This window comes from Trachurus japonicus, chromosome 9, assembly GCF_045865225.1.
Source record: "Trachurus japonicus isolate A0001 chromosome 9, Traja_1.0".
NCBI lineage: Eukaryota > Metazoa > Chordata > Actinopteri > Carangiformes > Carangidae > Trachurus > Trachurus japonicus.
Genome location: NC_140915.1, coordinates 31,648,397 through 31,712,574, shown reverse-complemented (window position 1 = coordinate 31,712,574; position 64,178 = coordinate 31,648,397). Strand labels below are relative to the sequence as shown.

General features: G+C 41.7%; 3 protein-coding genes across 5 annotated transcripts; 1 reads left to right on the top strand and 2 right to left on the bottom strand.

Annotated features, from left to right (window-relative positions):
- Positions 1 to 13,370: 13,370 nt before the first annotated feature.
- LOC146981836 (C-X-C motif chemokine 11-1-like) lies at positions 13,371 to 14,445 on the bottom strand. Its single transcript, XM_085788202.1, has 4 exons — positions 14,317 to 14,445; positions 13,952 to 14,075; positions 13,786 to 13,866; positions 13,371 to 13,661 (listed from the first exon to the last, which is right to left on the bottom strand). Exons 1-4 carry the CDS (start codon positions 14,369 to 14,371, stop codon positions 13,568 to 13,570), a joined length of 354 nt encoding a protein of 117 aa, XP_085644328.1. The 5' UTR covers positions 14,372 to 14,445; the 3' UTR covers positions 13,371 to 13,567.
- A 4,130-nt stretch (positions 14,446 to 18,575) lies between these two features.
- entrep1 (endosomal transmembrane epsin interactor 1) lies at positions 18,576 to 48,960 on the top strand. 2 transcript variants are annotated; one of them, XR_015036610.1, is made up of 12 exons: positions 18,576 to 19,018; positions 21,513 to 21,569; positions 26,925 to 27,035; positions 30,389 to 30,508; positions 32,294 to 32,401; positions 34,512 to 34,645; positions 34,795 to 34,930; positions 35,996 to 36,071; positions 36,217 to 36,429; positions 38,140 to 38,474; positions 38,909 to 39,287; positions 48,858 to 48,960. XR_015036610.1 is itself a non-coding variant. In XM_085787396.1 (11 exons), exons 1-11 carry the CDS (start codon positions 18,740 to 18,742, stop codon positions 39,218 to 39,220), a joined length of 1,881 nt encoding a protein of 626 aa, XP_085643522.1. In that variant the 5' UTR covers positions 18,576 to 18,739; the 3' UTR covers positions 39,221 to 39,337. The 2 variants fall into 2 exon arrangements, 1 of the variants encoding a protein (XP_085643522.1); XM_085787396.1 differs by lacking the exon at positions 48,858 to 48,960 and having other exon boundaries at positions 38,909 to 39,337.
- apba1a (amyloid beta (A4) precursor protein-binding, family A, member 1a) lies at positions 47,465 to 63,971 on the bottom strand. 2 transcript variants are annotated; one of them, XM_085787394.1, is made up of 12 exons: positions 62,304 to 63,970; positions 55,532 to 55,630; positions 55,412 to 55,451; positions 54,570 to 54,715; positions 52,637 to 52,669; positions 51,921 to 52,007; positions 51,410 to 51,595; positions 51,134 to 51,313; positions 50,046 to 50,258; positions 49,080 to 49,199; positions 48,847 to 48,987; positions 47,465 to 47,749 (listed from the first exon to the last, which is right to left on the bottom strand). In XM_085787394.1, the coding sequence occupies exons 1-12, from the start codon at positions 63,855 to 63,857 to the stop codon at positions 47,678 to 47,680; spliced, it is 2,871 nt and encodes a 956-aa protein (XP_085643520.1). In that variant the 5' UTR covers positions 63,858 to 63,970; the 3' UTR covers positions 47,465 to 47,677. The 2 variants fall into 2 exon arrangements, with proteins under 2 accessions (XP_085643520.1, XP_085643521.1); XM_085787395.1 differs by lacking the exon at positions 52,637 to 52,669 and having other exon boundaries at positions 62,304 to 63,971.
- Positions 63,972 to 64,178: the final 207 nt, after the last annotated feature.

Sequence of the window (64,178 nt, the reverse complement as noted above, 5' to 3'; positions counted from 1 at the left end):
TTCACCAACAGGGGAACCGAGCAGCCAACAGGGGACTTTTTTTAGGTCCCCTGTTGGACATGCTTTAAATCAACTTAAAATCATGTGAAAAACCTTCTGGTTAATTTTTTTAACTTTAGCCAAGAGGGGACCTGAGTGTGTGTGTGTGTGTAAAATACCATATTCAGCACTGCCCCGGCAGGCTGGAGCAGGGGTTTTAACGACTCATTCACACACGTCGTTTCTTACACTCCTCCATAGTGTGAACGACTTGCAGCCCCGGCAGCCTTTCAGACTGTAGAGAGGCTATCAAACAGGCTCCTTAGTGAACAAACCAGTACCTTGAAACATAATTTGTTATTCTTTGTAACAAAATATAAAGGTTCCGTTTTCATGGATGTCTTAAGTTTAAACTCAACACTGTATTAGGTATAATAGAAATTTTAAAATATTGAAAAAATTGATCACCCATAACAAAATTTTAAATAAAATGGTCATTTAGATAATTTCTGTTGAATTCTGATTAAACATTAAAAATAATTGACCTTGCTATTGTTGCTTGTCCAGTTTTTTTAAGCACAGGGTTTCAATTTTACAATATACATGTGTTCTCAATCTGTATATGAATTATTAGTTGACTTACATTGCAGAAAAAGGTCCACACTTGGTTTATATGGAATGACAGGGGTCCACTGTTGGTTGATGCATAATGACACACGATCCCACTTAGTTAGCATGGAGTGACATACACACTCCATCATGTATGAATAAGAAAGAAATAAGCAAAAGTGATGTGAAGAAGTGAACATTTCTAATAAAGTAGCACCAATAATGTTGTAATTAATTTTTAAATGTAGGGTGTACTACTGCAACACACATTTCTACAGTCTATTCATTTTTTAATAGAGGGTTTTAGGATTTAGGGTAATCTTAATGTACTTGCATCATAAATCTGTATTCATAAGGATGTATTTTATTTACTGTTTTATATTACAGAAAACTCAATGGCAACCTATGATGATATATTATGTAGAAGTAAACCATCAAAGAGTAACTGATATTAAAGTATTGGCAAGGCAATTTGTTATCTTTGGGTAAAATACAGAGGGTTTGGGAGATCATCAGTTTGTCAGAGATACAAGGGATAATTCATTGAGAGGATTAATCTCACAAAGTCCCTATGTTAAATTATTGCCAGACACATTTCTACAGTCTATTAATTTTTCACTGTACTGGTGTTTTATACTACTTAACTGCATTGTTGTCATGGGAAAATATGTAACTACTCACAGTTTGACATGGCCTGATGGCTCAGAGCCACAAAAAGTTACTTTTTTGGCCACGTACATCTCATATAGATGAAGCCCTGTTGGGCCACCTATGGTCAGACTTTTACTTTTTAAATGCATGTGATTTCAATTAATTTTAATGTATTTGCGTCATAAATCTGTATAGGAATTATTCGTTGATTTACGTTTTAGAAAAAGGTCCACACTTGGTTTATATGGAATGACAGGGTCCACTGTTGGTTGGTGCATAATGATACAAGTGCCCACTTAGTTAGCATGGAGTGAAATACACACTCCATCATGTATGAATAAGAAAGAAATAAGCAAAAGTGATGTGAAGAAGTGAACATTTCTAATAAAGTAGCACCAATAATGTTGTAATTAATTTTACAGTCTATTAATTTTCCCCTACAAGAGTTTTATACTCCTTGACTGCATTGTTATAGGAAAAATATTTGAATTAAAACTCAGGGTTTTAGGTCATTTTAATGTACTTGCATCATGAATCTGTATTTATGAGGATGTATTTTATTTACTGTTTTACATTACAGAAAAAGGTCCACACTTGGTTTATATGGAATGACAGGGTCCACTGTTGGTTGGTACGGAGCGACATACACATTCCAGCATGGGTGGATAAGCAGAAATGAGAGAAATTGCTAAGTTTTAAGATACATTTCAAATCTAAATTTAATACAAACATTTGTAACTATTAATACACATAACACACACACACACACACAAACACATGCAAACACACGTATTTCAACTTAAGTAGCACTGGTAAAGTTGTAATTGTAGTTTTGTTTTTAAACATGGGGTTAGGGTTAGTTACTGTGAAAACTCAATGGCAACCTATCATGATACTTAAGGGAATATTTCAGTTATGACATTTATGGATCAACAATAAAACATGTATGGGAAAATGAAAGAGGAGCTGGGGGGTCATCAGTTTGTCTGAGATACAAGGGATAATTCTTATAGAGGATGGATTAACCTCAAAAGCTCAAAACTTCAATCAAAACTTAATACAAACATTTATAATGAAGTAGCAATGGTAATGTTGTGTTTTTTTATGTGGGGTGTACAGTGAAAACTCAATGGCAACCTACGATGATTATTGTACAAGTAAACCATCAAAGAGGTACTGATATATGACAATTTGATATGGGAAAATACAGAGGGAATGGGGATCATCAGTTTGTCAATCAGTACGTTTACATGACACTTGAAAAAACCGAATTATTGCCTTAATCCGACTATAACTGGACAACTGAAGTGCAGGTAAACACCTTAGTCCGACTGAAATCGGAGTTGAGAACTCCGATTAAGACACCCAGATAATGCGATTGGAATTCGATTTTCTCCATCATGTATACGCCTTAGTCGGAGTATAACTGGACAATGCATGTGCGCATGCTTCACAACAGTAGAGACGGCACCAAGTGGAGCAGAGAAGCCGCCTGAACCCCGCAAAGTAAAGGAAAAAACCCACCCTCAGCGCCGATTCAATGCATTTCACACATACACAGCGCAACCAGCCAGATTGTTTTATTAGAGAGAGAGAGAGAGAGAGAGAGAGAGAGAGAGAGGAAAAAGGAAGCCCGTATCCTATTCTCAGCGCGCATCCAGCCCAGACTGACGCGTCTGGTCGGGAACTGCAGTTGAGAATTTATTATTAAGCTTACTAAGTTGTTTATATTCAGTTTTTTACGAGGTGACAGAGAAGTCAACAGGACAGGCGGCGTATTAACCTGCTGAAACAGGTGACGGCGCATGAGGGGGCGATGGACCCGTCAGTTATTCGATTTTCTCAGTTGCATGTATATTGAGACAAGGGCAGAAGTCCGACTTGATGCCAAAATCGAATTTTGAGCATAGCTCGATTAAGCTCTGCATGTAAACGTACTGAGAGATACAAGGGATAATTCATTGAGAGGATCCCTATGTTAAACTATTGCCACACACATTCACACAGTCAAAATGTTTTTAAACTGCCACGACCTCGAGAAAGCCATCCATGCGTTGCAGTAATCAGTTCTAGATTGGACTATTGCAATGCACTTTATGTTGGCGTCTCCCAGTCTTCGCTCAGTCGCCTCCAACTTGTCCAAAACGCTGCTGCCCGTCTTTTAACTAACACTAATAGACGTGAGCACATTACTCCTGTTCTTAACTCCCTTCACTGGCTCCCTGTCCCTTACAGAATTGATTTTAAACTTTTAATGTTTGTTTTTAAAGCATTTAACGGCCTGGCCCCACTGTATTTATCTGAGCTACTTTATTAGAAATGTTTGTGTTAAGTTTTGATGAAAAATTTCTCTTAAGGATGATCACTTTTGCTTATTTCTTTCTTATTCATACATGATGGAGTGTGCATTTCACTCCACTTACTTACATTCAAAACAGACTGACTGAAACATGGGTTCATGCAATATAGAGTCACAGAGCATTTTTATGAGCTACCATTCTCTGCCAGAAATGTTGTCTGGGAACAACATCTTACTTAACATGGCACAAGAAATTAGGATTCATCAGATTATCAGAGATACAAGGATAAGGCATTGTGTGGATGGAATAACCCCAAATAGCTCAATGTTGAACTGCTGCAACACAAATAAAAAAAGTTGACAGTGGTGTGGTCCGTGTCTGAGGAATATAGTTCTTGCTGTGTCCTAATTGTCCTTTACAAGGCTTTGTAAGGCTTTGCATGTGTTTTTATATTTATGCGTTCCTTTGTTTCCCTTGATTTTCTAAATACATTTTAATGAGTAGTTTAACAGGGGTTTTTTTGGGGTTATTCCGTCCACACACTGACATATTCCCTGTATCCATGACAATCTGATGAATCCTAATTTCTTATTCCATGTTAATTGTTGTTCTCAGACAGCATTACTACTAGCAGACAATGGTAGCTCATATAAAGGCCCTGTCACAGAATATTATAACAGGTAATTTCACACCTTCACAAAACTCATCAAAGAACTGACAATTCTTTAGACAAAATGGAATATTGCTGGTACACCCACTCTTTACAGTTGCCACAGAAGTTGAGTCACCAAAGGCCATAGGTGCGTAGGTAGCACATGGCCAAACTAAGACCTGGGAATACCTGTGTCTCAGTTGGTCTGATTTGGATAAAGATATTGGCTGAAAGAAGGTAGAAACTCTGAAGCCCAACCTGAAAATACCTAACGACCATCGTCAGCTACGACAAACCATCCCCACACTGCCACACTCAAGGGCTGACACAGGTCATCTGGCACTCACTCCGCTCTCACTCCATTCACTCACTTCTCAGATCCCAGTTCAACAGCTCTACCTTAAAGTTAGGATCTGTGAAATACATGAGTGCTGGTGACTTAACTACTTCAATGTAGAGGAATGTTTTGTGCCCACATCATAGACTGAAACCCCATTAAAAATGTTCAACTCTACTTAGAAAACTGTGTGTAAATGTAATGAAGTCACATTGCTTACTACAACATGCACAAGGTTATACCTAGATAATAAGGAATATACACTTGTGTTTAGCTGGGTACTGAAACGAAAGAAAATCATTAGGAAACAACCAAAATAGATAACAAATGAATTACTTAAAAATATAAATAAATTAGATAACGTTTTACCATCTTCTGAACACAATTAATTGAATTTGTTTATAATCCACTTCAGATGCTATGAATAAGGTAATATGGGATTGTTGAATGTACAATCCACACATCCTGAAAGCAACCAGACCCATTTCTGCTGAGCACCAGTGTGAACTGAATACAGCTTTTATTGTGTACGTCCCACTTAATGTAAACTCTCTGATCCTGTGCCAATCCTGTACCTTTTGACAACTTTAAATTAGGTTTCAATTCATACACCAATTTCATCTATGACTATGTGATACAGTGTGTAATATACAGAAGGAAAAAAAACACAAATTTAGTTTTAGTTTTCATTTTTGTTGTGGACCAAAAATATTCAGACAGGTATACATGAACTCCAGTAGAGCTAATAGTTTGGTAAGTAAAAATGTGTGTTGCAGTAGTTCAACAGTGGGTATTTTGAAATTATTCCATCCACTATAGCTGATTTATCCCCTGTATCTCTGGAAATCTGATTAATCCTAACTTCAGACAACATTTCTACTGGCACACAATGGTAGATCATATAAAGGCTGACAAAATATTATACTGATCACAAGGCATCACACACCTTTACAAAACTCATCAAAGACTTGACAGGTGGATTATTGCTGGGACACCCACTCTTTACAGTTGCCACAGAAGTCCATAGGTGTGTAGCACATGGCCAACCTAGGACTGGGGAATTCCATTGTCTGTTAGTCTGATTTGGATATAAGATCTTGGCTGAAGGATGTTAGTCTTTTCCAGGTTGCCCTTCAGAGTTGCTAACGACCATCGTCAGCTACAATTAACCATCCCCCACACTGCCGACAGTCAAGGACTGACACAAGTCATCTGGCACAGATTTAAAGCCCTCACTCACTTCTCAGAAGCCAGTTCCACATTTAGAGTGGAGAGTGGAGGTAGAGTTAAGCCTACCACACACATAAAGATAATCGGGCTGATTTTGCCCCGATTTCCCCCCTTCCGACCAAAGACAAAAATCGGCCGATTATCCTAAGGTCTTAAGATTATTTTATGAGATTCTCTTGTAGTGTGTCAAGTAAGAGTCAAAATTCTCACAACAATCGCCTCGGAAAACGTTCGGCGCCGATAATCGTAAATATTAAACATGTTCAATATTTACAAATCAAAAGTCATCTTGCGTGTGGAAAGCTGGTGTTGTGCTGAGAAGTGCCTGCTTGCCAAGCTCTGCATGCTGCTTCTCGACACAACACCGGCAATCCCACAGAGAGCCACGGTGCAGCCCTGGCATTACATGAGGTTCACACAGACATTCACGCATACACAGGAGATTTCCTGATAGCCGATAGCAAAGACGGGAGCGATCATAGCCGGCAACAGCCGGCAATAGAGCAGCCATGTTTAAACGATCATGTGACCGCCGCTCACAGCCGCTTTACTGCTCGGCGTCCGAAGCCACAGACACACACACACAGATGGTATCGTTGTAAAGGCTGAAGTGTCCCGCTTTCATTTAAAAAAAATTACATCGCTCTCATTGTCCATTCCGGAAATAGACCCGAAAGAGTAGCTACAACAATACGGATCTCTTTCTGAGTTTTCTGACCAGAGGGTCAAGATTCTGAAAAATCTTAATGTGTGTGGTGAGCTGTGAGCTTTGGAATATCACAGCACACCACACACAATACGATCAAAACTGTTCAATCACAGATTTTTTATCTTCACGTGTGGGGTCTTTCACAGATAAAAAAAATTGGTTGAAATTTAGAGAATCTTTATGTGTGTACCAGGATTTAGGATCTGTGAAATACATGAGTGTTGATGACTTCACTACTTCAATGTAGAGGAATGCTTTTGTGTCCACATCATAGACTGAAGTCTATGGGTGGGAATTGAGAACCAGTTCCTCTTCAGAACTGGTTCCCACGTGATCATTTCCTTGGGATTGTGTGCATGCATGCTTAATGATTCCGCTAATCGATTTAGCTTTTTTTTCCTTTGCAAATGTGCATGTTTCTAATCCAAACAACACATGCCATGTTCAGGTCAGAACGAAGGCAAACACGGCGTCGAGACAGAAGCGCTCTAAAGTGTCGGGGTAGATGTGATGAAAAAATATTCAGATTTATAAAACACTGCATACACACACTTGCAAGTAAAGTGCCTACAAGGCACATATATACTGTAGATAGTAAGGAATATACACACTTGTGTTTAGCTGGGTACTAAAACATCAAAAAATCATTAGGAAGCAACCCAAATGTGTAACAAATTAATCACTGAATCAGATTGCTATTCTACTATTTGTTTTCAATAGATGAATTAGAATTAGATTAGAATTAGATTTATTGTGTACCTCCCACTTAACTCATTGAGTGCCATTGACGTACATATACGTCAAACGCAGTTTTCTGCGGCTGGTAAATGGGGACTCTGTCGCCCACACTGTGAGTAATTTTGGGGCTTCTGGGATGTGTAGAACGAATGAGACTGTAGATCAGAGCAAGAAGTGAAGAAGAAGGAGAAGACGAGTGCGATCGCTACGGAGATAAAAAAGTTGGAAAAAGTTTCTATTTCTAGAGAAAAACGACGGGCAGAGCCTGGAACAAGTGTAACGTGGAGCTGTGATGAAAAATTTCTCTTACGGATGATCACTTTTGCTTATTTCTTTCTTATTCATACATGATGGAGTGTGTATTTCACTTCATGCTAACTAAGTGGGCACTTGTATCATTATGCACCAACCAACAGTGGACCCCTGTCATTCCATATAAACCAAGTGTGGACCTTTTTTTTCTGCAATGCAAAACAATAAGTAAAATGCATCCCTATTAATATAGATATAGAATGCAAGTACATTAAAATTGATTGAAACCATGTGCTGTTAAAAAGTAGAAGAGTGACAATAGGTGGCCACCACAGAGCTTCATCTATATGGGATATTAGGTGACTACAGAATAACACTTTGTGGCTCTGGGCCATCAGACCATGTTGAATCCTGAGTTTAGTTATTTAAAGTAGTTTTCCAATGACAACAATGCAGTCAAGGAGTGTGAAACTGCATTAAGTCAAAAACTTGACAGACTGTAGAAAGGTGTGTTGCAGTGGTATATCATATTACTTAGTGAGGTTAATCCATCCTCTAGAAGAATTATCCCTTGTATCTCAGACAAACTGATGACCCCCAGCGCCTCCTTTATTTTCCCATACATGTTTTATTGTTGAGCCATAAATGTCAATAACTGAAATATTCCCTTAAGTATCTTGATAGGTTGCCATTGAGTTTTCACAGTACATCCCATGTTTTAAAAAAAACTACTACAATGACAACTTCACCAGTGCTACTTTAGTTTAAATATGTGTGTTTGCATGTGTTTGTGAGTGTGTGTTGTGTGTATTAATAGTTACAAATGTTTGTATTAAATTTAGATTTAAAATGTATCTCAAAACTTAGCAATTTCTCTCATTTCTGCTTATCCACCCATGCTGGAGTGTGTATGTCGCTCCGTGCTATCTCAGTGGGCACTTGTATCATTATGCACCAACCAACAGTGGACCCCTGTCATTCCATATAAACCAAGTGTGGACCTTTTTCTGTAATGTAAAACAGTAAATAAAATACATCCTCATAAATACAGATTCATGATGCAAGTACATTAAATGTGACCTAAAACCCTGAGTTTTAATTCAAATATTTTTCCTATAACAACAATGCAGTCAAGGAGTATAAAACTCTTGTAGGGGAAAATTAATAGACTGTAGATACAGTATGTGTGTTGCATTAGTACACCCTACATTTAAAAATAATGACAACATTATTGGTGCTACTTTATTAGAAATGTTTGTGTTAAAATTTGAAGAAAAATTTCTGTTACGGATGATCACTTTTGCTTATTTCTTTCTTATTCATACATGATGGAGTGTGTATTTCACTTCATGCTATCTAAGTGGGCACTTGTATCATTATGCACCAACCAACAGTGGACCCCTGTCATTCCATATAAACCAAGTGTGGACCTTTTTCTGTAATGTAAAACAGTAAATAAAATACATCCTGATAAATACAGATTCATGATGCAAGTACATTAAATGTGACCTAAAACCCTGAGTTTTAATTCAAATGTTTTTCCTATAACAACAATGCAGTCAAGGAGTATAAAACTCTTGTAGGGGGAAAATTAATAGACTGTAGATATGTGTGTTGCAGTAGTACACCCTACATTTAAAAATAATTACATCATTATTGGTGCTACTTTATTAGAAATGTTTGTGTTAAGTTTTGATGAAAAATTTCTCTTACGGATGATCACTTTTGCTTATTTCTTTCTTATTCATACATGATGGAGTGTGTATTTCACTTCATGCTAACTAAGTGGGCACTTGTATCATTATGCACCAACCAACAGTGGACCCCTGTCATTCCATATAAACCAAGTGTGGACCTTTTTCTGTAATGTAAAACAGTAAATAAAATACATCCTCATAAATACAGATCCATGATGCAAGTACATTAAATGTGACCTAAAACCCTGAGTTTTAATTCAAATATTTTTCCTATAACAACAATGCAGTCAAGGAGTATACAACTCTTGTAGGGGAAAAATTAATAGACTGTAGAAATGTATGTTGCAGTAGTGCACCCTTTATCATAACATTATTGGTGCTACTTTATTAGAAATGTTTGTGTTAAGTTTTGATGAAAAACATTATCTTAAGAATGATCACTTTTGCTTATTTCTTTCTTATTCATACATATTACATATTAATGTATTTCCTATTACTGTAATTGGTTGAAACCAGATGTATGGAGCATTTTGACTATTTAAAATTGAGATGATAGTAGGTCCCCTATTGGACTGCTAAGAATGACAGAGGCAACACATTTATGGATGAGTAAAGACAGACAAGCAAATTATCTTTGTTAAGAAAAAAGGAATTCATTAATTAAAGCTGGTTTTAAGTAAATGTTGTTGCTTATACTGCAGAACTTGATATTAGTGCATGCAGTCATGTTACTTCTGAATTGCATGCAATTCAATAAAAAATATTTACTCTCAAATGTGGCCATGATTATTTATATATATATATATATATAATTTGTATTACAGAGACTTTAAAATAAGTAATGATAACTCTCAAGTTATATTATCCATTCTTGAAAGAAACTGAGAAAGTCATTGTTGTAAACAAAGACTCATTAGGTGAATGGGTTGTTAGATGAATGAATGGGTGCAGACAGCTCCACTGCAGTATGTGGAGGTCCACTCTTTGATAGGTAAATGTCGCTCAGAGATCCAAGTCCCCTCTTGGCAATTTCTTTAAAAATAATTAAAAGTCACATTTTCAGTAATATTATGGTAAAACACCTTAAAAGTCAATTTTATATTCCATTTTTGGTTTTTCAAAATAAGCAGAAACCTAAGACCCCTCTTGGCAGCTTGGCCTGACAGGTCCCCTCTTACCCCTATTGGTGTGTATGTGTGTGTGTGTGTGTGTGTGTGTGTGTGTGTGTTGGATATGTGTGTATGGTCAGTGTGTGTCCATTTGTGTGTGTGTGTGTGTTGGATATGTGTGTATGGTCAGTGTGTGTCCATGTGTGTGTGTGTGTGTGTGTTGGATATGTGTGTATGGTCAGTGTGTGTCCATTTGTGTGTGTGTGTTGGATATGTGTGTATGGTCAGTGTGTGTCCATTTGTGTGTGTGTGTGTGTGTGTGTGTGTGTGTGTGTGTGTGTTGGATATGTATGAATGGTCAGTGTGTGTCCATTTGTGTGTGTGTGTTGGATATGTGTGTATGGTCAGTGTGTTTCCATTTGTGTGTGTGTGTTGGCTATGTGTGTATGGTCAGTGTGTGTCCATTTGTGTGTGTGACCGACAGACAGTCAGTCAGACAGAGAGAATGTGTGTGCGTTGCCATGGTGACGTTGCCATGGTGAGGTTACCATGGTGAGGTTGCCATGTTGAGGTTACCATGTAACTGGTGGTTGGTGGCTTTATGGTATGGTGGCAGCTTTAACCATAGGCTTTAACTGCTCTGTGACACCCTCAAACAGATCTAATGTACGACAAATCTGTACTTAGTACGAGCAAAAAGTTTACATTTTCCGAACCATAAGACCTTGCTGAACGCGTCCATGTCACTTTGGTGTTTCTAGAGTAAAAATTGTTGATTGTGACGCAGGTTGGAAACTTTGGGATGTTTAGAAAATCAGCACCTACTTTTGAATGAGATTCAATGAGAGGAAGGGAGGGAACTGGCTGCACTCAGAGGCTCCGAGTTTAAATTGTGTTCGTCTCTCTGGTTTTTTGAGCACATGAAGAGATCAAGGATGAGCTTGTCTACAAACGTGGCCGAAATTATGTGTGTAGAGTGTAATCTGTGGCCGTGCTGATAGGTTAGAGAGAAAAATGTGAGAGGATTTTTAGACCCTCTGTCACTCTGCCAACTGCCAACGTCCGAACATTCCGTCCCATTGACTTTCATGTTAAATCTGAATTTTGTCAGAAATTTTAATGATTTTAAAACTATATATATATCTGAAACTGTTGAAGATATGAATAAGCTGAGATATAGCTGAATAGTTGAAAGGTTTGTGAACAGTTTAAAAGTTGAATGAAGTCTGTAGCTGAAAGTATGCTGAAGCTATTAGAGGCTGAATGAAGCAGAAGATTTGAAGAGTTTGAAGACTGTTTCAATGTATTCCTATGGGAAAAAAATTTGCAGAAAAAGTTAAATATTTTAAAAAGTATAAATAGTATGAAAGAGAAAAGTCATAGCATAAATGTCCTGAAAAAGCTGCACGTTTTGATATATGAATTGTTGAAATAGCACAAAGTATGAAGGACTAGTTAAACGCAGAAAAAGGGAAGAAGACTCAGAATAATACGTTTAAAGAAATAAAATGGCCGAACAGAATAACAATACTGTGAACGCTTTCAGCATTCACACTAATAATAATAATAATAAGTTTAAAGAAACAAAATGGCCGAACAGAATAACAATACTGTGAATGCTTCCAGCATTCACACTAATAATAATAAGTTTAAAGAAACAAAATGGCCGAACAGAATAACAATACTGTGAATGCTTCCAGCATTCACACTAATAAGTTTAAAGAAACAAAATGGCCGAACAGAATAACAATACTGTGAATGCTTTCAGCATTCACACTAATAATAAGTATAAAGATTTGAATAACAATAGTGTGAATGCTTGCAGCATTCACACTAATAAGAAGAAAAAATCCACACAATAACCCTGCAGCTATTTCATAGCTGTTGGGACCAGTGCCCGGTGCGAATGCCCGTGGCCCTAATAAGTAAGCAGTCAATTCATGTTTACTACTCAAAGTTATTTAATACATTTAAAAGTTGAATAATGTAATTAGTTATCATTATGTATGCATTACTCAGCATTAATTAACACATTAGTTTATATATTAATGCTTAATAATAGGCTATACTAACTAACGTTAATTAAGGGACCCTTTTTGTAAAGTGTTACCGAAAACAAAAGACACAAGTCCATTTTATTTTTGATGTTTTTATTTTCTTAGAAAAGTTATTAAATATAGATGATTCACTTGTTATATACACCTGAAGGCAACTTCAGTAGAGAAAGAAAGGTTTGTGAACAGTTTAAAAGTTGAATGAAGTCTGTAGCTGAAAGTATGCTGAAGCTATTAGAGGCTGAATGAAGCAGAAGATTTGAAGAGTTTGAAGACTGTTTCAATGTATTCCTATGGGAAAAAAATTTGCAGAAAAAGTTAAATATTTTAAAAAGTATAAATAGTATGAAAGAGAAAAGTCATAGCATAAATGTCCTGAAAAAGCTGCACGTTTTGATATATGAATTGTTGAAATAGCACAAAGTATGAAGGACTAGTTAAACGCAGAAAAAGGGAAGAAGACTCAGAATAATACGTTTAAAGAAATAAAATGGCCGAACAGAATAACAATACTGTGAATGCTTTCAGCATTCACACTAATAATAATAATAATAAGTTTAAAGAAACAAAATGGCCGAACAGAATAACAATACTGTGAATGCTTCCAGCATTCACACTAATAATAATAAGTTTAAAGAAACAAAATGGCCGAACAGAATAACAATACTGTGAATGCTTCCAGCATTCACACTAATAATAAGTATAAAGATTTGAATAACAATAGTGTGAATGCTTGCAGCATTCACACTAATAAGAAGAAAAAATCCACACAATAACCCTGCAGCTATTTCATAGCTGTTGGGACCAGTGCCCGGTGCGAATGCCCGTGGCCCTAATAAGTAAGCAGTCAATTCATGTTTACTACTCAAAGTTATTTAATACATTTAAAAGTTGAATAATGTAATTAGTTATCATTATGTATGCATTACTCAGCATTAATTAACACATTAGTTTATATATTAATGCTTAATAATAGGCTATACTAACTAACGTTAATTAAGGGACCCTTTTTGTAAAGTGTTACCGAAAACAAAAGACACAAGTCCATTTTATTTTTGATGTTTTTATTTTCTTAGAAAAGTTATTAAATATAGATGATTCACTTGTTATATACACCTGAAGGCAACTTCAGTAGAGAGAACAGAAAGCACAGACTGGTCAGTATGAAACATGATGAACACATAGAGACACTTGTTTTAACAACATGACAAAGTATGGTGCTGCTTCACCGATGAAAACAGTGCAGAGTCCTACAGCTTGGATGTGGCCTGGACTCTTGTTGAGCTCACAGTACTGGTTTGACTGGAGGCCGTCGTCATGGTCACAGCTCCTTTCTTCTCAGACCTGAGTCAACAAAGGACAGCGTTAGTAAAAAGCAGTGGAAGCCTGGACCAGTCACAGTGGTGTTTGATGCTGGAGATCCTGAGCATCATCACTTTGTCATGGTGTCTGAGGGTTGACATCTTACTTGTTGATATTTTCCTGAATGTATTTTCCAAGTCGGGAGTTTGGATTCACACATTTCTTTCCAACTCCTCTGAGGTTGACACTGAGAGAGAAGAGAGAGATGTGTCAGAGAGAGGCTGAAGAACAACACGTCAGTGGATGTGCTTTATTTCAACTCAGCTACTCACATAATCTCTGTGTTTGAACAGAAGATGCTTGGACGGTGTATGACTGGGTCTCCCTGGATGAGCTTTGGGTTGATCATGGCGAAACCCTTTGAACACATGCATCTCTGAGATGTGTTGTCTTGTCCTGAGGGAGGAGGAGACGGGACCTTGTTAATTACAGTTCATCACTATCTGGAATAATTTTCACATTACATCCAGCTTTAAAGTTGTTGTACCATTGCCACCATTGTTCAATAGCTGCAGACATTTTCAGCTGAAACACACTGTAACCTGGAAACGACTTGTGTTGCAACAAGTGACAACAGAACTTGAGACTAAATGGATCATGGTCATGAAGGAATCACAACAATAAACTCTCACAGTACCTTGTGCACAGAGGACCAGCAGACAGGTGAGGAAGGCAACGACAGCTGAGTTCATGGTTGGAGCTGTAGACAGGTTCTGGCTCTCACTGCTGTGTCTTCATTCACTCTGCGCTCCTGATGCTTCACAGCACATGGATCTCCCTCTTTATACACAATATACAAGTTTCACTTTCCAATATCCCCTTTCACTTCCTCCTCTTCTTCCCATTTCTTCCAAAAAGCCTGTTTCCTAGAAGCATTCTTATGCAGACTGTTTGGCCCAGACACATGTTTGTCTGCAGAAACGCATCTTTGTAATTGCTGTATGTCTACATGAAGAGGGAATGCATGTAATTCATCATCAATGTACTTGCACACCAAAAACACAGTCTAGTCTGATGGAGAGAAGCATTTCTCCATACACTTTCCACACTAGAGTGCCTTCACTGAGTCACTTTCTAATGTTGCAATGTTGCAACTTAATGCTAAAATCTGTGAAATATGTGATTACACTCAGGTTCCCAGACCTGCAGGTTCGACTTGTGTCAATAATCAAATCTACTTCAAACTTTTCATAGCTGCAAAGAGAAAAACTTGACATTCAACTGGTTGGATTTATGAATGGGCCTAATATAGAAGTCCCAAATGGTAAATGGACAGCATATATTGCATTATTTGCCTTGTCTTAACAACTACAGAAAGCACACTGCTAATTACTCATACCCTCCAACACACATTTATGCAGCACTTTCCCAACACACTGTCCTACCATTCACACATATTCACCCACCAGACAATTACATTTTCCGTCCAGTTATAACCCCTACATAATATTAATCTAAAAGAAAAAGTGAAAAACCTCTCAAACTAAAGTAAAAGTAGCATGAGTAGCGTGGTGAATGTGCAGGTCACAACTTGTCAACAAGAGCGTTTTGGAGTTGTTGGATTGTGTATTTAAAGAGTTGTGAGGGACAGTACAGGGGACAATGTACCGTTCACCTCTATTGTGTTCGCTGAGCAGCTCACGTCTCTGCCTCGGGGATCTCAAAACAACATGCACCAATAATTACAGGTAATGAACTTTCCCCTATGACTGTAGGGATTATGGCAATAGGTGAATTTGCCAAAATGTTGGACTATCCCTTTAAAGTGACCTGACCGCAAGATGGCTCAGAAGAGAGATAATGATATCCATACAAACAAACTGAAGGCTGAGATTTGTCATTTTGTTTTCATGAATAAGATATTGATTTCCATTTTTTCAGGCCAGTGGCTTTCGTATGTCTCTATACTCCACAATATGACTTCATTGCTGTATCTGAGGATGGAGATAATGGTTACCCTAATTTAGTTGTCCTTGTTTAAATCTATAAAATTGCTCGATATTTTATCGTTTATAAATCAGCAGCAAACAGTATTCAAGAGTGTAAATATGAATTATTTCTGAAATATGATGAATTCTTTAAAGTTCATTTTGGAAAGTTGTTTCAGATTCATATCCCATTTCTTAGAAAGTCTCACAGGCTAATTATGTAGGCTAGTTTAAAATAAAAAGACGCATGACAGGAGTTAAAACAGAGTAAACAAAAATGACCACTTCCTGGTCATTTCGATCACTGGTTTGTTTTGATTCCTGGTTTGTTTTCGATATAAAGGTTATCACCTAATTTCATCCCTTTAGACATGTGAGTTACCTCATGATTAGTCTATGACTTTGTGAGTTATAACCAATGTTACTGTTTGACTGTGTGTCTTACACATGTCTGCACTGATGCTGCTTTTACAATAGTTTGAGGTTTTCTTTTTTAGATTAATATTGTGTCAGAGTTATGACTGGACTGAAACCAAAATTATCTATCAGTGGTGTTTATGGTATAGGACAGTGTGTAGGGAAAGTGCTGGTTGGAATGGGTGAATGACTGTGATTAACAGTATAGTGCTTTTTGTTTGTAAAGATGAGCTATACAAATAAACTTGCCTTGCATCATGCATTTATCACATCCAGATGAGACTACTGCAATAGCACCCTCTATGACTCATCATCCAAATTCCTCAATAAACTTCAACACAAGACCACACCACCCCGTCCTCCAAAACCTGTGTAACGGATGTGCACTCACTCACTCATAAAGGACGTGCTAACCAACTTGCCAAGCGGTTGTCAACCTCTGGCGAAGCAGTTAGCATCGTCACCTGCCGTGCAGGAGACCAGGGTTCGAACCCCACCTAGGAGAAACACAACACAGAGGGCCAGATATGAACATCGGCTACACCTGCACTCGCTCCACATCCACACCACACACTGTATACAATTTCAAATCCTCCTCCTCCTCACACAAAGTACTACTTAACAACCAGGCCCCTTCCTACCTCACAGACCTGCTCCACCATCCCCACTCCTCCACTCATCTGAAGGAAATCTCCTCTCTGTACCTGCACAGACCAAGCACCAAACCTGGGAACCTGCAGAGCCTTTTCTGTCGCTGCCCTCTCCACCTGGAACTCACTCCCCAAATCCATCAGAGACTGCACACACCTCCCAACCTTCAAATCCCAGCTCAAAACTCACCTTTTTAAATTAGCTTTTGATGTGTGATTATGTGTATAGAACTTTTTTAATGGTGTTTTAAAGTTTCACTTATTGTATTTATTCTGAATTTGATCTATATCATTTTTATCTGTGTTAAATGTCTTTGAGCTTTAATCAGTATTAGTATGCTGTTCATTTAGGCTACCATATACTATGTTTGGTCAATCCATATATCTAACCAGTTGAGTGTACAATATTTTCTCTGCATAAGAAGTGTCTCCACTTCTGAGAAACAGGCTTTTTGGAAGAAACGGGAAGAGGAGGAGGAAGTGAAAGGGGATATTGGAAAGTGAAACCATGTGCTGTGTGAAGCATCAGGAGCGCAGAGTGAATGAAGACACAGCAGTGAGAGCCAGAACCTGTCTACAGCTCCAACCATGAACTCAGCTGTCGTTGCCTTCCTCACCTGTCTGCTGGTCCTCTGTGCACAAGGTACTGTGAGAGTTTATTGTTGTGATTTCTTCATGACCAGGATCCATTTAGTCTCAGGTTCTGTTGTCACTTGTTGCAACACAAGTCGTTTCCAGGTTTCAATGTGCCTCAGCTGAAAATGTCTGCAGCTGCTGAACAATGGTGGCAATGGTACAACAACTTCAAAGCTGGATGTAATGTGAAATTATTGCAGATAGTGATGAACTGTAATTAAATACATTCAGGAAAATATCAACAAGTAAGATGTCAACCCTCAGACACCATGACAAAGTGATGATGCTCAGGATCTCCAGCATCAAACACCACTGTGACCGGTCCAGGCTTCCACTGCTTTTTACTAATGCTGTCCTTTGTTGACTCAGGTCTGAGAAGAAAGGAGCTGTGACCATGACGACGGCCTCCAGTCAAACCAGTACTGTGAGCTCAACAAGAGTCCAGACCACATCCAAGCTGTAGGACTGTTTTCATCAGTGAAGCAGTTGTTCACCATCACTACTTTGTCATGTTGATACAACAAGTGTCTCTGTGTTCATCATGTTTCATACTGACCAGTCTGTTCTGTTCTCTCTACTGAAGTTGTCCTAGTGTACAAAGTAGGCCTATAGCTAATCTGTAGCTATTTAATAACCTTTTTTTAATAAAAAATAAAAAAACAAACAGTTCGACTTGTCCACTGTTTCTCCTCACGCATCACCAACTGAACCATGTGCTTCTCACAGGTCATAGAGCTGACTAAAGATTACAGAAAAGTGAAAGTGAGTTCATATCAGAGGAGCTCAATGTGGCTTAGTGCTAGCCTATTTTAATTTTTAAATAACAATGCTATCGCCTTGATGTGATCCCTTTTTCCTTCATCAAGAAGGAAGGAGTAGGCTAACTGTCTTCAGCTGCTGTCAGCACAGCACAGTCACATCATTTCAGTGTTTTGATGTGACTGATTGTCTTAATCCATTCACCTGACATATAGGCTAATAGCCCCTTTTGGAGAGCTTCATAAAACTATGAGGGTCTTTTCCCAGCAGAGAATCTGCATCACACATTGCTGTTTGTGTATCAGCTGGTTTATTGGTTCATGTTGTCATCCCACTTCACATAAACTCTCAACATCATCTGTATTGTTTATTGTGGGGGAGGGGGTTCGGGTGGGGGTCTTTGGGGTTGGGTCTGTGTGGAGGGACCCCACCCCCACCCATCCCTGTTTACATGTCACACATGGCCCCTCTGCCCCTCCCCCCGCCCTCACTCTCACACAGCCCGCTGCCAAACTATGTGAAAGTCAATCCCAGCAGCCCGCGTGTTATTTTAGACCGGACACCATGATGGTACCGAGCAGCTCCGGTGAACCCAGCGAGGATCTGCACGCCAATCCGCTGCTGCAAACCCCGTAAACGGCCTCTGTTTTCCGCCGTGCCCGTCGATCAGATGTCGCTCCCGGTGGTGCTCCCGGGCTCCTGCTGTCCGGTTACCGGAGCTTCCCAGCTCGCAGAGCCGTCGTACAGAAACCGACCCCGTGGTTTGTCCTCTTCCTCCCGGTTCACCGGGGGCGGCTCCAGGCTGCTGCTGCCCGGGCGGCCGCTGCTGTCGCTGGGCTTGTTGCAGCTGCTGCTCGGCGGCTCCATGGTGGCGCTGTCCTTCGGAGCTCTGTCCCTCAGCAGCTCACCTGCCATCCGGAACTCGTGTCCCTTCTGGGCGGGCTCCTCGGTAAGTTTGGCGTCTCATCAGCGCGGAGCTTTTTCACCGCTCAGAGGGCTGACCTGATCTCAGATCAGAGGACAGACTGTCCTGGCAGGAGAGGGGAACTAACAGTGGATTTGAACACAGGCATTTTCATCATCAATGTTTACTATTTTAACGGAAATGACGTCAGGCAGCAGATGAGCCACTGTATTGTCTTTCTTGAGACTGATGGTGTTGGAACCTTCTTTTTACAGTCTATGGTTGGAACACATGTTGGTGCAACAGGAGGCTGTGGTGATATGACCACAGCACTGTTAGCATAGTTAGCATTACTTTGTTGATAGGAAACTGAGTTGGACCAGAGACGTGGTTGGACTCATGAGTGTGTGAGGAATGAAAATCTATGGAAACAACTTAATTTAATGTTTGTTAGCATTAACAATCAGATGGCTGTCTAATATGAGAGAGGTCATGACAAACTGTCAACAACTCTGAAGCCCTGGTTCAGCCTCTGAAAACCTGCTCCTCATCCAAACAGCTGAGAGCAGCTGGTGAACACTGTGGTGCATATTAAGCAGATAAAGAGCCAGACGTCAGTACCTGGTGGGAACCAGACACTGAGCTAAAAGAGAGGCCAGGTGGCTGAAAACTGCCAGATTTTTCATGGTTTAAGTGTCTCTCAACAACAACAAATTCATAGCCGATAATGAGTGATGAATTCTCTACACTGTTAGCACAACAATTTGCAGGTTTTCAGCTGTTCTTTGGTTCTGTGCAGAGAGAGGGGATTTAATTGTACCCTTTGTCAGCTCCTCCTAAACACAATATGTGAAGACTTTGCTCTAGATCAGGGGTGTCAAACATGTGGCCCGCGGGCCAAAACCAGCCCGGCAGTCCAATCCGGCCCTCAGCATGAATTTGCTAAGTGTGAAAATTTGAAATTGCACATGGACATTTTTTATCAAGAAATTTCAGGTGGTTCATAATATGTTTTGTAAAAGGATAGTTCATTAACTGTAAACATCTTAATAATGTACTAAAACAGAGGAAAACATTAATTTTCTAAATATATAGGATATCATGCTATATTGTTTTACTGGTTAGGCCCACTTGAGCTCAAATTGTGCTGTTTGTCGCCCCTGAACTAAATTTAGTTTGACACCCCTGCTCTAGATCATCAATTATCTACCCATTGGCTGGATAGAAAACAAAAGATAAAAGTGGTTTTATTCCTGTTCATGCCTTGGGTTTTCTGATAGGTTGGGATCTGTCATATGACACCTAATTTAATGTAATTTCCTGATGTTATCCTTTATTAATTAAACCAGCACTAAGTAACTTTTCAACCTTCATAAAATATTTTCATAACTTTTGTGATGATACATCGACTTAGTTAACAAGTTGAATGACACCTCTGTCGTGGTCTGAGGAGGTCTGTATCCAGGGGTGCAGATCTGATGTCAGGATTGGGGGGGACACAAAAGTGATTTTTTTTTTTTTTTTTTTTTTTGCCTGTATGCAGCTCATAACATGCCACCATAAATCACAACTTGGTAGAGGCTCACCATATCATTCAAAAAGTACTGCACAGGGAATCATTTATTGGGCTTATACCTTTCTTGTTTATTTGTCCTAAACAGCCAACAGCGGTATCACTGCTGTTATATTAGTAAATTATAATTTTAAAGGTCTCTGAAATATAATATCTACTCACATTCTTAACTTTCGCCTCCCACTGACCTTCCCAGATCCCCAATTCTTCTCACCATCTTCCTTTTCTCCCAGGGTATGGGACTACTTTATGCATGATTTGGATGAATATCAAAATATAAATCCTAAGATTGAGGGTGTCATTTTTTTTAAATTTAAAGCCTGCTGATGTCATCAGTGTCTGTGTAAGATTTCGGCTCTGGTTATTTGTTCTACCATTTCAATCATTTCTTTTTAGATGTGAATCTAAAATGTGAAGAATGTGAAGTCTGAAAATACATTTGTTCAATTTTGAATAATTTAGGGTATTTTTATTGGGGGGGACAATTCATGTTTTTCAGAAATTGGGGGGGACATGTCCCCCCCGTCCCCCCTGGGATCTGCACCCATGTCTGTATCTCTTTCTCTGGCACTAAGCAGCTTTGAGGAGCATGGTAGGAACCCGGCTCTCACTTTACTTTCACTTTCACTTTTGCGAGTCACAACAAGGAGGGGACAGGCAAAACGGCACTTTAGCAATGGATTATGTTTGTGTTTTCACTTTGAAATGATCCACTGGAAACAGAAACTTAGTTTTGATGTCTTCTGTTAATTTTAATGCAGGATATTTACAGGGCTTCACGCTAGTGTTCATGGGAAATGGAGTCTTCCTTCAGGCAAAACACTACCGCTTTGGTCCACAGGCGCCGCCAAACTCAACCAAAACTGAAAGTTCTTTAGTACTGCTTTAAAACCAAGTGGATCAGCTGTAACTAAGTAACAGTAAGAACTGATTCATGGCTCTGACAGATCTTCCTTGTGTTTACAGGTCATCCTGTCAGGTATCGTTGGCCTCACAACATGGAGAAGACCCATACTGCTGCTGGTAAGGCACTGCCCTGGTTCCTCCTTTAGAGCCCTGAGGGTGCTTTCAGACAGACCCGGTTCTGGTTCTGGTTCTAGTTATGGTTGTAATGTACGTTACTCTGCATTGCTAAAAAAATTTGGCTTTTTTGCTGTCTCTGTAATCATTCTTCAGTTTTTTTTAAGTTTATTAATTATTTGAGTCCACCCAGGCTTGACCATCTCTTCCCCACGTTCAAAGATAAAAATTGCTTTATTTTATTAAGCCCCAAAGGGAAATGTATACATCTTGTTCTTTCTTGTTCTGCTTTCTAGCTTTTCTTGAAATTCTGTCGATGCCCAAATCGCCACCAAATATTTTCTTTCTTCGGCAGACCACTACAATGTTTTTTCCAGGTTGTAGTCACTGCCTTCTCATTCTTCCTGCATGTCTTCACAGGCTAGAATATGGCACACTGATGATGTCATGGTTCGCAGCAAAGAACCAAGTATTTCTTGGTTCCCTTGAGAACCGACTTTTTAGGCTTTGAACCTGTTATTTTTTCAGTCTGAATGCGCCGGCCGGTTCAAAATTGGGTTCAGGAACTGCAACCAACACAGAGCCCTGCCGGGATGAAACCCCTATGAGTGTACTAACCACAGTGTTGTGTTGTGTTGTGTTCAACTGAAAACCACCAATCAAAGGAGCAAAGTTAGATTTCAAACCAGGACCTGCAGATAGCGATCCCTTAGGTAGAGGGTCTTTGGGCAAAGATGCTTCATTTGTCAGGTTTTGAAGTGAAGATTGGTTGGAGGTCCTTCAGATGGAGTTTACTCATGCAGACAAACAGAGGTCATGTGTAAAACCACCTGCTAAAGTGTCAGGGGAAAGGCCTGGATGAATCAAGCCTCCTAGACAGAGGGTCTTGATAAATAACTATAGGGCTGAATGGAGAAAAGGTTGTAATATGTACTGAGGCAAAATTACACAGGCAAGTGGAAGCTCTAATTCAAAACCATCAGGTGACAGTGAAATCAGTCCTTCACCTTTTCTGCAAGACTCTAAGTCAAAAGCTTCATCCTCTCAGCACACTTTTTTGATGTCCCCACTTGCTCCACGTGCGTTCTGATATATGTGGTCACTGATCACGATGGTAACAGCCACAAAAACACCAGCTTCCCTATTTTGGTTGTTTATTCCCAGGTTGCCCTGTGTCCATTTGGTTCACATCATAAAACTGTGGTCCACTTCTCCCACATTGTTTTTGTCCGTTTCCTGTCCATGTGATAGTTCTTGTTTTTGTCTCTGTATCCTGTCCATGTGATGGTTTCATGTTTTTGTTCCTGTTTCCTGTCCATGTGATGGTTTAGCTGAGGGACAGCAGGGGATGACCCTCTAGGTTGTGAATGCCCCCACTTCATTTAAATGCAAATCTGCTGTCTGTGTGTAATCAATATGTTCTGTTTCCTTCACAATAACAGCCACACATTAATGTGTTAAAATCCCAATATTGTATAAAGATGTTTTCATTATAAAGCAGGTCTAGGTGCTATATTTCATAATACTGTAAAAACATCAGAGCCTCAGTCCTCAGAGAAATGGTACCGTATGTGTACTGAGCTCATGCTGATGGGAAATGATTATCTCAGATTCTTATCACTCCTGAAGTAGTCACTGTTAAACAATAGAAGTTCAGATTTAATTAGTGGGTTGGGTGAAACAAAAACAGCACACATCCCCCCAGTGAGCACGCTATTATGATCACCTGTCCATTATGGGTTGGATGGTTCCTCAGTTCCTCATATCATGGTCCACCAGATCCTCCAGATGTGGAAACTTTCCTCAGAGACTGCTCTATCGCATCATCATCTCCGCTGATTCAACAGCTGCACATTTAGTTCTGGAGACTGTGGAGGTCACTGAAGTTCAACTCGCCGTCATGTTGATACAACCAGTTTAGCTTTGACGACTTTAGCTTTGTGACATGGAGCCTTATCGTATCATTAATGGTGACTGAGACATTCAGACCATGACTGATTGGTGTTAGGCAGAAACCATTTCTCACACCACACCACCACCAGCCTGAGGTTACACAGTTCAGGTGAGCTCTATGGATTCAGGTTCTTGTCCAACATCTGCTGCCTCTGCACAAATCCATATCCTTCAGACCAGGTCTTCAACTGTCCGTTGGAGACAGTATGAACCTATCTGTGGAATTAAGATATGGAACAGTTTGAATGTGGAGTTAAAATAATGTCCAAACATAATCCAGTTTAAAAAGACGTACAAAGAAATGATTTTCAAATACAAAAATGAGGGTGTTTGACAATCTCAAGGTGCTTCCTAGGAATTCTTCTTCTTCTTCTTCTTCTTCTTCTTCTTCTTCTTCTTCTTCTGAAGTTTTGAAACTTCACCACAATGTAGCCTCAATACTGCTGAAACTTTTGTCCACTTAAACTTATTACAAATTATGAAGTCCATCACTCTGTTTTTTTCAATAACTGAAATGTATCTCCTCCCACAATTTTCTTCTTCTTCTTCTTCTTCTTCTTCTTCTTCTTCTTCTTCTTCTTCTTCCAAGGAAGTCATACTTCCCATGGGCGAAAACTCACCAAACTTCACAGAAACATCCAACCCCATGCCAGATTCACTCCAAGGACATGTGCCCCCCCATAAGCGTTTAAATTTAAAAACTTAAAAAATTCCTACCAAACCAACGGTAGATGCTGAAGTTTTGAAACTTCACCACAATGTAGCCTCAATACTGCTGAAACTTTTGTCCACTTAAACTTATTACAAATTATGAAGTCCATCACTCTGTTTTTTTCAATAACTGAAATGTATCTCCTCCCACAATTTTTCCTCAATTGACACCAAACTTGCTACAGAGCATCTCCAGACCGTCCTCCACAAAACTTGTTTCTCTGATTTTTGATTAAGCAAAAATTGAGCCTACAGTGCATGAAAACGTTTGACTGTAAACACTACTGTAAACATATACCATCAAATTCTTGCTAAATACATTTTTAATCTTCCTGAAAAAAAATGAAAATGTTCTGGAGTCATGGTTGATGAAGTTTGGCAAATATCAGAATTTTAATTTAAAAACTGAATTTTCTAGAACATTTTGAATTCTGCTCTCATGGGAACAACTGCAGTCAATGTGAGAGTGGAATTTTTAAACATCATATTTTCTCTTATGAAGCAAAACACTTATTATTAAAAACAAATCACCAACATTTCCATGCTGTCAAGATGCAATTTATGTATTATCAGATTTTTGTTTAGATAACTGAATTTCTGACATTTTGACCATTTCATCACAACAGCTTCCCGGGCATTGACTCCCTGAGTGGATAAATGAAGCTACACAGCAGGTCTCACTACCAGCCAATTAGCTCAGCGAGTTAAGAGCTGGTTCTTGGTGTCAGAGATTGTGAGTTCGAGACCCAGCAAGGGTGATGATGATGATGACAGATCAAAATGTCAGATGTCCTCAATCTGTCTTGCTGTCTAGATGCTATTTATGTATTAACAGATTTTTGTTTCGATGACAGAATTTCTGACATTTTGACCATTTTTGAAATCTGCCTCTACAACAGCTGCCCGGACACTGACTCCCTGAGTCTATTTGAGAAGACACACACCATGTCTCACTTCCAGATAATTAGCTCAGTGAGTTAAGCGCTGGTTTGTGGTGCGAGGGGATGTGGGTTCAAGACCCAGCAAAGGTGATGATGATATGACACATCATCTAAATTAAAAAAACAAAACAAATAGCTTGGACCGGACCATGGGTGAAAGCTCCAGTGTCATCTTCTTCTTTCTACTTCCAAGGAAATCATACTTCCCATGGGTGAAAACTCACCAAACCTTACAGAAATGTCCAACCCCATGCCAGATCCCATGTATTATCAGATTTTTGTTTAGATTACAGAATTTCTGACATTTTGACCATTTTCGAAGTCTGCCTTGATAACAGCTGCCCGGGCATTGACTCCCTGAGTCGATAAATGAAGCTACACAGCAGGTCTCGCTACCAGCCAATTAGCTCAGCGAGTTAGGAGCTGGTTCTTGGTGTCAGAGATTGTGAGTTCGAGACCCATCAAGGGTGATGACGATGATGACAGATCAAAATGTCAGATGTCCTCAACACGAAACACAAGACAATTGTCCTAATGGTGGCATCACAGCAAGCCTCTAAATTTAAAAATCCAAATAGCTTGGACTGGACCATGTGTGAAGATTCCTAACATCTTAGAGTCACAGTAGATGTTTAACAAATACATATCATTATTTTACCTCAAAAACAGATTTTTCTTTTTACTGTGGTTTCAAATCTGCCTGCGTGACAATGAATGGCTTACTCAATTTGTGAAGCCACTGTTGAACTGCCACTTGTCAATTAGCTCAGTGCGATAGACAACGGTCTTTGGTTCCCGAGGTTGTGGGTTCAATCCTCAACTGATGCAAATTGGACATTATAAGGTCAACTGTCCTGTCTTCCTATTCTGCTTTGTTGCTCAGAATTGCCTAAATATGCCCAAAAGTAGCCCGGACCCGACCCAATGCTGCGCAGCAGCTATAATTTATTTAATTATTTGGGTATTTATTTACTTAAAGATTATTGATACTATATCAGAATAAATCCAACTAAATGAACTTATTGTATAGATTATAATGACAAGAAACCTAGATAGTTAATTTATGAATAATGGGTGGGACTAAACAAATTTCACTTCTCACTCCTTTTCTGATATGAAAAATCCAATCATTATGTATTATTTTCATTTTTCATGTGTTGTCTTAAAGTATTTATTTTTATGTCTGTCCATTACTGTATTATTTTTTTATTTTTTTACAACTAACTAATCACTCACTCACTCAAGTAAAAACTCCATACTCTGATTAGATGGTGGGGGTGATGATGAGAAAATGCAGGTGTACAGGTGTTCCTAATAAAGTGCTCAGTGAGCGTTCTCTGAGGTGAAACTTATTTTTACAGTACCTCACAGGAATCCATCACTATCGGAAACCTAATGATTGAATGGTTTGGTAATCGGTGATAATTAGTATTAAGCTGTGCATCACAGTGCATGTATTATCTGTACCATAGCTTAAGTTGACCCATGTGTTTGAATGTGCACATCATAACTGGTGTGTGATGTGTTTCATATTGTGTCATTTATCTGCTATATGATTAATAATGTTTTTGATTAGACTGATAATGTGGGTGGGGTGGAGTTATATTCAGCCATTGTTGCTGTCACCGTCTCTGTCTGATTACATCATGTTTATTACACCTGTTTATCCACAGTGTCAGACACACGTTGAAGCTACAGTAATCCATCTTCCCTTCTGTCACCCCCACCCCCCCCCCCAACCCTCCATCTCCAGGTCAATGTGTTTGTCCTGCTGTCTGTGGTGTGTGTGCTCCTTAACCTGGCTGGATTCATCCTGTGCTGCCAGGGAGCCCAGCTGGTTTCCAGTATGACCAGCTGCCAACTGGTGAGGCTGCGAGACGTTTGTGTCTGACCCTCATTCTCTGTCTGTGCTCTCCTCTCCTGTGGCCAATGTGATGTAGGGATCAACCGATATGGTTTTTTTTCCACGGCCAATACCAATTATTAGTATTTGAAAAGCAAAGAAAAACTCCAAGGCACTCGCATGACTAAATAAAATTCCTTTAATTAATCTGGCATTGTTACAATGACATGTTTAAAATCACTACGACGCATTTCGGCATCAGGCCTTCATCAGGGAGTCAAACACATAATTCAGAAAAACCTAGTTCTTTTGTCTTGGTGTTCAACCAATGACAAGCTTCCACTCGGTTACTGTGACCCAGAGTGGGTGTGGTCAGCAGACAACTCCTGCAAAAGGGGCTTTATAAAGCGGCTGAATAAAGAAAAAACAATGGTCAGTATAGATACATTTCAAATGCATAAAGGGTGCAGATAATAAAAATACAACAATAAATACTGGATAAGATACAACAATCAATACAACAAAAGATACAATAAATACAATCATGGACTGAATCATACCAGGACCAATCCAGGGGAAATGCAGAACTCAGAAAAAAGCAGTGAAGTCTTCATTCAAGCTTGGATGTTTTGTAGCCTGCACTTTATAGATCCAAAAAGCTTCCCTTTGATTTAGTTTTCTTTGTCTCTCACCTTTGCGTATGGAGGATGGAATGTGATCTATGCCAAACCAATTATTAGTAATTAAGGAAACCAATAACCGATATTTAGAACCAATATTCATTTGCAGTAATAATTATGTGGTGTCAAAATTTGGAATAACACACCTGGGATTAGAATGAATAAATACAGTATACAGTTTGTTTTACACTGTGAAAACCTGTCATCAAAAGACCATATTTTTTTGTAGAATACCACAAACTCCAACACAGATCTTGGTTCAGTGTGGGCTGTGGGCGGCACATTGTTACACAGCCAAGAGGGGTGACCTCAGGTAGAGAGACACTGCATCAGAGCCAAAGGAGCGCGTTTTAAAATGCATTTATTTGATCGGTTATTGGTGAAAAAAAAAACAAAAAAAAAACGCCCAGTGCCGATTATTGTAAATATGCGGAATATCACCTATCCTTGCCGATAATCGGTTAATCCCTAGTGTGTTGACGGTGGCACCATGCTCACTGATGTCAACTGGTCTGTAACAAACCTGTTTATTGTCAGAACACCACAAAGAGACGAAAGTTTGATCATGAGAAACACATTAGCATAAAGGACCTGCCTCACACGGATGTGTAAGGTCTTTTATTTTGTCTCCCTCCCTACACCATGTAAGAACATGGTAGAATTAGAGGACACCTTTAAAAGAACAGGCAAACGTTTTAAAGTCATTTTAAAGTTTTATAACAGTCTGTCCATCAATAATCAGGTCTAACTATGCCAACACAGCAGAAGTCCAATCAGATAAAACTACAGTAAATGTGTCACATATATATCCATATAAAGCCTTAGCCATAATAACAACATTACACACAAATACTATAACAAATCACACCCAGTTAGTTAGAGTTCACTGTGAACCATTTGCACTGGAGCTTCATGTCTTTCTCCTGCACCCATGTTCATTCTGACCCATAGTAGTACAGTCATATCCTTAGCTGAACAGCATCTGCCTCGGAACATCTGTTTCGACTCAACTTCACTCCTTGCAGCTTCATTTTGACTGTTAATGTTAAAGAAAATTGGAGGATCAAGGATGGTAAAGAAAGGAAAAGTGTTTCCTTTATTTAGATTGGCATTAACATTAGGAGTGTTATAAATAAACTATTAATCTATCAATAAATGGATTTACAAAAATGGTATAAAACATTCATCAAATGTAGCATTAATAAAACCATTCATTGACATCCCTGGTCCTCCAGACTTCAGTGGTGAGTCATCCAGACTAACAGTGTCACAGTTACAGCTAAGAATAGACACCAGTCACTAAAGCAATATCTCTCCTTACATCTGATCTCAGGACAGCACTCTGTCTCCGGAGGGATCCGATGCCTGCTTACAGCTATTATGTAATGAGCCGCCCTCTAGTGGCAGCAGCAGGATGTTGTCTAGCTTGTTGGATTTGTAGGTTGTGGTCATCAGCGACATGAACGGTGCTTTATTAGCACATGTGATCGGTGATAATCTATAGTTATAGTGTGAAAGTCAAGTCAATGCACAGATGTGTGTGGAGGGGTTTCAGAAGCAGCTGTAACAAGTGAACAGTAAGTGAACTATGAAGCCGAGCTGTCACAGACAAGTTTATTCAGTTGCAGTTCATGTTATCGCATAATAGCCAAACTCTCCCCTCTTAGTTTTCATATTCATCTGCCCTCCTCTCTGTCAGTCTGGGTGGACTCTGCAACTGAGTCTCAAAGAAGTGAGACAAGTTGAGACAGAGAAACACAGACTGTGGTTGAAAAGTCTAAATAATCTTCTCACTGACCTCAGCCTCAACTTTTCCCCAACCTCGATGGAAAACATAATGAGGTCAATGAACGAGGTGAAGGAGGAATCCTGAAGACACCACAGAGAGAGTCCAACTGTGCTCACACTGGCTGTTTTTTAAACCAACTTTATTTACAACACAAGGACAGAAGACTTTTAATTCACATGAACAATAGATAACATAATAAAACATACAGACATACTGTAAGTAGATGATATGTAGTTTTGACATTTTACACATTTGTGCAGTAGAGAAAATATTTTTAGTGCAGTAAACAGGTTTGAATTGATGTTTATAGATTTTGATGTTGATGATGAAAATGGTCTGTTTGTTCTTCATGATAACTCAGCTGGATTTAAAAGAAACAGAAATCTATATTTCAGATTTTTTTGTTACTTGTTACTTTTTCACATAGGGACAGGTAGGTTTGGATAGCTTCTTTCCCTTAATCAATGAAATCATCATTTAAAAACTGCATTTGATATTTACTTGGGTTATCTTTGTCTAATATTAAAATTAAAATTTGTTTGATGATCTTTAATATTTAAGTGTGACAAATATGCAGAAAAAAAGAAACCAGGAAGAAGCAAATACTTTTTCACAGCACTGTAACTCGGTCACAGGCAGAGAAACCTGAAAGAAATTCTAGATTGGTTGATCTGATTACTAATTTCACATGATCTATTTACTTATTGATATTCTCAACACAACTGTGTGAGCAGATCTCTGATGCTTCCTCACCACAGTCACTGAAGCAGTCTGTATAATAAACATTTAACTGTGGTCATTATTAACCTGCTTCCACCAATCTCTCTCTCTCTCTCTCTGTCTCTCTCTCTTTCTTTCTTTCTCTCTCTCTCTCTCTCTCTCTCTCTCTCTCTCTGTTGTTTCAGAGTGAGGATGGAGATGTGTGTCACTGCTGCTCCCTCTCCCCCACCTCCACCTGTCCGGAGGAGAAGCTGCTGGAGCTCCACCCAGCCCACTCCTGCAGCACCATGAGGATCCTGCTGAAGGTGAAGCTCTTGATATTCCCTGGACATGTCACACTGTGTTTAAAAGCCATTCCTCTGTAGTGTCTGTACATCAGTTGAATCAAATGGGTCTGTTTGTTCAAATACTGAGAGGAACCACGTTGATGCTTCTGACCTCATGATGAACAATTAATGTGAGAATCTGTTTTACTCACAGGGATGCAATTACAAAAAAATCATATGAAAACATGAATCAGTGATGTTGGTGAGTGGGTGCAGAGGCAGCAGATGTTGGGTGAGAGTCTGAATCTATGGAGCCCACCTGAGCTGTGTCAACACCAGGGTGGTGGTGGTGAATGTCTCTGTCACAGTCTTATGGATAAGATGTCACATGAGGAGAGTTTCTGGTTCTCGTTATATGAAGAACTGAGGAATTAGCCAGTGTTAAAGAGGAACTATATTAATTTTTTTTACCTTAACTGAACAGCTTTGGAGCAATTGTGATGGTTAAATAAATGACCAGTAACTTGACCAGAATGGAGGCTCTCTGCCTTCCACCTAGCATCTCAAAACCAACCTTGTAAGATCAGAGCCTCTGACCCGGTGTCCCAGCTCTCGTCTCTGCGGCACCGCGACACAAACGTGCCCCGCAACCTGTAATCTCTTGTTTATGACAGATAAGACTATGCAAATATACACAATATCCACTACTCCATGGATTGATTTCACACAGGCTTCGTTGAAAACAAATGCACATGGCCGAGAGGAGGGTTAGCAACACAGAAGAAAAATGACCAGACTTTAACTGCCTGCTCGACCATATGGTTTATCACTTTCTGGGTCACTACATCTCAATGAGAGGAGTGCCTAACTTACAGTAACTCAACCTGGTTGAGCCATCTCTACCACTTGGCTGAGGTACATTATGCTGAAAAAAAATGCACTAGAGGGCACTGTGTCTTTAAATAGTATTCTTCTTCATCCCCCCTCAAACCAGGAAGTCAGAAACATGAAGATCATTCCAGACATGTTGACTGTTTTTGGTAAAACTTTAAGATATGAATAGTTTTCTGACATACAGTATGTTTGTGTTAGAGACCTTACAAAACAGAATTATGTTACTTGATACCACCTAAAAACCTGAATTAAATGTCTAATATTTTTAAAACATGCTCAACCAAATAGTTGATTTGTTTCTTTATGGTAAGTGCATCAAATTAAGCTTATGTAATTAAAATGGACATTTCTTGTGTGAACACAAACCAGGAATGCATGAGGGGCTATCTATACTCTCTTACACACACAACTATACTCACTGTCACACACCACTATACTCTGTCACACACCACTATGCTCTCTGTCACACACCACTATACTCATTGTAACACAACACTACTATCTGTAAATATGAATTATTTCTCAAGGGGCCTCTCATAGGAATGCTTTGCAGTATATCACCAGAGATAATGTGGACATGCCCCAGACATTTTTTGTTGTTTATTTCTTTATAAATTAGATTTTAAAATTAGCATTTTATTTGAATGATTCTACTATTTCTGGTATTTGTATGAAGTTCTGTACTTAAACCATTAAGTGAAATCTCAGCCAATAGAGATCAATATTTTAAAAACCACAGGGTATGTTGAAAAAAATTGTATTGAGTGTGGTTATGACTAACCCAAGGGTAAAGGAAATGCTAAGAAATCATTTTTTCACTGCTTTTTTCTTGTTGGGGTCGTTAAAGGGTTAAAGAGGTGTTCCTGATAACCTGATCACTGTGGGCCTGTTTTCATCCATCCTAACTGATCTGCATCTCTGTCTCTCCAGAAAGTGCTGTTTGCTCTCTGCGCCCTGAACGCTCTGACCACAGCTGTGTGTCTGATGGCGGCGGCCCTGAGGTACCTGCAGATCTTCTCCACCAGAGCGCCCTGCATGGTACGAACACCACCTGAGCCCCAGGAGGTTTCTGAGCCCCAGGGCCCTCAGCTGTGTAGAAAACCTGCATCACTTCCTGTTTTACTTCTTGACCATGTTGGTTTTAAACACACTGGGTCTCATTCATGAAACGTGAGTAAATCTGTGTGTAGATTTGCACATAAAAGCTCACTCTACTAAAACTCTACTCCGGATTCATGAACAGTGCGGGAAACTCAGATTCTATCGTAAACACGTGTGTAACTTCATGAATGCCAACCCATTGTAAACTAACAACACGCTCCCGTGATCAGCAATTAGCATAGATCTCCATACATGAATAGCCATATAAGGAGATCCTGACCACCATATTAGGAGGTAGGTGCAACCTGTTCACCTGCAGCCATGACGCAATCAAGGAAAGAGGGAGAGAGAAAAAAAGAGAGAGATTGCGGATCGAAGTCATTTTGGGTGAAGTGGAGTCCAGAAAAAATATTTAATTATTTTCTGTTAGTAGTGGTGTGACTGGGACAGGTAATCAAAGGCTGGAGGGAAGAAACAGATTTAGTGAATTAAGTAGACCTATCCTTGGTTTATTAAAGAACCGTTTAAGAAGTAAAGCCAGAATAGTTCAATATGAAACATGAAAAAAAAAAGAATACACACAACTACAGAGCTACAGCAGTGACGGGAGGAGGAGGCTCTTCACAGCCTCAGCTGTAGAGGAGCATGGTTGTATCAACACATGAAGTTATATAGGCAGGTTATATTGTTACAGAAGCACCAGCCGTCTGTCACAGCTCCATCCAAACCGGTGCTGACTGCGCTGCTGCGCAGGGTGAAGTGTGCGCCCACCGAGCGTATACTGTAGCAACACAAAAAGTTTTTTTCCGGTTTTATATCAGATTATTATCATCATTAGATGGAGCCTTGACGTGTTTGTGTGTGTCCGATCCCTAAAACATCTCTCCACAAATATTTCTAATTGTTTGTCATGTTTAAATTACGTGTTTCAAAGGCGTCGGCGTATTTTGAACATGAGAGAGAGTAATACGGATTAAAATGGTAATTTTCAACAGTGACAAGCAGTATTTATTTGCATTCCTACATTTACACAAGCGCTACACACAGTCCGGAGCAGGTGTAGATTTTGTGAGTAGCTACGAAAAAACCAGCACTACTAAAAGATTGATGAATGCGGAAATCCACGTAAATTTGCGCTGCTCAGGGTTTACACGCAAATCCGTGCTGCTCACGTTTCATGAATGAGACCCACTGTCAGTTGGCTGTAGAGCTTTGTATCCTCTGGTCCTGGATCAGTGCCTGTGGGTTCATCCTCGCATCGACCACCCAACAGTGACTCACCAGGCCTGACCATCCAGTTAATCAAAAAGTGTAATCCGGATCAAAGTTATCCGGATTTCAAAAATGCTCACGTAATCCGTTTTACTTTTATCCCAGTTGTTCAAAGCAAAGTTGGATTGGATCAGTCTGATCCAGATCCAAACTTTTCAAGATGACCAAATCTGGATAATGAAGGTTCTAAATGTGTATCTTAGTGAAGACTGCATTGTGAATATTTTCCCATGTGTTTCAAATTCAAACTTCAAATTTTAAAATTCAAACTTCAGATTTCAAATTTCAAATTTCATTAAATTCAGTTTGGGGAAAAGTAGTTGGGGGGAAAAGTTATTCAATGTAGAATAATCAAAAGTTAACTTTATTTACTAATCACTGTTATAGTTTAAAAATCAGGTGCAAAATATAAATCAATAAATGTACAGTATATATACTACATTATAAATATTGTTTATTTGACCAGTTTGAATTTAATTTAAATCAAAAAAATTTCATGAAATCCCCCCTGAATCCACCAAACTGCTTGGATCAAAGTTATCCTGATCCTACTAAAAAGTTTTGAACAACACAAACTAAGGGTTTGATCCAGATTAAAACCAAGATTGGATTACGTGATCTAATCCGACCTCAGAATCTTGTCTTAGTTTTGAACAACCCCTTTTTCAAGATTTGATCCGATCCATTATCCAAGATCCGATCAGATTACCTCTGAACAACTGGGACCAGATGTATAGGCTGATGTGTGATGTCACGTGTCCTCTGTCTGTGATAGGATGAGCCCAGGGCCACAGTGGAGGAAAGGGAGGAGCCTACCCAAGTCCCAGATCCAGATGAGTTTGTGGCCCCAGCCCCTCCTCCTTCCTACTTCTCCACTTTCTACTCATGCACACCACGTCTGACATGCCGGTAACACACGCACACACATGCATCCGCAGTTCAGGGTCTCAGTTTTATAACGAGGCCTTGGACTGCTGATCCTCACAGAGTGTATCAGTGTTGTGTTTGTGTTGCTGTGTGTACTGACAGATGAGTGTGTTGTTTGATTTGTGTGTCAGGACACTCGGGGACAGCGTGATCCCTCTCCCTCATATCTATGGGGCCCGGATCAAAGGAGTGGAGGTCTTCTGTCCTCTGGATCCTCCGCCTCCGTATGAAGCTGTTGCTGGAAGTTCCACTAACACAGACACACAGGTACAACTCAGATCATCGCCTTGAACAGTAACCTGGAGGTTAATCATTGTGCAGCAACACAACAATAACACACAACGTAACACGTACGAGACAAAGCCCCCCCTATTCAAACAGATCTCTGATCTTCCTGAGTGAAGACATTTTTTTTTAAGTCGATTTTTTGGCATTTCATGCCTTTATTAGATAGTACAGTTGAAAGAGACAGGAAATGGGGAGGCAGAGAGGGGGGGAATGACATGCAGCAAAGGGCTGCCCGATGCGGGATTCAAGGAATTCTGCCCAAATCACTGCTAGTTGACTACAGCTGTAGGACCCTCTGGGACCCCCCCCACTGACTCAGCCTTTGATTGACTATCTCTGACATGGTAGGCCTGTAATGTTTTTAAAAAGAAATCTCTGCTTGAAAAAGGTCCTGAGGACCAAAACGTTGTTTCCTCTATAATAAAATGTACGGACAACAATCGGATTGTACTGAATTTTTTAATACATAGCTCTTTGTCAGCAGATACAAGAGATTCAAACTAAGACATGAAATGGGGACAAGCATTAGACCGGACTTTCCCATTATAGCGGGCAGGGAGAATGGTTTGTTTTCCCCCACTGCTCTTACCGGAAGTGACGTTTTTATGGGCGTTCTTGGTTGCAAACTCAATCTATATGGGGAGCCCACTCAACCTACTGCGCCACTCGACACCCAAGTGAAGATGGTTTTTTTTTTTTTTTTTTTTAAAGTATATTTTTTTGGCTTTTCATGCCTTTATTAGATAGGACAGTTCAGAGTGTGACAGGAAATGGGAGGCAGAGAGGGGGGGGAATGACATGCAGGATAGGGCCGTCCGACGCGGGACTCGAACCGGGGCCGCCTGCAGCGAGGACTATAGCCTCTACACATGGGGCGGGTGCTCTACCAACTGAGCTAAACACCGCCCCAGTGAAGATGGTTTTTAATGTAACATTTTTACAGCAGTGTCGGGCAGAAGAGAAAACAGACTGTAGTTGAACACATCACCAAGACACAAAACAAACACACAATACAGTGATGGTGTGTTTGTGTTTTGATTCCAGGAGACAGACATTCCTCTGACTGAGCTGAGTGTGAACACCAGAACCACTCCAACACCACCAGCCCCCAGCAGTCCAGGTAGGACACACACACACACACAGACCTGTCCTGCCCTGTGATTGGCTGAGTGACAGGCTATATGCTCTGCTGGTCTCTGGAATAGTTTGTGATGATGTGGATCTCAGGATCTTTGACGTGTGTCCATTTGTCTGTGTCTCATCAGGTCCGAGTCCTCAAACGGTGTCTGCGTCACCAGGCGTGGTTCACCAAGCCAAGGCCCAGCCCCAGCCTCTTCCTCTTCCTTCTCCTCCTCCTCCTCCTCCTCATCCCCCTCCTCCTCTTTCTCTGCAGCAAGCTTCAGGACTGGCCACCTTGAAAAGAGCAGGGATCCGTCTCTCCAGCAGTGACCCAGCGTTGGTGGACCTCGCTGCTAAAGGCTAGTGATTGTTTATTGCCCCACAGTTGGACTGACTGATTCAATCAGCTCTTTATAAAACCACCCATCAGTAAACAGCATCATAAACATGAGGGACACCTCCAGAGACCCCGATGTCTTAGAGAACCCCGATGTCTTAGAGAACAGAAGAATATAAATAACATGTATAAATAACATGTATAATGTGTGTGTAAATAACATGTATAATGTGTGTGTGTGTATATATATATATATATATATATATATATATATATATATATATATATATATATATATATATATATATATATATATATATATATATATATATCCTAACATAACCTTTGTAACTAATCTGTGGCTGTCCATATCAAAGTGTAGGCACTTGTAGCCTTCAGGTCATAATTTATCTCTGGCGCCATAGTGAATGTTTTCTTTTCCCCAAGGTCTCTACTCTCCTCTCAGGGCATATTTCATCTAAGGAGGAACCCACTCATGCTACGTCCTTGTGATCACACGGAGCCCTAAAATTACTTATTTGGGGTCAACCTGACCTTATTTTTTATGGATGCAGCATATCACACACATAACACTCTGACAAACTTTAACCTACAGGTACTTATCTGGGGTCATGCTTTACATGTATCACAGGGTGCCTTCATAATAATAATAAATAACAATAATAAGAAGAAGAATGAAATAAGAATAAGGATAATCATATGATGCAATCAGTGTTTGACAAAGAGCAAAATATGAAATCAGTGAGTTCAATAGATTAAAAAAGGAGATTAAAAATGTATGCATATAAAAAATCAGGTGTACAAAAACCTACAGGCCCATCTCAATTATTCAGAATATCATGGAAAATAATTATTTTAATTTCTTTCAGTAGCTTAATTAAATTTGTGAAACTCATATAGATTCATTACACATGGACTGAAATAGTTCATGCCTTTATTTATTTTTTATTGATTCTTGTTTGTCTTGATTATGTTTTGCATTTAATGAAAACCCAAATTCAGTAAAACAAAAACAAGAATATTGTGAAAAATGTCAGTACTGCGAAGGTTTTCCTGAGTCTTTAAATGGTCTTAGTCTGGTTCAGTAGCTACACTATCATGATGAAAACTGCTGACCTCCATCATATTCTACTTAATTGAAATGCACCTGTATGTAAAGTGTGTTTAAGAGAAATTAAATAATTCAATCTGAAGTAAAACCAGTAAAATCTCTCTGAGAAAAGTTTCAAGATAGTACAGACTCAGCTAACCTGACGAGCCAAAGACTCTGTCCCCTTTAGTCTTTAGCCTCTGGGACAGCCAGAAGACCTTGTGTGGGTGTGGAGCTAAAAGATAACGTGAGAAGGCGAACGGAGGGCTTTATGTTGTGATCAGTAAGATCTTACAGTAAAATCCAGTCTAAAAGCTACTGGGAGCCAGTGTAGAGAGGGTCCAACAGGGCTGAGGTGATCTTGTCCCTTGGTTGGACTTGAGAACCTGGCAGCAGAGGTCTGTATGATCAGTCATGTGTCTGTGGCTCATGTGGAGCTGAAGTCAAAGGTGGTCATCCACTCTCAGACAGTCTGTCTGGAGCAGATGAGCCAATAGCACTGAAGCATGAATAGAGTTTCTTCAGCTGCTCTGCTCCGACCTCAGGCTGCTGCGTTGGTACAGTGATGAAATAAACATGAGCAGATCTGTTTGTAACGAGAAACGCTCTGCTCTGATGCAGGCTGGAGCAGCAGCGACACCCCCCTCGCTCCGTCTCCGCAGACGACAGACTCCTCCACCCAAACCTCCCAGCCCACCCTGGCCGCCCAGGGCCAGGTCACGCTGCGACGGGCCAACAATGACGGCAGGGCCCCCCGCCGGCCCCGGCCCACCTCCATGGTGGACTACCAGAGCTACCGACACACGCAGCTGCTGGTCAGGAGGATCCTGGAGCAGCCGGCCGCCCAGGGCCTGGCCCCTGAGGTCCAGGAGCTGGTGGACAGCATTCGAAATGTCCTGCAGTCAGACGAGGAGCACATGGAGGAGGCTGTACGCTGTGCTAGTTACATAGAACAGGTAAAGATCACACACTGACAACACCTGTCTCAACAGAACATGGAGCAGACTTCTTTTCTTTTCTTTTCTTTTTATTTAGGTTCAATCAATACACATATTTACCTGTATTTAATTTGTGTAGAACCAAACATTTTTTCCTGTAGCTTAAGCTACTTAAAGATTATACATAAACATCAAATAGCAGGTAACACAACTCTACATATGACAGATATTCTTGGAACTTTGATGCATTTGCTTTAAAAACAAAAACACCTGTGCCATGAGGTCGAGACACTTGTCGTCAGCTCAGCCTGATGGATCTGGATGGCCTTGTTTCCATGGTATCTCAGGTCCACTGTGCTGATTGGCCTCCACATGGCTGCTTGCATCTGTGTTTAATGTTTTTTGTCTGTGCTGCATCTTGTCCTGAACATTAGTTTTATGTTTCCTGTCAGGTGTTCACTGACTCAGAGATGGGCCCCGGTCAGCCTAAACCCCCCCAGTGGCCGCAGCCAGCTGCCAGCTCCTCCTCCTCCCAGACTTTCCCCCGCCCCCCCAGGAGGAGGTGTGGCGTGCTGCACCTACGGAGCTGTGGGGACCTCAGCTCATTCACCTGCGCGGCGCTCAAGTCCCCGGAGCATCAAGGAAACAGCAGAGGAAGACTGTCCAGGGCGGGCTCCAGGACGGGGTCAAGGACAGGGTCCCGCATGGATCGTCCCGATCGTCCTCACAGTCTGATCGGAGTGTTCAGAGAGACGGTGCTCTGAGGGACAAACATTTGGACACTAAATAACCTAATCCAGCCCATGGACTGCAAACCCCACCGCTGAGAAGGTGTGTGTGTGTGAGTGTGAGTGTGAGTCCGATTCTATATTGATTTATTATTATGTTATATATATATATATATATATATATATATATATATATATATGATTTATATATTTATATTATAATTAAAAATTCTGCAGTGCAATGTAATGATGGACTGGACCAGTGTGTCCCCTATATTCATTCTTTCAAATTAGAGCAGGGCAGCTCAAGCCAAAATAAATTCTTGGGGAAACATTGCCTGAAATCTCAGAGCCACATTAAGCCATTTTGTAGCCACACATTGGACGGCTGTTGATGGATGAAACCATGTGGTACTGGTTTCTGTTGAGATTCCCATCCCTACTTATCTGTGAAATAGAAAACTTGTGTTGAGACCCAGCACGCTTCATCCAGGGTCACTGCAGGTGTCTCTGTGTTATTTAATGCATAGATAACTTGACTTTAAAACTGTCAGTGTTAAACCTTTATTTTTTGTGTCAAATGTTTCTCAGTTATTTTCCAGCAATTTTCTTTGAAAAACATGAAATCATCCAGGTGCTCATTAACGACTTGTTCATGATTTACTGAATTTTGGAAACACCATGTTTCACTCACCTGCTGAATACTTCAAATAAAAGGACGTTTGACCTTTGTCCTTAAAGCTCCACTAAGAACTGGACAAATGGAACGAACTGGTTGAGATTGGTGTGTAAACTGTGCCTCTTGAGTTATTATAGGAGAGTGTGAAAGGCGTGCAGCTCCCTGTGCTCTGGACAGAAACTGTCAACTGTGTTGAAGTGAACGCTCCACACTGATCTATTTAAGCTCTATTAAAATGAATGTTCTGTTAAAGAGTTGGTATGAATGAAGTGATGTCACATTTACACCATGTACAGTGATGACAGAGTTTCATGACGACCTCATGTCTGAGGGACTGAAGACAGTCATTTGCTGCATGTTAAATAAATTTGGGTTAATTATCCATAACACACAGTTTGATCTGAGTGTTCAGCAGCTCAACACATCAATGCTGTGTGTGTGTGTGTGACTGGTTGTGATGACCACAGTCAGAACTCTAATTAGGTCCCGAGCGGTGACTGCAAGTCGCCCAGCGAAAGCCCTATTGTAATTGCTCTGTTTATTATTAGGGCCCGAGCGGCGACTGCAAGTCGCCCAGCGAAAGCCCTATTGTTATTGCTCTGTTTATTATTATTCTTTCTTTCATTCTTTTTCTCTCAAAAGGATCGCATTTTTGGGGGCTTCAGCATGCCCCAAAACGCGTGAATTTTGGCATGCACATCAGGACTCGCGAAAAATTTGATATTTTAAAGTCTTTGGGAATGGGCGTGGTCAAATGGCTGAATAGCGCCCCCTAGAAAATTTCAAAACATCAGCCCCTCCTTTGCGTTTCACCTACATGCATGAAATTTGGTGGGCCTATAGAACATGGCAAGACGCACAAAAAAGCCTCTTAATGTCATGGTGAAATCACAACAGGAAGTCGGCCATTTTGATTTGAACTTTTGACCTGTTTGATCTAACTCCTCCTACAGATTTTGCCCGATTGACTTCAAATTGGCTAGAGACCATCGGGATGCCACTCTGATCAAACCTGAACACACCTGCACGCATCCCATTACTGCCCCCTGCTGAATGAACCATTAACTGCTTATAACTCCCTCATGCTTTGTCCGATTCACTCCAAACTTCACATGAGTGATGAGGGGCCGCCCCTGAATGCACCCACCTACAACTGCTTAGCGCCACCTGGTGGATGAACAAAACATTGCAGCCCCGACATGCCACAGGCCCCGCGGTCGCATGGGTGAGCGAGGGCCCGTCATCGCCGCTTGCGGCTTTAATTATTCTTTCTTTCATTATTATATTCTCCCTAAAATCGCATTTTTGGAGGCTTCAACATGCCCCAAAACGCGTCAAATTTGGCATGCACATCAGGCCTCGCGAAAAATTTGATATTTTAAAGTCGTTGGGAATGGGCGTGGTCAAATGGCTGAATAGCGCCCCCTAGAAAATTTCAAAACATCAGCCCCGCCTTTGTGTTTCACCGAGACGCATGAAATTTGGTGGGCTTACAGAACATGGCAAGACGCACAAAAAAGCCTCTTAATGTCATGGTGAAATCACAACAGGAAGTCGGCCATTTTGATTTGAACTTTTGACCTGTTTGATCTAACTCCTCCTAGGGATTTCGTCCGATTGACTTCAAATTGGTTAGAGACCATTGAGATGCCACTCTGATCAAAAGTTGTGCTCCGCAGGTCTCTAGGTCAAAGGGCGTGGCTTCTGGGGCCTTGAGGATTTTGGCGACTTTTCGTTTCCTCGCCATTTCACCTTCGAACAGCTCTAACACCCACATACTTTATCCGATCAGCTTCAAACTTGCTGGACATGATGATGGCTCCGCCCTGAACGTCCCCATATATTAATTTCCTACGTTACTCATAGCGCCCCCCGGTGGTAACAGGAAGTGGCCATGATTAGGGATGGGTATTGATAAGAATTTAGCGATTCCGATTCCATTATCGATATTGCTTATCGATTCAATTCCTTATCGATTCTCTTATCGATTCTCATTGGGTGAGGGAATAAAAGAGAAATGGGTTTGTTCGCATTAATGCAGTGGTTCCCAACCAGACATTTAAGGAGATCCCATTTGAATTCCAGGCGACCCCACATGGGGTCCCAACCCCAAGGTTGAAAACACTGCATTAATGACTCTAACATTAAAAAAGTAGATAGGACCGACCTGCCTGGACAGGTTAACACTATAGACCACTGTGGCTGTGGGGCAGCTGTGCTCACAGGAGGAATGTAACTGTCTTAACTTATCTGTTTCCATTTGATGGTTTTCACGCAGCTGTATTCTTCTCACTAATTATTGTTTTCATAACGTTCGTTTTTATGCGAAGTGAGCGAGTGAGCGAGCGAAAGAGAGAGAGCGCGCCAGAGAAAAGACACAGGGCGCACCGTTTCACCTGGCTACGAGCAAAACCTGAAACGAGGTGGTTGGAAATGAAGAGAGAAAAACAGAAAGAATAGACATGTAGCCTGTTCAGGAGACGTTGTCCTGTCCTCACGACGTGAGGGAGGGAGGACCGGATGGAGGCTCACAGGTTAGTGATGAGGAAACGTCACTGTCAGCTGCATCTGTCAGCAGCTCCGCTCCACACAGACATGCCACTAACTTTATTTTGTGAGAACAGTGACATCTGGATATAAACACTAAGCACCCTCATTTATAATGAAGATTTTAACGTAACGTAACGTCATTAATCTCTCGTTCAGTCCGGTAGAATAACGGGTCTTTGTGGGCGCTGTGTAACCTAGCGATCGGCTCTAGAACAGCTGTAAAACACCTGGAGCTGATCAACTAAAGCCAGGAACACACTGTCCCGACGCCGGCGTAGGGTCGCGCGGGGGGGAGAGGCTCGCAAAAATAACAATCCAGTAAACAGCGACATCAACTCTTGACGTGAGAGCAGCCCACGTGTCCACTACACAGTGTCGGCCGGGTTACACACACAGGTGCACAGGGATGCTGTCACACCACTCAACCCCCAGACTGAGGCTTCTGCCTCCACACCGTGTTTTCTTTGTTCTGACTCGAACACAGCGTGTGTTGTTTGTTTGTTTTTCTTAGCAAATGCGCGAGTTTCTGAACCAAACGGAATCGATAAGGGAATCGTTAAAGCAGACACGCACACGATTCCAGGAATTGATCCAAGTTGGAACCGGTTCCGAAGAGGAACCGGTTTTCGATTCCCATCCCTAGTACTGATGGCACATAGTTGATCCCATCAACTTCATTCCACTTCTAAAACATGCAGACTAAGGTGGTGAAGCTACATTATGAACGCTGTGAAGCTACGAGTAATGGCGACCGTGTGGCGATGCGGCGACCATTCCTCGCCATGAAAATACGTTTGGCTTTTTCATGGCTTTATTGATCTCGTATCATCATGAAAATTGATACACAGGTCCAGGGTCACGACCTCAACGTCTCCATATGCTCGTAGACGATCTCACTCATGTCGCCCCCTAGTGGAAACAGGAAGTGCCATATTTTACATCAACATTGTCCGATTTCCACGAAACTTCACATGTGTGATGAGGGGCTGACCCTGAACACATCTGTACGCATCCCATTACTGCCCCCTGGTGGATGAACCATTAACTGCTCATAACTCCCTCATGCTTCGTCCGATTCACTCCAAACTTCACATGAGTGATGAGGGGCCGCCCCTGAACGCACCACACCACATGCGGTGACTGCCCCCTGGTGGATGGACGGAAAATTGCATTTTTTGCCTCCTTTCAGGTTTTTTCTCCCTTTCACCTTCACGCCACAGCCCCGGCGTGCCTCAGGCCCCGCGGTGGCATGGGTGAGCGAGGGCCCGATCATCGCCGCTTGCGGCTTTAATTACCATTAAAATCACAAAGGTTATAATATCTTTATCCACCTGTCATAACTGAAGTTAGTGATAGGTGATGACAGTATGACGCAGTATTTTTCAACCTTGGGGTCGGGACCCCACGTGGGGTCGCCTGGAATTCAAATGAGGTCGCCTGAAATGTCTAGGCAATATATGTTTTTAACAAATTATTATTCTTTTTAAACTTATGATTGAAATCACCACACACAATCTTAAACAACTCTATTCTATACTTTAACTTCAAATAAAATGCAGCATATAAAAATATCTGAGCTGGCACATTTTGATTGACGTGCAGTTACGTGATTGCAGGGTCGCCAGAAATTTGTGATGTCACAATGGGGTTACAAGGCAAAAAAGATTGGGAACCACTGCATTAAGGATTTATGAATGGTTTACAGCTAGTTTATCACTTAGTTTGTTAACCTGTGAAAAAAAAGAGCCAGCACTGTCATATTAATTGCCATGTAATGACCTCACATTTCTCTGAAATGTTAAAGCTCATCTCTTTAGTTACTGAGATTTTGTACTGCGGCTTGTTGGTGATGTAAATGTAGGATAACTTTGTTATAACTTATTTATAATCCTTTAATAGGGCAGTGTTACCGAAAATCCCTGAGATTCTACTTTTAGGTGTTAGTTTGCTCTGTGACTCATTGTAAAAGAGTTCAGGTGAGCTTAAGTGAATACAGGTAACATGTAGCAACACTGTCACTGTTACAGCTTTTAAACAGCATCAGATTAACGCCAGGAATCAAGCACAGACACCCAGCAGTCTGGATGAGGAGTTTTGACTCACACACACACCGTTCAGACAAAGCAATGACACATACTTGCTTGTTGAAGTCTTTTATTGTTGTAAATACTGTTACAAACATTCTGTGCTACAGGAAGAAGCTCCATTAGCTTAGCATCACAGAAAAGCAAATAAATACAACATTGCTGCTGCTGCTGCTCTACAGAAATGTTTCTATGTTGAGACACTGAGTTACATTTCACTTACATTCAGAATGAGTGCACTTGGAAATACTTGTTATCAACCGCGCTGCTGCTGCTGCCGCCTCCAGCCTCAAGTGCTCATTTCCATGGTTACCTTCACCATGTCTGTACCTGTCAACACCCGAAGTAACATCACACACCTTCAGGTATCTTGTGCTCTAGCTGTGTCCACTCACTTGAAATCTCCCATGCTGCATTGCTGATTTGACGTATCCAACACACAACCATTAGAAGTATATACCTTTACATAGTTTTCTATATAGTTCATCTATATGTATATTTTATATATATCCAGCTGGTTTCTGATTCAACATGGAGTACATTGTTTGTAATCGCGCGCGCGCACACACACGCACACACGCACACACACCAGAGGAAAGAAAAGGACAGCATCATGTCCGGTCTGCTGCTGTTGCCTCTTCCTCCTCTGAATCCAGTAGTAGTAATAAGGCCAAGATGAGCTTCATGATGACGACAGACATTTGGAGCCAGCTGTGGGCTCTGGGGGTGGGGCAGTGGGGGGTACACCCCCCACTGCCCCACCCCCAGGTCAACCTGTCGCTTTTTGACCTTGAACACAGAGCAGTCTGATGAGAGAAATTCACAACATCCCAAAGGAGAGTAGAGCTGGTGGCAGCTGATGATGAAGGCAGGTACATTCCCAGAGAAACACAGGCCAAGAGGAGTCCAGGGGGGTGGGGGTGAGGGGGTAAATGCTTTAGGCTCCACACATTCACAAAAACATCCAGAATCTTAATTCTATCCAAAGTTTCTTCAGTTCATCACTTTTAACTTGAACTACAACCTGCTGATGTGCACAGTTCCAGATGTGCTCACCATGAGTTCTTGTGTAAAGTCGACCTGTTTCAGACTCACGTGGATCCCTGTCTGCGCCAACCGGCTTGTGTAAACTGAAATAATCGGTCGCTATAGCGATGCCAAGTCGAGCCGCAGAAGACATTGAAACATTTGTTGATGTGCTACATTGAAGTGGTTAGGACTGATATCACCTCCAGTCACATGACCACCGCTCTCGCAGCCAATGACAATCACGCTTTTAAACGAGTGGCATGCAAGGCAACAGACTGAGACTGGTAAACTGAAGGAGGGAACAGTTAACTAGTTGATAATTTGCTTTTAAACATTCACTTGAACAGCTTCACCATGTTGTAGCCACTGAAGCAGGAAGACCCCTCGCTCCTGTTGGTGCAACTCATGTGATCTCAGCACAGAGAGAACCTGTAGATCGTCAGTGTTGACCAGGAAAAACCTTCACTTCTCCAGCCTGCACAGACCTGAGACCTGGTGATGAAGAGTCTGACCCAGTGGAAGCTGTAGAAGTATGCAGAAGTGACTACTTCAACATACCCCAGTTTTATTTCAGACATGGGGACAATTTATATCTGACCTCTGGTGACCTTTAGAGATCCTTGACTCAAGCAATCCTTTTCCTACATAAGACCATTCATCTTAGGGGCGGGGTCTGTATGAAAGTCTCATTGACCATTACATGATGCAAGAAACGCAAAACTGTCCTGAAAAAATTCAGTCGCCAGGGGTTTGTGGTGAATAAAACAAGCAGCATGTGGAATAAAAAGCCAAAGAACAAAACATTATGGATGTCTACTGTCCCTGTAAAAGTGAATAAAATTGCAATGTGACGTACTGAAAATCCCAAAGGTCAAATATTACATGTCTCCACATCTGAAAACTTGACTCATTTCTACAAACACTGGAGAAGTACATGGTGACATGTTGCCTCCGAGTACAACACCACAGGAAGAACAGAAGATATAGCTGCATGTGTTGAGTTGTTGTATGATGTAATCTCACTCTGTTGGCTTTCTGAGAGGAATAACAATATTAAAATGTCTCATTAAACTTAATTAAAGGCTCTTACAATAAAATTTGCTTAATAAATATGAAATTAATTTTAACACTTGAATAGTTTGATCGTCAAATCAGCTGATCCTAAATGTCATTTGTTGTTAAATGTTGATCCTCTGGACTTACTATTATCGATATGTTTCTGGTAAGAAATGTAATCATCCCCAGCTTTAATTTGTTGTAACATTACTTTGAAAGAAACTGACAACTTCCTGTTGCGTTGATGAATTGGGTGTCATGTCTAATTAATCCATGTAGCAACAGTCATGTCACAGTCTCCAGTTCCTCTATGCTCTTGTTTCCGTCAATGACTCCAGTTTTACATTAAAAGCCCCACAGTGGTCTTCTCTAGACTTTTATTGTGAAACAGGAGCATCACTGACAGAATCTCATAAAAACAACAACAGAAAGAAACCAGAGATCTGTGTTATCTGTGTCAGAAGGACAAAGAGCAGCATAGAGATGTAATTTTAGTGACTTGGTCCAGGACACACAAGTCGAGTGGAGCTACAGAGAAGCCACAACTGAAAAACTACAAGTGCTATGTGTCAGTGTGCAAGATAAAACCATCCTGTTGAACATGTGAGGCGACAGAGGAGCTGCAGTGACGACTCTACAGCGCCATGATGATACAGACTCATTTACACGCTCCCTGTGTGCAGAAAGGTGATACAGGTGAGACAGCAGCATGGAAGGAGTGGCCAGGAAGTGATGGTCAGGCCGTCTTCATGATCTCACTCAGGCTCAGCTCATGGAATACGGTAGAAATAGCGTTGTCTACTTCCTCTAATCAATGTGCTCATCACGCCATTACATATTTTACATGAACATTCACCAGCAAAAACTACCAGGTTTCTGGGAACCGAGACTGTAGACTTCCATTCATTAACTACAACTTCTGCTAAAGTCAGAACCTCCGAGAGAAGATTTGAAGATGAGGCTGAGCAACAGTACGATCCCACCATCAGCTCACTGTGGCCCATCTGCAGAGGGTGGAGGGGTGGAGGACTGATAGGATCTGATGAGGAGTGACAGCAGGAAGTTTAAAGGGAGTGAGGTCAGGGCTTGGTCTTGTTAGATGTAAACAGGCTGCTCCTGGGCAGTCAGCAGGCGGTACATGGCTGCAGGCATTGTCTTCATGTGGATCTGAGACAGAGACACACGCAACAAATCATTTCAAGGCAAGGCAAGGTAATTGTATTCGTATAGCCCATTTTTACAAACAGTTTGTCTCAAAGGGCTTTACACGGCATCAGATGAAAGGCACAGGGGTAAGGAGCCAATCAGTATGGAGTCAATCAGGACAGAGGAGTGGCTCAGAGACAATCAGATGAGGTTCGGGGCCACTAAGAATGGAGGCTCAGAGACTCAGGGCCAGTGAATGAGAGTAAAAGTCAGGTCTCCATGAATTAATTGTGATCTTTATAAATATTCACAGATTTCAGGTTTAACACCCAGAGAAACTAAATCCTCCAAGGCTGAATGGTGGGTCCAGGTGGGCGGGGCATGGTGACTGCTTTGTTGCGACATCACAAAGTCACAGGAAGTACTGACGGCTCAGTTTCTGAATACAGACTGTGCATTTCTCTGTGGACTGAGGCTCTATGTCTTCTAATATTAGTATAACATTGGATGTACAGTATATATTTTCTTTAACGTATGTCCTCATATTCAAATTGTATGTCCTTGCTGCTACTGAAAGATTCAATTTCCTGTGGGATCAATTAAGTATAAGTACTAATACAAAACCTTGACCTGCTTTATAATCACTACACAAATGGACATCTACATTAATACTATGGGACTGTTACCTGTAAGATTAAGATACTCTGTAATTTATTATAAGATAAACTGGATACTCATAATGAAATGTTACTCAGACAGTGGATCTGTTGGTATTTGTATGTATTTCAGTCACATATATGTCTGTGACTGAAATATCTAGTGATTTGTTCTGTAGGTTTGTAGACATCAGTCTCAGTACTGGCCTGGGTCTCTGTCCTAGGAGTCTGTTTTAAAGCCTGCGGTGCTGAGCTGCCCTCACTGGGAGCAGAGGTATGCTCCTTCAGGTGTCATGTAGCTGCTGTTGCTGTTTATAACCAGTAAACAGCTCAGAGGGACGTCCTAGCTGCAGAGCCAATCAGGAGACATCTGATGTCTCCTCTGCCCAGCAGCTGAGCTCTGCCAGTCACCACCAACAGAGAGCAGACACTCTCTGACCCATCATGTCTGTGTCCACTCACCTCTCCCACAGCGTTGGACAGGATGTGAACAATCTTCTCGTGGGGCGTGGCCACCACGCTCTGACTGTTGATCTCGATGATGCGGTGACCCACTCTGACCCCCCCTCGCTCTGCGATGCCCCCACGCATAAGGCTACAGATCTGTTGAGAGAGGGATCACCTCTTTAACACCACATGTCAAACACTTCAACGATGATCAAACACAGAAACACAACCACCGCCATGCTACCCACAATGCCGTTCTGGACACTGAAGCCCAGCTGATAGCGGAGGTCTGGCCGTCTGATGAGGACAGTGGTGACCGGAGGACATCTGACAATGTTCAGCTTGATCCTGGACTGGTTCTTCAGACCCTTCATAATGGAGAAAACATAGTGAGATACTAAGTCAGGATCTTTGACCTGGACTAGTCTTCCTCACAGCTGGAAAACAAACATGTCGTTTATTGTCTGTTTATTTCCTCATCAAGAGGCCGCAGTGTGGAATAAGCCCCAGGTGATGGGAAGCAAAAGAAGGGAATAATGTGGAGACATCTTATGATCAGGAGAAGAATGACAGTGTGAAGAAAGTGATGAGTGTATGAGCAGGAGAGATCACCTGACTGACACGATTCAAAAACCACCTGAAATATGCATATAGATCTAGTAAAGATCATATTAGATTGTGAACCTATTCTTCTTACTTTAATCTTTATTTAACCAGATAGAGACCCATTGCATTCAAGATCTCATTTGCAAGGCGACCTGGTTGAGAGGTCAGCAACACACGTCTTTCAAATGAGCTTTTTTCAACATTTCAATCCTGTTTGCTTTGTTTTTGTGGTTATGAAAGAAGTGCTTATTGTCCATGTGCAATGACTAAAGTTTGTTTTTAAAAAATCCAAGTGTCTCCCTCACATCTTTCCCTCAGCTCATGTCATTTTCTTCCAAGGAGAAGCAGTTATGAAACAGTTTGATACAGCCTGTTCCTCATTTTGATCTGTGCGTGTGGTAGTTCACAAGTTGTGCAGTCGCTCTACTATCTCAGTTATTTCCTGCCTGGATTTCTGCTCTGGTCAATTCAGTAAGATGTTGAGTTTGACAAAGGTTTTTGAACAAAGGTTTTAGAAACAGAGCAGCTGTGAAGCCTGAGTGCACTTCCATAGTAAGTGTCTTTATTCACATCAGCTAACCCTTACCCATCAGCTCCCTCTCCCTCACCTTGATGATGCTCTGGCAGGTGGAGAGCGGCAGTCCCACCAGACTGGTCCCATTGATTGACATGATCTGGTCTCCTATGTTCAGCCTGCCGGACCTCTCAGCTGGCCCGGCGTGCATCATGTTGGCAATGATGACGGTGGGCAGGATGGAGCCCCACCCACTCTCCACGATGACCACGCCTAGAATCTCCCCTTTGCCTTTCTCCACGAACACCTGAGCTCACAGCAGACAGCCACGAGCAGAAACAGAGACAGAGACAACAACAGAATATCAGCAACACTATGCTCATTCTGTATATATATATAACAATGATAACAAAGATGAAAAAACACTTAAGCTGGACAACTCTGCAAGTCTTTGTGCTTTGGCGTCAAAATTCCACTAGTAATGTTAAAGGGATATTTCAACATTTTGGCAAATTCGCCTATTGTCATAATCCATATAGTTTTAGCAGTAGGTTCATTACCTTTAATTGTCGGTGCAAGCTGTTTTTAGATCAGTGGGGCAGAGATTGAAGCTGCTCAGCTAACGCTACAGAGGCTCATGATACTTTCACATTTACCTCATCAAACAAAATTCACAATCCAACAACTCCAAAACACTCTGGTGGACAAGTTGTGACTTGCACATTCACCATGCTATGAAATAATAACGTATAATTATGTAACATTACGACACATGAAGCAAAATACTCGGAACTACTTGCGCTTTTGAAATCACTCCGCCCAGCAGCCGTGTCTGGGATGTAGTTCCAGCTACGCATTTGCCTCGAAAACAACTCTGTCTCGTAACGTTCTGTTATTATCTTATAGTGTGGTGAATGTGCAGGTCACAACTTGTCCACAAGAGTGTTTTGGAGTTGTTGGATTGTGTATTTGATGAGTTTGATGAGGGAAAGCCCGGAAATACCGCGCCTGTGCAGAGCTCACGGCTCTGCCCCGCCGATCTAAAAACAGCTTGCACCGACAATAAAAGGTATTTAACCTACTCGTAAGACTATAGGGATCATTGCAATAGGAGAATTTGCCAAAATGTTGAAATATCTCTTTAAACCAGTGCAGAAGTGTGAGAATAAAACATGTACTTACATCTTTGCAGTTCTCAGACTTGGAGAAGTGGATGAGGTCATCGTTGTACATGTCCTGAGTGTTGAGCAGGTCACTGTACTCCTTCTGGCTCAGGTCCTCAGGGTTGATGCCGTTGGCCCGCAGGAACTCCTGGTAGGCCACGCTGAAGGCCTGACCGATGGACTGAGCGATCAGCTGGGCCTGGAGGACACGGTGGGCAGAATGTTAGAGACTCTTCTTCACGGCATTTTAAGATTTGATCAACCTGTCATCAGAGATCACCAGACTGTGACTCACATCCTCGGACTCAAACACGTGGCAGATCATCTTGTACTGCCGCTTGCTGTCTTGACCTGGGTCCGAGGCCTCCACGCTCTCCTGGGAGTCGGGTCGAGGCATCCTGCGCCGCGCCATCAGAACCACAATGTTACCGATGTCGGCAATGTAGGAGATGGTCCTCAGAGGGTGGTCCATCATGGTGTCCTGCTCAGAAAACCATTCAGTCACAGAAAAGCTCAGTAACCAAACACAGGAAAATTTAATCTGAGCTTTTATAATTTTCTCATCCATGCACTTGGTATCAGTCCATTTTCAATGCCACTTTTTTTTTCTACTATGTGATCCCTCTGATCAGAGTCAGACTGCAGCTATTTCAATTGACTGGTCTTAACTTAACAAGGTTTAATAATCTTCCCTTGGAATTTGGCTTTAGATGATGGATCAAAGCTCTTGACAACACACTAATTTTCTGGTGAATCTTATAGTGTGTGCAATGTGTGTGTGTATGTATGTCTGTGTATGAGATTACCTGGGAGTCAGCATTGAGCACTTTGATTCTCTGTGTGGAGATGAAGAGATCCACTTCTGTCATGGGCTGAGGTTCACCCTCAGGGGCCTACACACACACACACGCACACACACGCACACACACAGATTCATAAAGATAATAAAGAAACATTAACGAGCCAAACATTAGACATTAAACAGACAGAACACACTGAGAAAACAGTTTTAACAGTAATCGGACAGTGATCTGAGAGCTCATCTTAAATCTCACATTCATTCACATTTTTGTGGATTTTGGTTTAAAATGAAAAAAAAAAAAAACTCCCTATATCAATCTGAAATTTACAGCCCATCAAAGAATATTCACCCTGTTCTGTTGCTGTGGGCATTAACATGATGATTTTTATAGGGCAAATAAGTTTAGTACTTTCTGTTCTGTACCCACTTTTGTTTTCCTTCAATCTAATACTAGTTAAGACACACCACATAGCACCTCATATACAATCATTAACAATGCAGCTCCTGTGTCACTGAGCACCACACATGGTAGGTGACACAGACACACACAATGGTACCAACATCAGTCAGCAGATGTTGTTTAAGTGGTTCAGTGTCAGTGCTGTGTTGACTGACATAGTATGTATATTATTCTATCAGAACAGAACAACAGAAGGACAGGACAGTCACACACAGGAGAAAAGAAGCAGTGGAGGAGGAGACAAATATGTGGTACTGCACCTTCTTCCTGTTTTGGGCTAGTTTTTGGGCCGTCTGCAGGAATAAAGCAGGAGAGTTCTGGGTTAGAGCACAGGAGAGACTGGATCACAGGTGTTGGGGGGGGGGGTAGTGTCAGAATGTACTCTGACTTTGTGTGGTTGTGTTTACTGCACTGACTGAACCACGACCAGACCCCCCCCCTCCTATACTCTGAAAGCGGTTCTTGGACTAAGTCCAGCATGAACTCAGAGGAGCACTGTGACCGATGAAGCTCCCTTTGCTGACTGTCAGCAGACCAGCCCCAGGTCACAGAGGTTAGAGTCAGAATTCAGAAAACAGAAGCACATTTTTGGATCTGAGCTTCATGTGTTGAGGCAAACAACACAGACCAAGGTGAAATGCAAGAAGAAACTGGTCTAATTTTACAAAAACAGCCATGGTAAAATAAGACTGTGGCTCCTGGCACCTGCCCTACCCTGGCCTGCATGTTGCTGACTGAGGCATCTCTCACTCAGCCATGACTATCATCACACAGCTGGGAGTCTGCTGTGTTTCCACTATGTGGTGCCAGCTCAACTCTACTCTCCTCTACTCTGCTCTGCTCGCCCTTTATGGGTTTCCATTAGGACAAAGTACCTGGAATCTGCTACCTGGTACTACTTTTCTGGTACCAACTCGGCTGAGGTTCCAAATCAGGTAAATAGGTACTAAAAGGTGACGTGAAAGCACTGCAGACCACTGATTGGTCGAGAATCATCATAAATGCGTGGCATGCACAAATATCCTGCATGGCTAAAAGCAGTTTTAATTCCAGCTGCAGCGCTGTTAATACGTCACTTACTATTAAGTTTTCATATGTTTTCAGCTGAGAAAGTAACTGTTTAGATCCCAATATGTGGTCAGTTTATCCAAATAACACCTTTTTGGAAATTTGCCCTGCTGTTTTCAGAGATGTGTCATCTCAGAGGTGAGTGGCTAGTCTCCTAAAGTGATTGGCTGGTCAAACTCCATTGTCATCTTGGGAGGAAAGGGATCCGATGAAGTCATCTGCAGCTCTTTGGAGATAGCCTTGGGGCTCTGTGTGTACTGTACAAATATAAATGTTTTAAAATGAACAGATCAGTCATTAAATTTAATTTAATTTTATTAAGCGGCCAGCTACTCTAAAGGCGGTAGCTACTATGCTGTAATGGAAACGACCTCCAGAATAGTCTGGCATCCTACCAAAGCTGAGTTCAGTCGAGTTCAGTCGAGCTGGTGCCATGTAGCACTATGTGGTAGCTGCAGTTTGGTAAGTTTATGTTCATCCTGCAGTCAAGTTTTTGCCATAAATCACAGCAGAACAGTTAAAACGGCAAACTTTCTGTATGATGAAAAAATACATAGATTACATCCCTCCAGATGCGTCCAATCATCTCAATGAATTTCATGAACATCTGAGGATTTCACCCCTGACATGACCATACTGTACCTTTTGGGGGCACTAAGCAGTAATAATCATAAGCACAAAAAAAGACTGTCACACTGTGACACTGTGACACTATGTGTGTGTGTAGCTGGAGGCTGGCAGGGAGGAGGGAAGTGAGGAGAGGGGGTTGAAACAGTCAGAGGTAAACACATTACAAGCATTACAGCCAGCAATAGAATAAATCTAAAGATATTCACTCTCTAAGAGGAAATATGACAGCGTTATGTTTATACCTCAGACTGTCAGCTCATCTTTATTTATACAGTAGACTTCATTACATAAAAGCTGTTCATAACATAAATGTCAGTGTACTGACACATCAGTTATCACCCAATTTGTAGAGGATGAGCTAATTTGACTATATTTCTTTTCTGAGAGTCATCATCATCATCTTTTTTCTTTTTTAATTTCATCATCTGTCCCATCCTGCCCTGTGCTCACCAATGAGTGCTACATCACATGAGTTTCTACTGAGTGTGTTGTCACCTTGATACGACTGACAGCCTCCTGAGCCTGCATCATGCGGATGTTCTTGGACGGGGTTTTATCCGACAGCAGCTGGGTGGAGCCCAGGTAGTTGGCTGCGAAGATGATCCCATCGATCAGGTCCTCTGGGTCGCACGGGCCTGGGACTGGAGGAGGAGGAGAGGTTCAGTATCTGTGTCACATCATGTCTGCTCCCACTTTAGGATTCAGACTGACCAACATAACGGAACGTTACGAGACGGAGTTGTTTTCCAGGTAAATACAGAGACTGCTTGCCGAAAAACTGCCCTTAAGGGGAACGCGCATCAGCGGTTTTGCATGAATTTACCTCTAAAACAACTCTGTCTCGTAACGTTGTTATTATCTCATAGCGTGGTGAATGTGCAGGTCACAACTTGTCCACCAGAACGTTTTGGAGTTGTTGGATTGTGTATTTGATGAGTTTGATGAGGAAAACCAAGAAATTCCACTAGCCTCCGTAGCGTAGCTCTGAGCAGCTCACAGCTCTGCTCCGCCGTTCTAAAAATAGCTTGCACCGACAATTAAAGTTAACAAACCTACTGCTATGACTATAGGGATTATGGCAATGGGACGATTTGCCAAAATGTTGAACTATCCCTTTAAGTTATTACTTAAAGGGAAAGTTCAACATTTTATAGTAAAAGATAAATTGCTGTAACTCAGGAAGGAGATTATGACCATATTTACTTGGCTAGGCCGGCTGGTGGAGGCAACATCCATGTTTATGAGTGGCTACTTTATTTCTGGAATGCATCCGTCCCCTCCTACTCACCACCCCCTCAGAGTCTGAGAACCTCTGCACCAGAGGATGGAGCACTCACCTTCTACATATGTAGGGAAGGAGGCGAGGCTTCTCCTGGACTGAGAACAGACAGAGAGGAGGATGTCAGACATTTTTTATGTTGTACAAGCAGTGGAGATCTACTGAAAAGTGAACACACCTCTTTACTGGAGGGGGAGGACTCAAAGCTGTCGTCCTGCAGCAGGTGTCTGTTGGAGGACTCTGCTCCTGAGGGAGAGGGCGAGCCTGAACCAGGAGACTGCAGGGACAGAAGAAGGACACTTTAAACCCTCCAGCCTTCTTTAATCCATGTTACCAAATGAGCAAAGCCGCTGGGACTTTGGTTTTGTTCCTGTACAATCCAGTTAAAGGGATAGTTCAGTTTAAACACCATTTATCCTATTGACTGGCAATTGTAAATATTACAATACGTTTCCAATATTCAAGCCTGAACCTGTTTCTATGATTTCAGACACAACGTGGACTGAACCACTTTGAAACTTTGACTTTAGCCACCAGTGACTGTCCTGAAGTCTCTGCTCCCTCACATTTCTCAAGAAAATCAAGATACAAGGTAAAATGTTTAGTTGAAGAACCTTCACAGCTGGTGATTTAGATTGTGGGAAGAATGTGCTTAGCTTCCTTCTATATATTTAAGACAGTTTAGTTGACTAATGCAAACTGAGACACAGACAAGTCTTGAAAAGTAAAGTAGCTAGATTCCTTCTGCTGCCTCTGGTCTCCTACAGGGGACGGGAGGCAGAGAAACCCATGTGTCACAGATACAGGGAGGAATTGAAAATGAAGCGTCCTGTATCTCCACTGTTTCTGCTCGTACTTGGGTATTTCCATGTAATGCTACTACACACCTCCACTCAATCATATTTATTTGAAAGCTTTTTATTTTAGACACTTGACTGTTCTTCACTGAAACACCTGCACTGTACCAAATTACCTTCTTCACATTAAAATAAATCTGTCTCCATGGACAGATACTGGAAACAGTGTTGAGAGATCAGGGTCTAATATAAACACTGATACCAGCAACATAACAAAGCAACACCACGGAGTGAAAATTCTGACGGGGGGAAAAGACACTTGACACTTGACTTGACAGCAGCTCTGACTCTGCAGCTCATGATGGGTGAGTGTTTTCTGACATTTGGTGAATCTGCTCTTGTTGAAATGCTGCCTCAGGAAATGATCTAAATAAACAGACTGATGTCAGTGAGGTAATCAGGTTTCTCATATCATAGCAATCTGTCTGCAAACTACAAATAGCATGTGTTTGGGTCTAATTCCAGGGAAAACAGAGACTGTATCTGTTTCGAATTAAAGCTCTGTTGAGTTTTTCAGCAGCTGTTGACCTGGAATAATAATTTTAAAAAAATCTTCACTTTCCATATGTCCCTGGAGCTTCATAATCAGAGCTGTGCAACAGTTTAAGGCTCTAAAAAAGATCAGAGACAGTTTTTACTTATCAGGGAACTTCATTGAGATTGTAAATGGGTGATGATGTGTAATAATGTGGGAGTTGTAGTCCTCACCACCAGTACCCTCAACTTCTCTTGAGCTCCTTCAGTGTGAGTAGATCGGCAGGTTTTTACCAGCAACTGAATTTTCCACAGGTGTCCAGGGGATGAGAGTCACTAAAAACACTGGATAACACAGTTTCACCTTTAACTCACTGACACATTCTCTCTCAGAGCAGCTGGGAGTTTGTCAATGAAGATCACGCAGCTGGAAGAAATCAGGCCTGCAGGTTCTTTATGAAGCTTTGAGGGAGTGACGGTTTCTCTTCAACAGGATAGTGAAAGAGGTAAGACCACAGTTCTTCTCTGGGTTATAGGGTTTAATCTCTGTTCATCAAAACAAGTCCAGATTCGTATTCATGACTGTTGAGCAGCTAGTAAACCCAGTAATAGACAGTAATATACGTATATCCCTTAATCACTCCTTCCTAGATGCTGTTCACCAACACTGGCTCACTCTGAGCTCCTTCTCCCCATTACTCATATCATATCAAATACCCTCATGCCCCCTGGATGCCCTCCCTCAAAGTTTTTATCTATTCTGTCCTGGATTACTTCAAACTGCCAGCGTCCAACCAGTTATAAAGTAACTTGAGCTACCATCCTTAAATGTCACTGGCCAGTTTCTGAAGGCCAGTTTTTTGTCTGGAATACAACAATATCTTAAAAATTCAATCAGGTTGCAGCCAACATCAGAGTACTGAGACAGTCCTCCAGCATTTTTTCACAGACGGAGGAGCTGGCCTTGCTGGTTTTCATCATACTTATCAATCAGGAGGTTTTGTGTTCCCGTAACTTCAGTTCATCTTTCTCCCCTCTCAATGGTGTCCCTACAGGGTCAAGTCTTGGACCAATTCTCAATCTACCTGCTCCTCCTCAGTGATGAATCTGCAGACATGGAATATCTTTTCTTTTCTTTATCTTTAAAGCAGATATCAGTGGAATGTTTTTGTTAATATAAGTCCTAAATAGTCCTATTTTCCGTCAGCAATCACTTACATGAAGTATTTTAGCCTAAACACGAGTCTCTCCGTCACTCTGCTCTGCTGTAACCCGAGGAGAAAATTTTCCTTGTGGGATACAAGTGTTATCCAATGAGGGGAGAGAACGGCATGAAGGGCTGTGTGTGCAGCCAAGGGATGCGCGTGAATGTGGTGACGTAGCACGAGGACCAATTGATGCCTGACAAGGGCGGGGGCTGCTAACTCATGGTGCGTTCAAGGAAACTCGTACTTTGTGTTTTTCCTTCCTGTGAAGTCATACCAGTTCGATCTGGTACGAGTTCACGGGTCGGAAGTTACGAGTGGCCGTTATAGGGAACTTTCACAGACAACAGGACGGTAAAAACACGAGCTACGGGTTACCTGGAACGCTACCAAGTCGTAGTTGTGACTTGAAGCTGTAACTTACGGTTTCAAAAGCCTGCCTTGAACACAGCATTAGCCGAAACGGCCGTGCCGCTGTTATCTGCTTTAAGTATGCTGACTTCTCTACAACTCAACTCCAACACAACTGGAGTTATCATCATTGGTCTCTGTTTTTTTTATTAGAAATATTGATCAAATTACTGTAGGCTGATGAACTTTTCAGGATGCTGAAACTGTTGTACAAGCTTTTATTTCTTCATGCCTTATCACTGGAACAGCCTCTGTCAAAACATGTAAAAAAAAATGTCTACAGAGTGTCTTGAAGTTCCATGAGCACATCGCTCCTGTTTTAGTGTCTTTACACTGGCTCCTCGTTTGATTTAGGTCAAGTTTAAGACATTACTGATCAGGAGGTAGAGCAGCTCGTTCACTAACCAGTCAACCAGTCAGTGGTTCGATTCCTGGCTCCTCTGTCTGCATGTCAAAGTGTCCTTGGGCAAGACACCAAACACACACTGACTTGCCCCCCGATGTGTGCACTGGATGTGTGAATAGAGACTAGAAAAGTGCTATATAAGTCCATTTAGCATTCACTTTTAAGGCTCTTCACAACCTGGCTCCTGTACATTTCTACGAACCACCGTGTCCCTCGACATCCTCAAAACTCTCAGGACCTCTATATTAGTAGTAGTTAGAAGTACTTTGTAACTGTGTTTAGAAAAGTGCTATAATGGCCATTTTAATGTCTTTAATTCTTTTATAATAGAGATGTCTCTTCTCTACGGGTCAATCCCAAATGTGGATTCATTCTGAACATTTTCACAGATAAAAAAAAACAACAACCCTGTTCTACATTTTAACTTGCATATACATTACCTCCAAACATGCCCAGTGCTTGGAAGGAAGCTGTTAAAAATTCACCCAACACTTCATATATCATCACATGTCATCAGCTACAGTAACAGCACCTTCACACGGTCACTCTTATTTCTCTAGTTTTTAAGTTCAGTTTTCACAGTAAAGAAAGGTTAATTCTGCTGTTTGTATGTATTTATTATGACTTAATGCTATTGCTACTAATGCTACAACTTGACTTAATACTCTTTTTTAAGTGCAAATAGCTCCATCAGTTACAGAATTAAAGCGTTTGTACAAAACATGGTGATAAAACAGTAGACATGAATGAACCCTCAGAACAGATCCTGTCACCAACCTCCAGGTATCATACTGTACCACTGCTGTTAGAATATGAATGAACCATCAACACACCAGTATAAAACCAAACCATCCACACCTCATCTGTCTCCTGCTGCTCGGTCTGTGATCTCTGCATAGCTTGTTCCTCCTCAAGCTTCTCCACCTGATACATCCAGAAGTTTTCCATGGTGAAGCTGAAGCTCAACCAGAACACAGGCGAACTGGTGTCTGGAGCGCAGGTGTGTGCTCAAATACTGGTGAGGTGACACCCAGGTATCAGGATTCACCATGGAAGCAACAGCCTGTCTGTCTGTCTGTCTGTCTGTCTGTCTGTCTGTCTGTCTGTCTGTCTGTCTGTCTGTCTGTCTGTCTGTTTGTTTGTCTGTCTGTCTGTCTGTCGTGGACCCATGAATGTAAACAGGAAGGCTGTAGCCGATGACTGTGATGTCATCAGGAAACCAGAGCCTGTCTTTCTGCCATTGGATCCTCACTGAATTATTCAACCTGTCTTACCTTCACCTTTCTTTGTCTCACCCTCACTGAATAAATCATCGTCTTTTCAGGCCAAGGACAATGTGTGGAGGAGAAGACAGGCATGTTCAGTCTGTGTGTGTGTGTGTGTGTGTGTGTGCATAGTGACTTTATGTTTAATCTTTTAAACTGTGGCTCATCCCTGTGAAGCAACCTCCTTCTCTCTCTGTGGGGTTTACAGACCCTGTCTATAGGAGGCTGGATGTGTGCAAGTGGACTGTCCCATTTCAGAGGCTCTTTTGAACACAGCTGTCTAACGCAGCCTTATTTTCCTGGGTAACAAAGGAGCCACTGGAATGTCAAGTTTTAAAACGAAACTGAGAGAAGCTGTGTTTCATCGTAATATTAGGTTGTAATAGCCTACAGTACTATGAAATTAGGAAATCATGTTAAGTTGAACTCCAGCATGTTAATACATCTACGTTGAACAACTAGGTACATTTTATGCTATCATGTACTATAATCATGTTAAAAAAATGACTTGGAGTGACTATATTATTCCTCTTTATCATGTTAACACATTTACATTGTACTACTTCTATAATCATGTTAATATATTTAGGATGAATGATCTTATGGAATTTTTTGTATAAATGCTGTGATGATGTAATTGTTGTAATAATTGTTTGATTTAATGTGGACCCCAGGAAGAATAGTCTTCATCTCTGTGAAGTCTAATGGGGATCCAAAGGATACAATAAACAATGAACAAACTTGTAGACTGGACTGGACTTCACTTTTTCCGTGGCCGGAACTAACTCCTACTACCATGTAAAAGGTCTGGCCTTGAACATTCACTTATTGTGTTCCTGCGCCCTGCGCTAAACAAAATAGTACTGTTATATAGTACCTTCTCCTCGTGTGGCTGTGTTTTTTGTTTTTGCATCCAGTTTCATGTCAAACCATTTTACTTCTTCAATTGCTCTTTCAACCAAGGACACTTGATTCATAACATCTGTTATTACCTTACCGGCCTTCGATTCACCAAAATAACCTCAATCACAGCCTCTTTTCTTTCTCTCTCCCTCTTTCCTTGTTTGCATCCAGGTCGCAGGTCGACAAGATGCACCTACATTTTATATGGTGCTCATTGGCTATTCATGGGCGGGGATTTACAGTAACTGCTGATAACCAAAAGCATGTTGTCAATTTACGATTGATTGGGTCTCATCATCATACACACATCGATCAAATTTGAGTTTCCCGCACCGTTCATGAATCTGGAGTAAGTTTTTAGTAACACGTGCAAATCAACACAAAGATTTACTATGATTTTCATGAAAAAACATTATCTGTATCCCAAGTTTCATTGCACGCTGGCATATGAAAGCAAATGGACAGACACCTTTAACCTTCCTCTTGTATTCAGTTTACCACTGACCTGTTTTTAGGTTTTAAATGCATAAAAGTACCACATAAATTTGTTTATAGCATCAAGGCTTTTTTACTTTGTCAGAAACCTCTATTTAGAAAAAATAAAACAAAACATTTTTTGTCACGAAATTCTTAAATGCTCTAGTTAAAATTATGACATTTGTGGTGTTAGGGTCGATTTTGTCCCGGTTATAACGAAAGGAACAATAATGAGAGTTTAAACTGAAATCATAAGTGCAAAACCAACCTTGGATGAGGAAGTCTAACAATGTAACCAAGAGATGAGAAACAAATGGGATGATAAATAATTGTTTTTAGTGTGTTTTACAGCTGATTTAAGACTTGGGTCAAAACCGACCCTAACACAAGAGATGGTAGCAGAAAGCTGACAAGAGGAAGGTTAAATGCCAGCATTGTGTTTCAGCTCAGTTCAGCAGCTAATGGTTCAACTGAACACCAGAGGCTTCAAATCAAACCAAAGATTTTGTGAAAAAAAGTGACACATTGTTGCTAGGTGACAACACACTGGTTACAAAGGGCCAGTGTAACTGCATTGGCCATCGACCTCCTTGATCGATGAACCGCATCATTTATGTGCACGAACAGTGGAAAGCCTCGCACTGACCATCTATAGTTGAACGTGTGGGGAGCAGGATGTGGAGGATCCACGTGCAAACGTTTCTGACTGACTGGCTGATTGTGATTCAGAAAGGGAACAATGCCTGCAGGTGTGTGTCCACCCACTTTTATAAATCCAATTCCATGCTGTTTTTAGATTTTATACGCAATGTACACTTCTGGTAAAGACTCAACGCAGTGTTTTTTAAAAAAAAACCAGGACCTTTGGAGTTCAGCAAAGTAAACCAGGACAGACACTGACATTATCCAATACAATTTGATCAATAGTATACAGAGGTACTGTAGTACTTACATCGCCCCCCAGTGATGGCTGAAGGTCACATTCTGCAGTGGGGCTCAGGTCCTGCCTCATCACCCAGATGGGCTCCTTGGGTTCATCGGGTGTGTAAGGGGATCTCACCGTCCTGGTTTTCACCTCCTCTATGGCCTCCTTGATGTCCTTTATGGCTAGACTGATGGCGTCCCTTTTCTCCTGGCTGTTCCTCACCGACCCGGCCTCCTCCGAGGGGCTGCCTGCCTGCTTTCTGGCCGCCTTCCCTCTGCCGCCGCCTTTGTGGTGTTTATCGGCGTCGGTGTGAGGCTCGGGTGTGAGTTTGTCTTCGTCCTGTGGCAGCTCGTTCTCTTCGTCAATGGTGTCTTCTGCGGTGTGATGAAGACTCTGAGAGCTCAGACTCTCCTTGACCTCGGCCACGATGCTGTCGATGTCTTCCTCTTGCTCGCAGCTGTCGGCGCGGGGGTACGGGGCGAACTCCGCCTCCTTCTCCGGACTGTCCGACTCGCCGTCTGAGCGTTCGTCGTAGTGGCGCAGCCGGGAGCCCACCGCCTCCTGCTGGTGGTAGTCGCCGCCCCCGACCCGGCCTTCCAGCAGCCGGAAGCCGGCCCTCCTCTGTTGGAGAGACTCTGGCTCGCCGGCACCGTCTGCTGCAGACGAAACCACCGTGGGAGCGTCGCAGATCTCCTCGTAAACATGCTCAGACAGAGAGTAAATGTCATATGGCTCAGAATAGGCTTCATCTGCAAGTACGGAATCTAAATTCTCCAAGCTCTGACCGACCAAGATGTCGGCCCTCCCCCCGGCGTGGCCCAGGGGCTGGGTGTAGACGTAGTTGGAGTAGCCAGTACTCAGTATCCCTTCTGCTTCATCCTGTCTCTGCGAGTTCTGGACATCAGGCGGGGGTTGGGGTTGGGGCTGAGGAGGATAGCTGGGATGCGGATGGAGATGCTGCTGCTCTGCCTCGGCGCTCTCAGTGTATCCCTCCGCCTCAGGACGTAGCTGGACTCCGTAGTTCCCCGCCTCGTCCTCCGCCTCCGGATGCCCCTCGGGCTCCAAGGACATCATGACCAGGCCGTCGTCCCCCTCGGCCCGGTCGGTGTGGGTGTGGAAGCCGCTCTCGGTGCTGGCCGAGCGGGCCAGCACAGAGTCGTCCCTCTCTCGTTCATCCTCGTGGGTCATCTCCGCATGGTGCTGCTTCTCCTGCTGTGCTAAGTGCTGCGCTCTCTCCGCCTCCCTCTGCTGCCTCTGCCTGTGTCTCTGCTGCTGGGCTCGGAGCCGGGCCTCGCTGTCCCCCTGCCTGCGATACCGTGTCACTGCGGGTCGAGGGATGGGCTGGGGCTGCTGGGGCTGAGCTCCGTACTGCACCTCCATGTCCTGCTCCTCCTGCGGACGGCGCTGCTGCGCCCTGGTTCTGCCACCGGCGCTCCCTCCGGCCAGGGCTTCAGACCGTCTGTACTGGTTTTCCTGGTTGCTGTGGTTACGGGACCGGCTGTGGCTGTTGTGGCGATGGTGAGGAGGCGCATCGGTCTCCTCCGTCACTTCTTGGCCGAGCTCCATCTCCTGGGGATTCATGGCTGTCTGTTCGGTCCAGTGGCGTCTGAGAAATGTTTTAGGTGTCCATCATCAGCAGGAGAATCTCGGAGGTCGGGGGAAACGGGCTCAAGGAGGAGACTGAAACAGACGGACAGAGACAGAGAACATGAGAGACATACATGTTGACAACAGAATCTGAGAGTTATTTGTGCAGACTTGTGTAACAGGTGGTGCTGGACACACTGACCTGGTCACAACAGCAGTTCAAGTTGAGTTACCAACCAGACAATAACACAGTGTATTGAGTGTTCATTGTGCCATTGACCTTTGACCATTAGCTGTCTGCAGAGTCACTCGGCT

Coding starts and splice junctions, on each gene's coding strand:
- LOC146981836 (XM_085788202.1), bottom strand. CDS start 14,371: ATGAACTCAGCTGTCGTTGCCTTCCTCACCTGTCTGCTGGTCCTCTGT. Junction 13,867..13,951: donor TGTTCAAACACAGAGATTAT/GTGAGTAGCTGA, acceptor CTTCTCTCTCAG/TGTCAACCTCAGAGGAGTTG. Junction 13,662..13,785: donor ATTCAGGAAAATATCAACAA/GTAAGATGTCAA, acceptor TTGTTGACTCAG/GTCTGAGAAGAAAGGAGCTG.
- entrep1 (XM_085787396.1), top strand. CDS start 18,740: ATGTCGCTCCCGGTGGTGCTCCCGGGCTCCTGCTGTCCGGTTACCGGA. Junction 19,019..21,512: donor CCTTCTGGGCGGGCTCCTCG/GTAAGTTTGGCG, acceptor TTGTGTTTACAG/GTCATCCTGTCAGGTATCGT. Junction 30,509..32,293: donor CCATGAGGATCCTGCTGAAG/GTGAAGCTCTTG, acceptor CTGTCTCTCCAG/AAAGTGCTGTTTGCTCTCTG.
- apba1a (XM_085787394.1), bottom strand. CDS start 63,857: ATGAATCCCCAGGAGATGGAGCTCGGCCAAGAAGTGACGGAGGAGACC. Junction 48,988..49,079: donor TCAGTGTCCAGAACGGCATT/GTGGGTAGCATG, acceptor CTCTCTCAACAG/ATCTGTAGCCTTATGCGTGG. Junction 47,750..48,846: donor TGTCCAACGCTGTGGGAGAG/GTGAGTGGACAC, acceptor TCTCTGTCTCAG/ATCCACATGAAGACAATGCC.